We start from the raw sequence: 72089 nt of genomic DNA, 5'->3' as shown, positions 1-72089 counted from the left end.
CCCAGTGCGTCAGTCATTGATCAAAATGAGCAGCCATCATCACAACTTAATTACAAGTTGAGAACACTATTAAAGTCCCCTCCAAGAATCCAGGGGATAAGTGTCCATTTGGTCAGGACAGTTGTTAAGTGTGTAAAAAATGCTAGTTGCACCACATTGGGAGGATAAATTCTACCCAGTAGAATGGGTCTGTCATTGAAAAGTCCCTTCCATAAAAACATTGCACCCCCAGGTCAATTTCAAACGTTGTATGGCAAACGGAAACATTGGGATGGATCCAGGTAAGGGATCCCCTTGCAAAGTCAGAGTAAGTGATACAGTAACAGTGTTGCTGCAATTTTACATCTTCCCCTCCCGTTATATGCGTTTCCTGTAGGAATGCAACTTGCACATTGCTGCGCCTAATATATTGCGAATGGCATGTCTCTTTTGTGTGGTTCTCAGGCCTCGGACATTCCAAGTTGATAATCAAATTCTGCCATTTTTTCTGAGTGCTGCAAATGGTATGAAGTAGGGTAACCAAGAGCAGGATGGACAGTGTAAGTGAGGAATGCACATCCATAAATTTGCAAAGAATAACAACAGCAATGACCCACAACTCCCAAACCATGGCTATCCTGAAGCACAGAAACACTCAAACAATTAACCAACTATCCCAAGTATAGGGTACTTCTGTTTGTCCTGTAATACAGGCTGGGGCTGCTCAGGAGTAGGACGGGGTGGTCGGCATTATGTGGTAAACAAGGACAGTACCAGTGCTGTAATGACGGCTTGTATGAAGGATGCTGTGAGGCCTTTGGTATTATCATCACTGACGAATTAAACATTTGATACCTGGCCCTGGACAACAGTGGACAATGGATTAGGAGGGCTGTGGATGGCTGAGATACATGTGAGTGAGTGAGACATAAAATTTACTGGCCAGACAGAGTATTTTATCATCATATTATATTGAAAGTTTATGGGGTTACGTCTGGCATGATCTCAGATGGGGCGGCACTGGCAGCTCTGTCCGATTCCTGGTCTGAAGGCTGCATGTCTGTGGTCAGGGGGCGTGGCGAGCATCTGTCGATCCATAATGTGGATGCGGATGACAATGCATACATCTTTTCCAGTTGTGGTTGTACTGGGTGGGAGCTCCTAGCAGCATGGCAGATTTTGTACCCCGAATATTACTTCTTCTTCAGCATTTCTTCTTGTCTGAGCGGGGGCATGGTGATGGTGATGGTGGAGTTGAGGCTTTGTATCATCGCTTCTCTACCTAGTCCCCAGTATCAGCAGGCTCAGTGAAGACGTAGCTAGTTTAATTGACCATGACCTTGAGTTTCCCTGGGAAGACCAGTAAGTATTTAAGTTCTGCTTGTCATAAGCGCGTCTTAACCCCAGGAAGGATGCTCTGTGGTGTCTAAGAACAGAAAAACATGAGTATTTTTATACATGAGTGGTTTGGCTATGTGTTATGCATGCAGTATGACCTCCTTGTTCCTGTCGATTAGGAGCAAGACTACCATTGGTCTTGGGGGTGCGCCAGCAGGGGGTTTCTTTGTTGGCACTTAATTTGCTCTTCTCCCAGATGTGAGGTGATAGGTTATCTGGGCCTGTCACCTGCGCCAAGCACATTTTAAAGGAATGGACTGGATCCTCTCTCTCTCTGCTCCTTTCAGGAATCCCATAATTTGAAGATTGTTTCTTTTGGAGTAACCTTCGGTTTCTTCTTATGCCCTGTTCTCCAGTTCCCTTACCCTTGCAGTTAGGGATCTAACTTGCCCCTCCAGATCAGGTTTCTGAATGCTGCTGAGTGCGCTCTCTATTTGTGTGATGTGAGCGGACAATTTCTTTTGATCTTCACTCAGGAGACCCACCTCAATGGCTACAGCATTAACACTGTTCCATAAGTCTTGCCTGGTATCAGTTATGGCATCAAGGTTCTTGTCTAGTTTAGCATCAGAGAGAGTGGACAGTGATGCGACTGTGTGCAACTGTAGCGCTGTTAGATCTGAGTTGTTAGCAGGAGGTCTCTCCGGCAGTGGGGGGCCAACTCCCCCTTTCCTACCCATGCTAGAGCCTCAGTGGTAAGTGGGTTGTTGGGTGATACTGAAACGACCGACATTCTGTGCAGTGGGGTCCTTTGGTGCTCCCTACTGTGATGCCAGTCCCCCTTGTTACCTGTGGGAGGTGGATGAAGGGCAGCACAAGTAGCTGCTGATTGAGTTGATTGAGTAGGGGAGAAGGTGGGCTCATGACATTCAAGAGAGGCAGGTTTATTATTTGGTTAGTGCTTAGGTGGCCAGTCATCTGGGCCCATCTCACCCCACTGTGACTAGGGGGGCCAAAAGTCCGAGGGGTGTCTCCAAGTGCAGTTTAGAGGGAGGGGCATCACACACATTAGAAAAAAGAGTGCCAGGAGTAAATGAGGTTGGAGACACTGCCTGCAGCCTCCCTGACCCTACTTCAGGCACTGGATCAGTCCAAATGGGCAGCGCCTAGAAGGACGCTGCATGCTCCATCTGCTACACACAAGCTTCAAGATGGGCTGTGCAAGCCACTTGATGAGTAAACAGTGCAAGGGTGGCTTGCGAGGCCAGCGGTCAAGTCCATAGATGCCTCTCCCAATCCACTCCATCCCTGTCAGTTGTGGGGCTGGTTAGCAGTGATAACTTCCAGATCTTGGCCCGTGAAATGTGGTGGTTGTCCACCATCTTGCGGCTCCAGGCCACGCTCCCCTTCACATACTTTTCTTATACCTAAACCATTGTTTCTACTTCGCCGTATGTAGTCATTGTACACTCTACTCATACTACACGAGTAATGTGCAAAAGAGTTGTTCACTCCAATTTTTAAAGGCAAATCTCAGCACTTTAAAAGGCTTAGCAGCAGCCAACCTTTAATACTCTTTCTTGAGTGTTTTCAAAGAGCTTCAAGTGATTTAGCTCAAATTTGTTTCCCAGGATGTAAGCATGCAAGGTAAAGTTGTCTGTGAATTGAATGTGTTTAGAACTGCCTAATGCCCAAGTCGATCCCATGCTAACGTTGCACAACACACAGGTTCAACCCTGTGCGGATCTGCTCTGATTAGAAGATTTTCAGCATCTATGTTTGAAAGCAACACTAAACAGCTCAATCTTTATTTCTCATGTGTCGCATTCATCGTGCAGACTACAAGAATGGAAAGCTCTGCAGCTGTATACACCTTGAATAATTTAAAATAATTCTCTGGCCTAATCTCAAACTTTGGTTGAATATTTGTATGGATCAGTATAAGATTATTCCACATACTTTTCTTGAATGTAACCAACATTTTCTCCTTCTTCAGATGTGGCAGTTGTATATCTTACTCACTTTGAGTGAATGAATAAAATGCAAAGTAAATGTTCACTCCACTTTTTAAGCCGAATCTCATCACTTCAGTAGCACTACCAACGGCCCAATGTTAATGCTCATTGTGAAGGGCGTTACTAAGGGTATCATACACTTTAATCTCCAATGTCTTCCTCAGGATGTGCCAGAGGGGACTAAAGATGTCTCTGGATACATTATATATGCAGCTGTCTCACACTCAAGCACAAACTTTGATAACTTTATATAGCTTGCACTCTGCCACATTCAACCATATGTTGATCTGCTCTGTTTGATTATGAAATTTCACACACTTATGTTTTGAAGCAAGTGAGAGATACTTTATTTTAAGTTTGGATTCTCTTCTCCCACAAATTGCTGTTATCATACAAATCCCAAGAACTCAAAGCTCTGCATTAAAGATTTTTCAAAAGCTTTCAAGCCTACTTTCAGATTTCAATTTGCATGTTTTCATAGAGTTACCAACAGATGATCCCACATACTTTTCTGAGACTTAAACTACTGTTTGTACTTGTTCATGTAGTAGTTGTACACCTTACTCACATTGAATGTGTGAGTAAGGTGCAAAGTACCTGTTTCCTGAAATCTGTTTTAGAAAATCAGTCCCCTTCTGTAACCCTCACAGCAGCCCTCTTTTTGCTTTGTTTGATTATGAGCAAGACTGGCAACTTCATTTATGTCAGCATTCTATTCTCTGACCTATTATAATTGTGATATAAAACCACAAGAACTGAGAGGGCTACAGCTGTCTACACATTAAATCATTTAAAATAGTTTCTGGGACTACTTTCAGACTTCAATTTGTAGCTTTTCAAGAGTTAGGAATAGACTACTGCACAAATATTTCTCTGATTTAAACCACTGTTTCTACATCTTCAAATGTAGCAGTTGTATACTGTACTTTCACTGTGAGAATGGTAATGAACAAATTGTAAAGCCAAATCTCACTACTTCATTAACTCTGTAAAGGGGATTTTACATGGACTCCGGTCCAATTTATTTTTCTGGATGTAAGAGAGAAAAGTTAAGATGTAAGTAGATGCAATATTTTGCAACTGCCTGACACTTAAGTCCAAACCATACTAAGGCCCTCATTATGAACATGGCGGTCTGTCCCGCCTTGCCGGCAGTAGCAGTAGAAACCGCCAACAGAGGAGCGGGCCGGACCGCCAAATAATGAACCAAACAAAACACATGCATCCCGCGCACCACCCACCGCCAGGAAAGGAGTCCCGCTGACGACAGCAGAGTCCGCCCACATCCCAGTAGAAAGGCCCAACCCACCCATCAAGTTATGAACCACCATTCTGCCGCCAGTTCCGGGGCGAGAACCACCGCCACACAAAGCCAGGCAGAAATGAAAAAATTGGAAGGAAAGACTCACCAAAGTTCCACAAAACCTGCAGCGGCAGTCATGGACAGAGAGCTGCTGATCATGCCAGCCTTGCTCCTTGCCATACACCTACACGACTAAGACCGCAGACGAAGACGACGATGGTAAGTACCGCAACCTCTGACACAAGGGAGGAAAGGGCACAGTTACATACCCACCCACTCCACCCACTCTGCAACACCCCCCAATCCTTCCCAGCAGCACCAGTCAGACACCCCACACCAAGAGGTACATACCCGACCAAAGGCCACTGCAACTTGACCATAGTACATACAATAGCCCACCACCCATAAAAAATTGAAAGAAACACCAGGGTGGACCTGCGTGCAGCCCAAACACAGGCCACACAGAAACTTCAATTTGTAGCTCACTGAGCAAAACTGTGCCAACAGGGCCAATGACCAGTCCATAAATTGCACATTGCCCATAGCCACAACTAGCCACACCTGACTCCCACAAGTGCTGGGTACTCCACTCAACGGGCCACCATATGGGGATCCAGGCACCTCAAGGAAGGGAAGTGGGGGTGGGGATTTTCGACAGGGTGGGACTTTGACTTGTGTGAGGAGGTTGGGGGGGTGGGCTTCTCCTTTGAAGGGGGTGGGGGCTGTTTGGTGGGTGTGGAGCTGGATGACCTAGGCTCTGAGCGGGCCTTCTTCTTCACCGGGGAAGGGGCACGGGAATGGGAAGGCTGGACTGGGGTGAGCTGTGATGTGGAAGGAGCGGAAAGGGCAAGGAGGTGGGCACGTTTGGGGACAAGACGGGGTAGACCAGTGGTTGGAACAGGTCTGCACGGGAGAGGAATAGTTTCTTGGGAGCAATTGTGGTGGGCGTGGATGAGGGCGTGGGAGTGGAGGCAGAGGGAGTTGATGTATGTGGTGTGAGTGTAGTGGGTGCAGGTGACTGCTCAGTATGCTGTGGTGTGATGGATGTCTGATGTGTGGGTGTCTTGGTGTGTTTGTGTGATTTGGGAGGTGGGGGTGGACACAGTGGGAGAAGACAGCTAGTGTGGATGTATGTTGGGTGGGTGCCTGCAAGTCTGGTGAGTGTGCTGCATGTGTCAACTGCAGTAGAGGTGGTGAGTGCAGGTGTGGTGTATGGGGTGCATGTATCTGCTATAATGGTGAGTGCAGGAAGAGGAGCAGTAACAGTGAGTGAAGGTGCAGTGCATGAGGGTGTGGATGTAGAGGGGACAGACATGGAGGCGGAAGAGGTGAGCACACTGGGGGAAGTGGACGTTGTGGTATGTGCAGGTGTCTGTTGGCTGTGTGAATGCTTCTGGTGGGAGGTGTGGTGCTTATGTTAGTAAGTGTGCTTCTTGCGTGGATGTGCCTGTAAGTGAGTCTGATTGTGTGCTTTGGATGGGTGAAGGGAGTGGGGTGCTGGAAGGGGTAGAGGAAGTTGGAACGGGGATGGAATGGCCAGCGAAACTGGCTTCCGTTCAAGAGGAGGCCAGAGCCTGAAAAGATCTCTGTAGGGCAGACACAGCACCGTGAATGCCATCCAGATAGGCATTGGCTGCTGCACCTCTGATGCCAGACGCTGGATGGCATTGACAATGGTTGTCTGCCCTACAGAGATAGTTCTCAGGAGGTCAATTGCCTCCTCTGTGAGGGAACATACAGTAGATGGACACCAGTCAAATTCCCTGCTCTAAGCACCATGAGCCCTATGCACACACACTCATCCTTCTAGACTGAAGTATGGTCTGTGAGTACTCACCCCCTTGTGACTGCTGTGCAGCCTTCAAGCACCCATCCAGATACGCAACCGCCAGGATCCGGCGAATGAGGGGTCAATGCCCGACGGGCACCCCTTCCACGTTGGGAGGACTTCCCCAGCTGGGCCTCAGTGATCTTTCGTGCCCAGTGCCGCAGTCCTCCCACCTCTTTCGACAGTGGGTGCTCTGCCGGTTGTAGACCCCCAGGGTCCGTACCTCCTTGGCGATGGCATGCCAATGTACCCTCTTCTGGTGGGCGCTGACCTAGTAGGGTGACACAGAAATGGAACACAGAGGTCAGGCACCTGCACGATGGAAACAGCTGGCAGATTGTCAAACATAGGACTGACAGTACTCTCAGACATGCAGGGCAGTGGCACGCAGCATTCCATGCAACATGGCCCATCTTGGCTCACAAGAGCACACATATGTGCAATCCACTCCATCCATTACTCGCACAGTGCGCCCCAAACCCGGACTCACCTGTACCTCTGGTCGGCTGTAGAGTCTGTCGTACAGGGGCAGGACCCCTTCCACTAGCTTCTCCAGTTCTTCCTGGGTGAAGGCCGGGGCCCTTTCCCCTGCACAACGTGGAACATCCATAGCCAGAGGCAGGCGACAGCAGTACATAGAGTGGAGTACCTGTCCGCACGAGATCAGGGAGTCAAGTGATCAAACGATGACGAACGCGCGTATGTTCTGCGGCGGTATGCACCGTCACCGCTGGCGGCGATCACAATATGGCAGGAGTCCCTATTGGCATCCATGTTAGCCAATGAGGGTGCAAACAGTGGTCAACACCGCCGTACACTGTGACGTCTACCGCTAGCGGTATTAGGTCACTTCCACAATGAAGGGGTAGAACTACACTGGGCAGACATTTTGCCTTTACCTACGCATCTTGAAATTCATACTACTCACAATGCAGGGCCAACTAGCCACATGAAGCATCTAGGCCTCCATCCATTGCGTATATTAGCACACATGATTTACTCCGTTCCCTCCTAGTGATGTACATATACATCAGTCAGGTTGCAGTTATTGTACAGACACTACTATGAACAATGCACTGCATGTATTTAGCAAATATGCCAATGTATATGTGCACATCACTCCTTTTTTTTAACCCCTCATAGGTACCGACCCTTATGGCGAGGAAGGGTACCATCGGTGTACAGACCACTTGTGGATATGGGGACCATGGTGGAGCATCAGATCATTATCACTTACAGACTCACACGTGCAACTATTCAAGACCTATGTACAGTACTGGATCCTGCACTGAGATGCAGGTGCTCTCCACACTCCATTTCCTGGCCACATGCTCATTTCAAGTGACAGTGGGCATGGGTGCTGGTTTCTCACAGCCAATGTTCAGCCAGGTACTGACAAGATTTCTGAATGCATTTGTACAACATCTACAATCCTATGTGCGATTCCCCCAAAGTGCTGACCTCCCTGCCATCAAGTCTGACTTCTATGCCTTAGCAAACATTCTCCTTGTCATAGGTGCCATCGATGGCACCCCCATGCTTATCATCCCCCCAAGAGTGAGTGAACAGGTGTACAGAAACAGGAAGAACGTTCACTCCATGAACATCCAATTGGTATGTACTGCAGACCAGTACATTTCCCATGTGAATGCCATGTTTCCGGGTTCTGTCCATAATTCATTTGTTTTGAGGAACAGTAGTGTGCCACAGAAGATGGAACAACTACCAGAGGACAAAGGGTGGATCATAGGTAAGTTTGCCTGTCACTAACTGACACATTGCAGAAAACCTGCCTGTCTGACTAAGGGACATTACAATGACAACTCTGTATTGATCCTTTTTCTATGTGATTCTGACTATCCAAACTTGCGTTGGCTCCTGACACCAATGAGGAATCCCAGGACGGATGCAGAGAGGAAATACAATGAGGCCCAGGGACGTACTAGGAGGGTGATAGAGCTTACTATAGGTCTCCTGAAGTCTAGATTCCGGTGTCTACATATCTCGGGTGTTGCCTGGCCTATGGGCCTTATAAGGTGTGTAGAATAGTGGTGGCCTGCTGCATGCTGCACAACGTGGCTATGAGAAATTCTGTCCCCCTTTTGGAGGTGGAGGGTGCTATAGGTCCTGATCAGTTACCTCAGAGAGGTGAGGAGAGTGATGGTGAGGATGAGGAAGGGGAAGATGTAAATTCCAGGAACCAACTGATACTACTCTACTTCCAATAACTGTGTGGGACTTAAGCCTGTAATTGTGGATAGTGACTGATACTGTCAGTGTGCCATGTCGTATTGGTCATGATAGGCGAGACATAGACCTCTTCTGCATGGTGCTGACAGACAATATATGAATTCCCTCCTTGCCTAATTTGAAACACACATTACCACCACCAAGCTCAAATTGACAATAAAGTTGTTCTCTGCCAGTTGCATCCATACTCCACTTTGTTCAACATTGAAGACAGGGGACAGTGTTACAGGTGAGAAATGTGTTTCATTAGTCGAATACAGTGAATTGTGCTATATACAGTGATGGAAGTCGTAAGGGTTGGGTGTCCTCAAAACTGACTCGGGGGCAGCCCTGTTGGATGTCATATGGGGGTCCTATTTGTAGTATAGTACTTCAATTTGCCCTCAGGTAAGTGTTGTGGGTGAATGGGTGGGATAGTTGCTTTGCAGTAGTGGCAGTGTCAATTGTTGGAGTGGGGCTTGTTCTTAGCTTGGTTTCCAGTACCATATCTTGGCCTGAGAATACATGTGGGCGCCTGCTGTGGAGTTTCTTGGGGTGGCATGGTTGGCCCTTGTGATTCCTGGGAGGGTATTTCCTGTGCTGTTTCTGGTGCTTGGGTCATCTGTTGCTGGTTGTCCAGGGCTGTTGTGGGGGCCTCTTGTCCGGTGTGGGTGTCTGACTGTTTGTTGACCAACTGCAGCAGTGCTCCAGCAATGGTGCCCATTGTGGCATTGTGTTCTTTCCACTGCTCCATGGCCTGTTGGTGTTGTTGCAGCTGCATCCTCTGACTTTGCTCCAGGGTGGGCACAATCTGTGCCAACCTGTCTTGGGTATGTTGGTAGGCCCCCAATACCTCTGCAATGACGTCCTGGGCTGCTGCATCCATCCAGTGCCCTAACCCTTGACCCACTGGGGCACTTGAACTTGCCCTAGCCCCCTGTGCCTGTGTCCCCTGCACAGGTCTTGACGTGCAACTTGTAGTGGGGCCCTCGCATTCCTGCATGTTGGGAGTGGGAGACTGTTGCCTCTGTAGCTGTGTTCCACCTGTCTGTGCCCCTGGTCAACTGGTGTGGGTACGCCTCCCATGGCCTGGTGGTCTTGACTCGGTGTTAGGGGTGACAGTGGTTTTCTGGGTTGGGCTGCTGCATGGTGAGCATCCAGGGCTGTGTGAAGGCCCTGCCTGCTCATCAGTGTCCAGGGGTCCTTCGCCAAGGTCTTGTGATGTGCCTCTGTCTCCCTGGAGTGCTGTGGCACTCCTTGTCCCCTCCAATAGGGTTGCATGGGTGGTGGTGCCTGTTGGAGGACATAGACATGTCTGTTACATATGCATGAGGGTTTGAGGTGTACAGAACTGTGCTATTTTGTGCTAGTGTTACTTTCAGTGGCCTTCCAGGGTGCCTTTGTGAGGTGGACATTGCATTTAGTGGCAGTGGTAGGGTTGCATTGTGGTGGGGGGTATTATTCTATTGTGGGTACATGCAGGGGTGGTGGCTGTACACAGTGGGAGTGATGTGGGCCTGGTAGTGGGTTGTATGTCATGCAGGGTGGTGGATGTGGTGGGTAATGGCTGGGTGGGGTGTAGGTCCAGGTGGGTGTGGGTGGGGTAGGGTGGTGCATGCATTGCAGATGTGGTTTATATGGGGAATTGTAGATGACTTACCTGAGTCCATTCCTCCAGTCAGTCCAGTCAGTCCCTCTGGGTGCAGGATGGCTAGTACCTTCTCCTCCCAGTCGGTGTAGTCGGGTGGTGTTGGTGGCGGTCCTCTCCCAGTCTTCTGCACTGCAATGTGGTGCCTGGATGACATGCCACAGACCTTCCCACGCAGGTTGTTCCATCTCTTGCGGATGTCGTCCGTGGTGAGTGGATGGTGTCCCATTGCATTCACCCTGTTGACAATGGTCTGCCACAGCTCCAATTTCCACGCAATGGGTGTGTGCTGCACCTCGGACCCCAACATTTGCGGCTCCACCTTCAGGATCTCATCCACCATGGTCCTTAGCTCCCTTTCGGTGAAGTGTGGATTTTTTGGGGGGACATGGTGAGGGCGGTGGATGGCGTTGGGACTGGGGACGGGGTATGGGAGCTCCTGTGTGGGTCGATATGCGTGTCCTGTATGCTGGCGTTCACTGTCTGGCTCTGGTGCTCTCCGTCTTCTGGTCCTGGTTTCATTGCAAGGGATTGTGGGGTGTGTCTGGTGTGTGGGTGATAGGCCTTGCCAATGTGTGCACTTGTTGCTGTTGAGTCCACTTGCTGCCCGTGGCGGTCGCAGCCGCCAATGGTCGTCCGGCCTCCACTGTCCGCCGAGGTGATTTCTGCATCATTATTTAAAGGGCGGGATGTGGGTGTGCTTGAAGGTGGCGGGGTGGGGTGGGCCGGGATTCCTGCCGACAGGGTCCTGGTGGGGAGTGGTGGTTTGGGATTTTTAGGCGAGGTTTTTCAATCATTATATGGCGGGTTTCCATTCGCCGCCACCGGCGGGATTCTGTTCACCGCCGACACGGCAGTCGGCGGTCTTTCCCGCCATGTTCATAATGACCGCCTAAATCTTTAAAACTCACATGTCAGAGCTTGGAGAGATGGGAGCTGTCTGACACTTGCAGATCTGTATCGCAAGGAGACACTCATAACGTTTGAAGCAGCACAATTCCTAATATTCACAAGTATTTTTAATATAGTGCACAAGATATGGCCCACGTACCCAGAATTCCCAACCTCATTAGCATTGTTTAGGACCCTCCTGGAATATGGGAGAGGTAGACACTTAGCACCACATTAGTATCACTTTGTTTGTGCAAACGTGACATTAGTTTGGCAAAAACACTGCACCATATTTACAAGTGGCGCTATTCAAGCATTGTGCCACTTTGTAAACCATTTTCCCACATTATGCCTGGGCCAGGCATAATGTATGCGAGGAGGGCGTTCCGGCGGTAGGAGGCCCAGAAAAATTGTGCAGTGGAATCTATCAGACAGGCAGGAATTAACCCCTTCTCTGCCACACCTTTTCCCCCCTCCAGTGCCAAGACTTTTTTGGCCTATTTGGTGTGGTTCGCGCTTAGGCCCCATAACGTTTTGTCCACATAAGCTACCCATGCTAAATTTGCATCCTTTTTTTCCAACATACTAGGGATTCCAGAGGTACCCAGAGTTTGTGAGTTCCCCTGGAGGAAACCAAGAAATTAGCCAAAATACAGCTACAATTTTGTTTTTTAAAACAAAATGGGAAAAAGGGCTGCAGAAGAAAGCATGTATTTTTTTCCTGAAAATGCCATCAACAAAGGGTTTCCAGTGCTAAAATCACCATTTTCCTAGCTTTCAGGAACAGGCAAACTTGAATCAGAAAACCACATTTTTCAACTCAATTTGTGGATCTAATGGGATCAGCTTCCATCCGGTTAGTGACAGACATAGGTGTAAAACCAATGCTGGGTCCTGGACACCTAAACATTTCAGAAAAGAAGACAAAATTCCGAAATTAGCAAGAGGTAATTTGTGCAAATCCTTCAAGACTTGGGCCCTCATTACAACCTTGGCGGTCGGACGAGGCCGACTGCCAAGGCTAAACCGCCAGTCCGGCGGCAATGTGGCAGTGCGGTGGGTGCAGCAGCATCCATCGCGCTTTTCACTGTCTGCCAGGCAGACAGTGAAAAGCGCGATGGGGCTGTGGCTGGGGGCCCCTGCACTGCCCATGCCGCGAGTCCCCTTACCGCCTGCCTTTCCATGGTGGTGTCTACCGCCATGGACAGGCTGGCGGGAAGGGGTGTCAAAATCCCTAGGGCAGCGCTGCATGCAGCGCTGCCCTGGCAGATTCTGACTTCTGGGACAACCAAGGCGGTAAACCGCCGGTCCCAGCGGTGTGACCGCGGCTCTAGCTGCGCAGTCAAAATATGCCAATTTGTACCGCCAGCCTGTTGGCGGTACGATCGCCACTTCAACCCTGGCGGTTGTTGCCCGCCAGGGTTGTAAGGAGGCCCTTTATCACAGAAAGTAACAGCTAAAATAAAAGAATGTTGACATTGAGGTGAAAAAAGAGCCATTTCTGTCCACATTTTTCTTCTATAACTTTTTCCAGCTATGGCATATTTTTTCAAGCACTATACTATTATATCTGCTGGACTCTTCTGGTTGTGGTGATATATAGGGCTTGTAGGATCATCAAGAACCCTAGGTACCCAGAGCCAATAAATGAGCTACACCACGCAATGGTTTTTCATTTTCCACCAGGTATAGAGCAATTCATTGGGTGAAATATAAAGAGTGAAAAGTAAGTATCAAGCTAATCTTGGTATTTCCAAAATGGACACAAGAAAAGGTGTTGAGAAGCAGTAGTTATTCGCACATCTCTGAATTCTGGGGTCCCGATACTAGCATATGAATTACAGAGTATTTCTCAAATAGACAGCTTTTTTACGCACTGTCTTCCATTTGGAAGGAAAACATTAGAGAAAGACAAGGGGCAATAACACCTGTTCTTCTATTCTGTGTTCCCCCAAGTCTCCTGATACAAATGGTACCTCACTTGTGTGGGTAGGCCTAGTGCCCACACAGGAAGTGCAACATGGACACATCACATTTTTACATTGAAATCTGACATGATTCTTCGAAAGTGCCTGTGGATTTTGGCCTCTAGCTCAGCCGCTACTTAAGGAAACCCACCAAACCTGTGTATTTCTGAAAACTAGACACCTAGGAAAATCCAGGATGGGGTGACTTGTGGGGCACTCACCAGGTCCTGTTACTCAGAATCCTTTGCAAACCTCAAAAATAGCAGAAAACACTTTTCCCTCACATTTCGGTAATAGAAAGTACTGGGATCTGGGAGGAGCCACAAATTTCCTTCCTCTCAACATTCCCCAAAGTCTCCTAATAAAAATAGTACCTCACTTGTGTTGGTAGACCTAGTGCCCACGACAGGAAATGCCCCAAAACGCAACATGGACACATCAAATTCTTACATTGAAAACTGACGTGTTTTTTGGAAAGTGTCTCTCTGTGGATTTTTGTCCCTAGCTCAGCCGTCACCTGGGAAAACCTACCAAACCTGTACAGTTTTTAAAACTATACTCCATGGAAAACCTAGGATGTGGTGACTTGTGACACTCTCACCTGGTACCATTACCCAGAATCCTTTGCAAACCTCAACATTTGGCAAAATAAATCACTTTTTCCTCACATTTCGGTGACAGAAAGTTCTGGAATCTGAGAGGAGCCACACATTTTCTTCCACCCAGCATTCCCCCAAGTCTCCTGATAAAAATGGTACCTCACCTGTGTGGTTAGTCTAGTACCCGTGACAGGAAATGCACCAAAACACAACATGGACACATCACATTTTCCCAAAGAAAACTGACCTGTTTTTTGCAAAGTGCCTAGCTGTGGATTTTGCCCTCTAGCTCATCCAGCACCTAGGAAAACCTAGAAAACACGGACATTTTTGAAAACTAGACACCTAGGGACATCCAGGAATGGGTGACTTGTGAGGCTCTCACCAAGTTCTATTACCCATAATCCTTAGTAAACCTCAAAATTTGGCAAAAACAAATTTTTCCGCACATTCCCCCACATCTCCTGATAAAAATGGTACTGCACTTGCAAGGGTAGGCCTAGTGCCCGCGACAGGAAATGCCCCAAAACACTAAATGAACACATCAAAATGATCAACTACAAAACTCTCTCCTTTGCAGGGGGCCTATGTTCTGTTCCTGGGTACAGTAGCCATCTAGGGAAATCAACCCAACCCAGACATTTCTGAGAACTAGACACCCGAGGGAGTCCAGGGAGGCGTGACTTGCGTGGATCCCCTAATGTTCTCTTACCCAGAACCCTCAGCAAATCTCAAATTTTTACATTTTCTCCACAAATTTCCTATCACCCAACATTCCGGTCAGTCTCCCAATAAAAACAATACCTCACTTGTGTAGGTGGGCAAAGTGCCTGTGACAGGGAAGAGCCAAAAACATGTCAAAATTGAGGGAGAACCAAAGCGGGTCCATAAGGGCAGTTTGGGAAACATATTTAGACTGACAAGTGTGGCAGAACTTTTATCGGTACAGATGCGACAATGCTGTGTGGTAGGAATTTTGTGGATTCCTGCAGATTCCAGAAGGTTCCATCATACAATGTGGGGAAAATGTGTGATTTCAAGCAAAGTTGGAGGTTTGCAGGGCATTTTGGGTAAGAAATGGTGTGGGGTGCATGTGAAGCACACCACCCTAGACTCACCTAGATGGTTAGTTTTTAGATGTGTCTAGGTCTTGTAGGTTTTTCTAGATGGCAGCGTCCTAAAGTCCAAAAAGTGCAGCCCTCACCATTCCAAGTTGGACGACTTTGAGAGTTAGCCAAGCTCTCATGGCTCAAATGTAAAATCAAAACCCAAAATAATCGAATGTCCTCTTGTTTGCCATTGGGATAAGATCTTTCAGTGTGCGGGGGGAGAGCTGAAAGACTGTTACCCCTTCAGTTGCCCGTACTGGTTGGTAGCCACAACCCCCCTTTTATTCATCTTTTTTAATTCCCTGGCATCTAGTAGGCTTTCTGCCCCCCCCCCGGTGTGGATTAGGGGTAATTGCCCTATCTGCCCACCGGTGGGGCAGAAATGGCCAACAGTAATGTGCCCCCATGGGGAGCGAACCTTGCCCAAGGGGCCACCCCCAAACAAAACCCACACACCAATCCCTTGTATCTAAGTAGTCTCTGCCCCCCCCTTGGGGGCAGATAGGCCTAATTGAAATAGGCTGATCTGCCCCCAAAGGGGGCAGAAATGGTCTAAAATAAATTTGCCACACAAGGGAGTGATCATTGCCTAAGGGGTCACTCCCCATCTAAAAAAAAAAGAAATCACTGGTGCCTGGTGGTTTCTGCCCCGTGGGGGCAAAGTGGCCTAATTAAAATCTGCCGATCGGCCCCCAAGGGGGTCAGAAATGAAGTAAAATAAATTTGCCCCACAGGGGATCGACTCTTGCCTAAGAGTCTGCTGCCCTTGCATGAAATTGGTGCAAAAAAAAAATCCCTGATGTCTAGTGGTTTCTGTCCCCCTTGGGAGCGGATTGACCTAAGTAAAATAGGCCTATATGCACCCAAGGTGGGCAGAAATGGCCTAAAATAAAATTGTCCCCTAGGGGAGGGAACCTTGCCTAAGGGGTCGCTCCCCATCTGTAAAAAATAAACAAGTCCTGGAGCCTAGTGCTTTCTGCCCCCTAGGGGGGCAGAAATGGCCTAAAATAAATTTGCTACCCAGAGGAGCGACCCTTGCCTAAGAGGTCGCTTCCCTTACATGAAATTGTCGCAAAGAAAATCCCTGGTTTCTAGTTGTTTCTGTCCCACTTGGGGACAGATTGTCCTAATAAAAATAGGTTTTTCTGCCCCCATGGGGGGCAGAAACAACCTAAAATAAATTTAGCTCCCAGGGGAGTGACCCTTGCCTAAGGGGCTGGTACCCTCCAGTAAAGTAAATAATCCCTGGTGTCTAGAGGTTTCTGCCCCCCTTGGGGGCAGGTGGGCCTAAAACATAATTGCCCCCTGGGGAGCGAACCTTGAACAAGCAGCTGCTCCCCTCATTTAATAAAAAAATAAAATTGATGTCTATGCAATAAGGCTGCAGGAATGCTCAGAGAGACATGAAAAAGGAAAGGAAAGCTTTTTCTTCCCTTTTCATGCCTCCCTGACCTCCCCTGCCCCCGTACAGAGGAGAAACTAATCAGTTTCTCCTCAGTCGCGCTAGAAGCCATGCTTCCAGTGCAATGGAGGAGACCTCTGATGAGGTCAGTGTGGATTGTGCGCTGACCTCATCAGGCATCACTGGGGGGTCAGGAGTCGACGGAAACAATTCCCCTTCCATCCCTGCTCAGGGGAGGGAGGTAGGAGGCCCACAGGGGGGGTGCTAGCGCTCCCACCATGGGCCGGGTGCTGGACATAATGGTTACGTCCTCGGCACCCAATTGGTGCAACCAAGGACATAACCGTTATGTCAAAGGCACCCAAGGGGTTAAAATGACACTTCCATTGTTTTCAATGGGCCTCCTTTTCACTTTGCAGAATTAGCGTCAACATTTTTAGTGCTAGTCCTGCAAAGCGCCAAACTAGTGTCAACATTTTTTATGCTAGTGCCCTAACGTGAACCATGGTATGCCGTATCATAAATACGCACCACACATGATGGCATTAGGGGGCGCAATGAGGCTCAAGAAAAGTGGCACATCATGACATGATGCACCACTTTTCATAAATATGCCCCTTAGCTTCCCATATTTACAGAGCATGTTTGCCGATACATCTAGGGGAGCATTTAAGGCATGAGCAGCTTGGGAAGATGAACTGGCTACACATCTAGAGAATGCCCAACGGAAGGTGATCTGTGCTTTGGTCAAGCAGGCATTGTGTAATCCTCCATTTAAATGTATAAATTTCAGTGATATACACTGCATATATGTCACCCTAACACTTCCACATTGAAAAGGCCCCACCAAAACAGATAGAGGCCAACAATGTCCAAATAGACCTGCAACCTTCCTTCATTTAGCCTGGTATTGTTCCTCTGTACATGTTTACTAGGACTTTGTAGACCAGAGTTTGTAGGGTATTGAGTGAGTGATGGTGGGCCTGAACCCTGTGGCATGTCCTTTGGGGTCTGTTACAAGACAAAAGGGTAGAAAAATGGAATGGAAATGTATGCAACTGGCCCTACTGCTAGCAAAACAACAGGGTGCCATCACTTGGATGAAATCAGAGAGACCCAGCGAACAGAGTTGGCTGAAAGATAAAAAGGGAATGGGCAGCTGTAGAAGAAATGCACGTCCGTCAGGGATGAGCATGCTGAGGAAGACTTGATAACCTGGAGGGGGATCCTTACAAAGCTAGAGGAAATTTAGAAGCCCTTAATATATGACAGCCCAAACATTGTGGATTAATCACTAGCACGGACATATAATACGGGCAGAAGGACACACAATGTTTCTTTCTGATGTACTACTCTGTAATCGTTGATCCCATTGTATGGAATTCCTGCTGTAATAGAGTATCTTGGGAAGATGGCTTATATGTTTGAAGTTGTTAATGGGACAGTGTTAATGACATGCTGAAAGTTTAATAAAAACAAATTCCCCCCCAAAAAAGATTAAAACTCACTCTTTCCCACATAGACTCCTTTCCTGCTTTCCTCCATCTAATTATGATTTTCTGAAAGGAAGTTGCAGTAAAGATGGGTGAGTTGCTTCAGGTTCACTTGGAATTTTGTTTGACCCATACTCTAGTCATCATACACACCACAAGAAGTTAAATCTTTAGAACTGATTAGACATTAAGGGGGTCATTATGGCATTGGCAGTAAATGCAGCTTACCACCGCGGTGACGGCCACCAACATGCCGTCGCAGCGGCAAACATCTGTTTGCCATATTATGACATACAAACACTAAACCAACAGAATACTGCCACAAACACATATCCACAAGTCCAAAGGTAAGTGGTAAAGTGTTAGTAGGAACACTCATACCGTCACGCGAACAAAACTTCGCCCTCCAAATTATGACCCACGAATCACCACAGCAGACATTCAAAAGTGGTAAACCATTGGCGGACATACCTGCTTGGTCAGAATGGCCACCCAAATACAAAACAACACAACATTGGCCAATTCCAAAAACAAACACCTGACACTGATACACCCACCCACTGCACAATAAAACACACACCACTTTACCCACAACCCTTTATGAACATAAAAAATTGCCAAGAGATAACCACAGAAATCACAGCAACAACTACACACACCACTAACACCCAACCATCCGTCACGCACCTCACACCTCACCACATTATACAACACCAACTACACAACACACACCACACATCACCCATGTTCCCACAAAGGCATCCCCGTTTCACTGATGAGAAGTTGCGGGTGATGGTGGAGGAAATAGTCAGGGTAGAGCCACAGCTGTTTGGAGAACAGGCTCAGCAAATCACCATTGCAAGGAAGATGGACCTATGGCGGAGAATCGTGGACAGGGTGAACGCCATGGGACAGCATCCAAGAAGGAGGGACGACATCAGGAAGAGGTAGAACAACCTACGGGGGAGGTACATTACAAGACAGCAAGGCACCAGCCCGCTATCAAGAGGACTGGCGGAGGACCCCAACCTCCTCTACCACAGATGACAGCATGGGAGGAGCAAGAGTTGACAATATTGCATCATGAGGGACTCACTGGAGTTGCTGGAGGCCTGAACACTGGTGAGGCAATATTTACTACTTATCACCCCATACCTGAATGCCATCTCACCCCCTCAGTCTGACTCACATCACTTCACTCCATCCCACACAGTGCACCTACACATTTGACTAACCCCAATACCAAGCCCTGAATGCCATACTAATGCATCTACAGCCCTCCCAGCCCTCCATGTACACCCACCACCAATGCATGCACAGCATGGAGAACTAAAAATCCCACAATTCATCACCATATACAAACAAAGGTGGCAGGGCAGCAGCAACAATAAAGGGGAAGATAGGGATGTAGAATCTGCTACAGACATGAAGCATAATACATCATTTACATCCCCGCAGGTGCCTCAGCCAATCTCAGCGGCGAGGAGGTCCCACGACTATCCTGTCCCCCAACAGAAGATGCCCCCAATGATGACAATAACTCAAGACTGGAACTGGATGCACTGCCTGGCCCATCAGAAGAACACTGGTCAGTTGGCCACCCCAGCCCACTCCCAGTCCACCACAGAGCCTCCCCCTCAGTATCCAACACCAGAGCACCCACCCAATGTCCCCACACCTCTGTCCCTAGGACATGTCAATCAGCAGTGTGTCCTCCTGTACAGGGAACCAGTCCACACCTCCCAGCCAAGACAATCAGGGTTCTGGGGTCAGTGGCAGTGGGCACTCTGTTCAGGTGACACAGTCGCAGGGGGACAGGGACACTCGGAGGACAGCTGTGTGCCAGGTAGAGGACAGGCCCAGGGAACCAATTGCCCAGAAGGCACTCACTAATGTCCTGGGGGCTTACCAACAATCCCGGGACAAGATGGGCAATATTCTTTACATCATGCAGGAGAACCAGCGGCTGTAGGAAGAACACCATCAGGAGAGCCGAAAAGATTTGCAGGCCCTCAACACCACTATGGTCACCATAGCAGGGGTGCTGGCTGATATGGCCAACATCATGAGGGAATATACAGCACACCAGTGGGTCCCTTTTACTAGCCAGTCAACCGAACAGCCCACCACATCTGCTGCATCTAGTGGACAGAAGGCCCTGCCATGGGACCCACAGACCACCAGCACCCCTCCCCCTGTAGAAGGTGAACCACTGTGCAAATGTTCCCCGTGACCCAGAGACACTTGCCAAGACGAAGACCACCACCAGGAAATGAGACCCTCCTGAATGTCCCCCTTGTGTTCCACTCTGACACCTTGTCCACTTTGAACTGCCATTACTTCCCTTCCTATGGCCCCTTGGACACGAGACCTGTGCTACAAACAGACTGGACCAATACCCTGAACTTACCTCTACCATCACCCCATTCCAGCACACTATTCCTCCTATAAATTTCACTACAATAAACATCCTTGAACACAACTTGAGTGATAGTGATGTATGTGATGAAATTGTCAATTCTGAGAACAGTTACATCCTGTGCAATTGACCTAAACTTTGTGATAGCATACAAATAATGGCCTGTAGCTGTCTGTAGTCATCACATCAGTATACAGTTGTAATAACACCAACATCTGCAAAATGAAAAGGCATAGGTAACAGTCAGTTGAGATGCAAATGAAGTGACTGCCATCCTGCTACAGCCACACTGTTAACACAAATGATCAGAGGAATCTTCAGTTCCACTGTCTTACCTGCATATCATTGGAAGCACTGCCGTATTACTGATGTTCTGTTGACCACATCTTAATCCTCTGCATCCTCATCCTCACTGTCCTCAGGGTCCACTGCTGCCACAGGGGCATTTCTAAGTTCCTCCTCCTGCAGATAAGGTACGTGTCATCTGAGGGCCAGGTTGTGCAACATGCAGCATACTAGAACTATCTGGCAGACCTTCCCAGGTGAGTAGCACAGGGATCCACCTGTCAGATGGAGGCATCTGAACCTGGCCTTCAGGAGGCCAAAGGTTTGTTCTATTTTCTACCTGGTTCACCCATGTGCATCATTATACTGATTCTCAGCCCCTGTCCTGGCATTTCTGACAGGGATCAGGAGCCATGACCAGTTTGGATAATCAGAGTCACCTGCCAGAATTGAAGGACAAACATTAACCTTACACATTGGTATGGGGGATGACTCCTGAAGGCATACACTGACATACATTGGGTGGGGACTCAGGCTCATCTATTAGCCACACCCTGTTCCTCTGTAGTTGTGCCATCACATTTGGAATGCTGCTGTTCCTCAGGATGAAGGTGTCATGCACCGACCCAGAATACTTCGCAGTGACGTGGGAGATGTACAGGTCCACCAAGCACATCATTTGCACATTGAGTGAGTGGAAATTCTTCCAATTCCTGAACACCTGTTCATTGTGCCGGGAAGGAACAAATACAATAGGTGTTCCATCAATCGCCCCAATACTATTAGGAATATGTCCCATTGCATAGAATTCAGCCTTCACAGTGGTCAAATCTTCAACTTGTCAGAAAGCGATGTATCTGCACATGTGTTTGAGCAAGGTAGACAAAACCCTTCCCAGCACTATTGAGAACATTGACTGTGACATTCCTGCTGCCAAGCCCACTGTCACTTGAAAAGAACCAGTTGCCAGGAAATTGAGCAATGATTGAACTTGCACAAAAGGGGGGATCCCAGTGGCATGACGGATATCTGATATCAGATCAGGCTCCAATTGAGTACACAGCTCTCTGATTGAGGCCTGTTGAGTATATAGGTCAGTATTATGTGCCTGACCTCCAGCGTAGACAAGTCCACAAGGGGTCTGTAAACAGGGTCTTGTCTCCTCCTCGTACTCCTCTGCAGTGGTAGGTATCTAAGGGACAAAAGAGTGAGAAGGGTGTTACAAACTGAACAATGGAACCCCCACCTCAGTGTAACTGAGCATGTATTTAATCGGACAATGTGAATGGCAAGGTATGTACAATTTACCATGACCCAGTTTCCAATTCCTGATTGTTGTCCACTACCAGCGCCGATCCATAAGTATGGACAGGTGTAAGTAATGCCAGCATTGGGCGTCATGGCGGAAGACAGTCTTGCACCATTGTGCTAATCCTCATTGGCTAAAATGGGGCTCTATGGAGTACAGTGGCCAATGGGGATCACCGGCAGCGGTGACAGTGTACACCGCCGTGGAAATGACTGCCATTTTCTGTCTATAACCTCACTTGATTCCTGACTTTCCACAGGACAACACCTACACTGCTTGTGCTGCTGTGACCTGTGTCTGGAACCTGCCATGGCCTTTGTGACACTGGAAAGGGCCCCTACCTTTACTTCGGAGGAGTAAGAGCGCCTAGGGAATGGGGTCCTGCCCCTGTATGGACAACTCTATGGGCCTCCAGACCAACAGGTGAGTACACCTAGGGGACAATGCAGGTGACAAGGTTGCATGGAGATGTGTGTGCTGGCAGTGTATCATTTGGGTGGGGGTATGTCTGGTGGTAGTGTACATGCAGTGCTCCGGGTGATGTGTGTGCCAATGGAGCCTTTGTGGGCCATATCTGTGACAGGCTGGACTGTATGGCTAATGGCGTCCTCCTGTCTGTGTTACCGTTGCAGGTCAGCACCCACAGAAAAAGGGATTGTGGTGTGCCATCGCCAAGGGGGTGCGGACCCTGGGGGTCTATAGCAGGTGGAGCACCCACTGCAGGAAAAGGTGGGAGGACCTGAGACACTGGGCTGGTAAGACCGCGGAGGCCTAGCTGGGAATGGCCTCCCAAGGAGGGGGGTACTCTGACCCCCCCCTGATGTCCCGCATACTGGCGGTGGCCTACCCAGAGCTGGATGGGGGCTTGAAGGCAGCACAGCAGCCACAAGGGAGTGAGTACAGTGAGTGTGACAACCATTTTTGTAGGCTGGCATGGGATCCTGGTGGTGGGTTTCAGTTAGTGAGTGCCCCTTAATGCCAGCTCAGACATTGCTGTGTGGTCCAGCTCAAGGTAAATGGGTGTATAGCCAAATCTTGTAACCTAGCGAGGAGGCATTCCATGTCAGACAGGGCTTAGTGGGTCCCAGGAGGGGTGCAGTTGGCAGTGGTTGGCGCTCATCTTGCTGTGGTACTTAGCCAATGCAATGCCACTGCAATGCATAGTGCTCAATCCTGATCCCTATGTGTGATGGTAATGTGTATGTGTAGGAGGCTGGCCTGGTTTGTAGTGGGTATCTTGGGTACTTACACCTTATACCAGGTCCAGTTATCCCTTATTAGTGAAATGTAGTAGTGTTCTAGCAGCTTAGGCTGATAGAGGTAGCTATAGCAGAGAAGTTTAGGCTGAACTAGGAGACATGCAAAGCTCCTGCAATACTATTTGTAGTTACACAATACTTATACACAAGTAAAGTCAATACTAAGGGGGTCATTACAACATTGGCGGTAAAAGCCGCTTACCGCCGCGCAGAAGATCGCCAACACACCGCCGCGGAATTCCGTCACGGTCATCAAGACCCAAAGCCCGGAATCCGCCAAAATCTAGACACCCACACAAGTCCGCCACACCAACGGTCAGTGATAAACTGGCGATAAGAAATCCTCTACCGCCACGGCAACAGGAATACGCCCACACTATCACGACCCACGAATCCATGCGGCAGTCTTTCAACCGCAGTATTTCATTGGCAGTACACACCGTTGCGCTCAAAATACACACACATTTACAAAACACTACCACACTGGACTATTCCAAATACACACACCTGATACACAAACATACACCACTCCCACACACCCAATACAATATAAAACACACACCCACATTACCTAAAAACCCTTACTACCACAATTGCGACTGAACGCCACAGAGAGACACCATCATCTACAAACGAGCATCCACAGGCACTCAACACCATCACCCACATAACATCCACGCACCTCACACAACACACCACTAAATATCACCCCACACATCACAACACACACCACCCCACACATCACCCACACCACCTCCTGGCATGGCAAAGACACCCCAGGTTCTCTGAGGAGGAGCTCAGGGTCATGGTGGAGGAAATCATCCGGATAGAGCCACAGCTATTTGTATCACAAGTGCAGCACACCTCCATAGCTAAGAAGATGGAGTTATGGTGAAGAATCGTGGACAGGGTCAACGCTGTGGGACAGCACCCAAGAAATAGGGATGACATCAGGAAGAGGTGGAACGACTTACGGGGGAAGGTGCGTTCCGTGGTCTCAAGACACCACATTGCGGTACAGAGGACTGGCGGCAGACCCCCACCTCCTCCCCCACAACTAACAACATGGGAGGAGCCGGTCTTGGCTATTCTACATCCTGAGGGCCTCGCAGGAGTAGCTGGAGGAATGGACTCTGGTAAGTCAAATTTTTACTATTACATCGTCCACCCTACCTGCATGCCATCACATACCCCCACCCTCGCCCTCACTCCATCACTCCTACTCCTCACACATGTCCCAATATGACAAACCACCCATCCCAACCCCAAGCCCTGCATGTAACACCAAAGCATGGACACCCATCACCAAAGCATGGCCACTGCACGTACCCATACACCCCCCCAACCCATCATCACACAAGGTCCTACAAAAGAATGCAAGCACTGGGGTACACAGTCACCCATCCATTGCACACCATGGCACACACAGATGCAATAATCATGCTTTTTCACCCCTGTGGGACCCCTACCCAACGTCACCGGACAAGAAGGTCCAGACATGTCCACTCCACCCACAGAAGAGGCTAACAGTGATGACAGCCGCTCTGTCCAACTGGATCTAGACGACCAGCCCGGCCCATCTGGGATCTCGGGACAGTCGGTTCCCCTGGCACAGGCCACTACAGAGCTTCCCCCCTCTGGAAACACCAGCACAGCACCCACCCAGCGGGACCATACCTCTGTCCCCAGGACACGTCAAGCAGCAGTGTGTCCACCACTACAGGGAACCCAGGCTAACCCACCACCCCAACAACAACAGGGGCCTGGGGGCAGTGGCAGTGGGCACACAGTTCAGGGGACAGAGGCCCAGGAACACAGGGGAACTGGGAGGGCTGCTCTGCGACAGGGGGAGGACAGGCCCAGGGAACCCACTCTCCACTAGGCCCTCTCCAACATCATAGGAACCTACCATCATTCCCAAGAGACGATGGCAACGGTACTGGGCAAGTTTCAGGAGACCCAGTGGCTGCAGGAGGAACAGTATTTGGGGTTCAGGGAGGAACTCAAATCCATCAATTCCACCCTGGGCACCATTGTAGGGGTGCTGAAGGAACTCCTCAACACCAGGAGGGACACTGTGGCACAACAAGGGGCCCCTGACACTAGCCTGGACGATGAACTGCCCACCACCTCCGCCGGCGCTAGTGGACAGGAGGCACCACCACAGGGCCACCACACCAGCACCCCACGCCCTGCAGATGGAGAACCACCCCGCATACGGTCCCTGAGATCCAGGACAAAGACAGAAAATGATGCCAAGACCCCCGCCAAGAAATGAGACCACCCTGATTGTCATCCATTTTTCCCACCTTGTCACCCTGCCCATACTTAAACTTCCCTAGCTCCACTTCCTATGCCCCTTTGGACAATGCACCTGTGAGACTAATAAACTGGACTCTGCCATGGACATTCCTCCACCATCACCCCAGCCCATTTTACAACCCCCTCCAACATTGAGCACTTAAATAAACTCCCTCAAAGCACAAAACAATCTGGAGTCTGTCTGTGATTTCGAAATGGTGTATTAGCAATCAAAGTGCCAAAATGCTCTTTCAAATGTAATGTCAACATATCTATGTCACACAGCTCTAGTCCATGAGGAAACAAAGCAGATGTCACAACAGTGGGATCCACATCTGTGAAATCGTAAGGGAAAGTGTCAACTCAGTGACCATACACTGGGTGAAAATGACAGACAGTAGAGAGGTAGTAGATTTAAATCAGATGTAGCAGGCAGTGTTGTCTTCTTACCTGTGTCTCACTGGAAGTATTGCAGGATCACTGTGTTCCTGTTGTCGATGTCCTCTTCTTCTGCTTCCTCGTCTTCACTGTCCACAGCTGCCACAACACCTCCATCTGGACCATCCTCCTGCAGAAAAGGCACCTGTCGTCGCAAAGCCAATTTGTGACGCATACAGCAGGCCACAATGATCTGGCACACCTTCTTTGGTGAGTAGAATAGGGAACCACCTGTCATATGGAGCCACCTGAACCTGGCCTTTAGGAGGCCGAAGATCCGCTCTATAATCCTCCTAGTTCACCCATGGGCCTCATTGTAGCGTTCCTCTGCCCTTGTCCTGGGATTCCTCACTGGGGTCAGTAGCCATGACAGGTTGGGGTAACCAGAGTCACCTGCAAATGGTGAGGGACAACTGTTAGACACACACTAACTCACAGGAACATCCACAGACCCAAACAACTATTCCCACTGATTTGGGTCCAGGTGCTCACCTAATAACCACACCCGGTGCCTCTGTAGTTGCCCCATCACATAAGGGATGCTGCTATTCCACAGGATGTAAGCGTCATGCACTGAGCCAGGGAATTTGGCATTAACATGGGAGATGTACTGGTCTGCCAAACACACCATCTGCACATTCATCGAATGTTAACTCTTCCGGTTTCTGTACACCTGTTCACTCCTGTGGGGGCGGACCAAGGCCAGATGTGTCCCATCAATTGCACCTATGATGTTGGGGATATGTCCCAGGGCATAGAAGTCACCTTTCACTGTAGGCAAGTCCTCCACCTGAGGGAAAACGATGTAGCTCCGCACGTGTTTCTGCAGGGCAGACAACACTCTTGAAACACGTTGGAAAACATAGGCTGGGACATCCCTGATGCTATGGCCACTGTTGTTTGAAAAGACCCTAGGAAATGGAGTACTGACAGCACCTGCACTTGAGGGGGGGATTCCTGTGGGATGGCGGATACCTGACATCAGGTCTGGCACCAACTGGGCACACAGTACCAGGATTGTGGCACGATCAAGCCTGTAGGTGATGATCACATGTCTTTCCTCCATTGTCGATAGGTCCACCAGCGGTCTGTACACCGGAGGATGCTACCATCTCCTCACACGCCCCAGCGGACGGTACCTATGGAGGAGTACAGAGAGCACAGAATCAACCAACTCTGAGGTACATAAACACAGCTTACTCTGAACATATTCATAAATAGAAATTTGACTGTATGAGTGGTTAGGCAAGGCCTAGGTATGTGTGACAAAGTAAAAAATAAAGCCATGTGGGCCCCTGAAATGGCGGCTGCCTGACCTGTAAGGTGGGACAAGGGGATATGAGGTAACTGCGCTGGCATTGTACACCGTCGCGGTAGGTGGTCGAAGCCTGTGGCGCAATTGTGCATTGGTTAAGTGGTGACGATACGCACCGCCGCGGACGTGACCGCCATTTTCTCTCAGTTCAATCACTCGATACCTGATCTTCGACAGGAAAAGCACCTACACGGCAAGTGCTGCTGTGACCTCAGTCTGGAAGAGACAATTGCTTGTGTGTCTGGGGAAAGGGCCCCTGCTTTCAGCACGGAGGAGTTGGAGAAACTCGTGGATGGGGTCCTCCCCCAGTACACGCTACTCTACGGTCCTCCAGACAAACAGGTAAGTACACTGTGAGCATGCTGTATGGGCAATGCCTGTGTGGAGTGGGGTGGATGAAAGATAGGGGGGTGAGAATGAGGCGTGCATGAAACGACGGTGAGTGCATGTGCGTCATGGCAAGGGTAGGGATGCGGGCCAATGACTGTGACAGTGCAGTTGGTAATTACTTCTCTTTTCCCCTGTACAATTCCTGTAGGTCAGCGCCCTCCAGAAGAAGAACATCTGGCGTGCCATCGCCAAGAAAGTCCGGACCCTGGGGGTCTACCACAGACGGAGCACCCACTGCCGGAAAAGATGGGAGGACATTCGCCGCTGGAGCAAGAGGACGGCGGAGGCCCAGCTGGGGATGGCTTCCCAACGTGGGAGGGGTGCCCGTCGCACCATGAACCCCCTGATGTTCAGGATCCTGGCGGTGGCGTATCCGGACTGGGATGGGCTCTTGAGGGCATCACAGAAGTCACAAGGGGGTGAGTACACTCTCATTCTGTTGATTCAGCACGCATATTAGGTGTCTGGGTGGGGGAGGTGGGCTGTGGGTTCCCCTAGGCCAGGGCGAGTTTGCTAGGCAACGTCCCTTCTTCAGGCAGGCCCGTGGCACCCCACCTCACCTATGTACAGTGCCAACTACACCTAGTCAGGCTCCTGTGACATCCATGTGTGCAGACATCAGCCATAGCCTTGTAAGCCATGTCCCTGGGATTGAATAGTGGACCCCAAGTGTGCAGCGTAGTGCAGGGGACTTCTGTGTCTGTCATGACCGCCAACGGTAGTGGTATTGCGTGCACTCAACATGTCTCTCTTCTGTCTCCCCCCCCCCCTTTTGTGGTCTCCCTGTACTTGTGTGCATTAGCATCAGCTGGCGGAGGAGCAGTGGCAACAGAGCAGGAGGGAGCTGCATCCCACATGGCCCTGGAGGGCAACACTATGGACTCTGAATTCACCAGTGGGATCGGAGGGCGAGGGGAGCTCCACGGCGGGGACAGGAGCTGACACTAGCGAGACAGGCTCCTCCTATGATGTGAGCTCCCTTGCGGTGGCGGCCCCATCTGTGCCCTCCGCATCTACAGCTACAGTCGCCAGCCCCCTACCAGCACCGCCCTCCCAGCAGCCCCTCAGCCTTTGCCCTGTGCCCGCTCACCTAGGAGGGTGGGCATTACCATCGCCCCAGGCACCTCAGCCCCTGCCCCTGTCACCCCTGCTGCCCTCCGTGAGGAGGCCATTGACCTCCTCAGGTCCCTCACTGTTGGGCAGTCTACCATTTTGAATGCCTTCCAGGGTGTAGAGAGGCAGTTGCAACAGACAAATGCCTACCTGGAGGGCATTCATTCTGGTCAGGTAGTCCTTCAGCAAGCTTTTCAGACTCTGGCCTCAGCACTGATGGCAGCCATTGTCCCTGTCTCTAGCCTCCCCCCTCCAACTTCCTCCACCCAGACCCACACCCCTGTACCTCAGCCTATCCCAAGCACACCATCAGACCAGCATGCACACACCTCAACACACAAGGTGAGCTCTGGCAAACATAAGCACCACACATCCCACAGGCACTCACGCAAGTATCACACACATGCAGACACACCAACATACACTGCCGCCACTGTGTCCCCCTCCTCTTCGTCTCCCTCCTCCCTCCCTGTCTCGTCTCCACTCACACCTGCATGCACTACATCCTCAGCCACTATGTCCATCACCAGCACACCCACCACCACAACCGCACACATGCAGTCACCACCCCCACTACCATTCACACATCCCCTGTGTCCTCTCCCAGTGTGTCTGTGAGGCCACCTCCCAAGTTACACACACGCAGCCACACACCCACCCAAAAACATCCACCTCACAACAGACTCCAGCCCATGCACCTTCACCCAAACTCAGCAAATGTACACCTCCCACAACCACAACCTCTTCCTCCACTCCCAAACCCCCTCCAGCTACCCGTCCCAGTGTTCCTAAGAAACTTTTCCTGGCCAGCCTTGACCTCTTTCCCTCACCTCCCCCACCCCGTCAGTCTCCAGGGCCCCGACTCTCCAAGTCCCAACCTAGCACCTCAGCCACAACATCGATGGGACCAGTGTTGCCAGTAGTCACCGGATTATGGAGTGCACCAGGCAGCAGGGCAGCCAGTGTGGCAAGGAGCGACAGCACGGACAGTCCCCCACCTGTCAAGCATCAGAAGTTGGCTAGTGCCCAGCAGGAGAGGGGAAAGAAACCAGCCACCAAAGCCGCTCCCAGGGGTCCAGGTGGGAGTGTGGAGACAGCTGCGACACCATCCAAGGTGGGAAAGGGGCACAGTAGAACCGGGAAGATCAGCACGGCGGACAAGAGCGCCAGCAGCCACATTGCCCAGGAGAAGGCCGCCAGCAGCAGCCACACTGCCCAGGAGGCGACCGCCAGCAGCCCCGCTGCCACAGACAGGATTGCCAGCAGCAGCCCCGCTGCCCAGGAGGCGACCGCCAGCAGCCACACTACCCAGGAGAAGACCGCCAGCAGCAGCCACTCTGCCCAGGAGGTGACCGCCAACTGCCCAGCTGCCACAGACAGGACTGCCAGCAGAAGCCCCGCTGCCCAGGAGGCGACCGCCAGCAGCCCGCTGCCTCAGACAGGACCACCAGCAGCAGCCCCGCTGCCCAGGAAGTGACTGCCAGAAGCCCTGCTACCACAGACTGGACCGCCAGCAGCAACCCTGCTGCCCAAGAAGCGACCGCCAGCAGCCCTGCAGGCCAGGACAAGACTGCCAGCAGCTGAACCGCTGCCCAGAACACCGACGCCAGCAGCCCCGCAGGCCAGGACAAGACCGCCACCAGCTGAACCGCTGCCCAGGACACCGCCGCAAGCAGCCACACTGCCACAGACAACCCCGCCAGCAGCTGAACCGCTGCCCAGGACACCGCTGCCAGCAGCCACACTGCCACAGACAAGACCGCCAGCAGCTGAACTGATGGCCAGGACACCGCCACCAGCAGCCCCGCAGGCCAGGACAAGACCGCCAGCAGCTGAACCGCTGGCCAGGACACCGCCGCCAGCAGCCCCGGAGGCCAGTGAGTGCCAATGATTCCGACGCTACTGAGTCTGCCACGGGCAGGATGAAGCACTCTGGGCACAAGGCCCCCTCCAGAACCAGTGGAGATTCACATCCACTACCTCTGTCCTTGGCAGGATGAAGCACTCTAGGCACAAGGCCCCCTCCAGAACCAGTGGAGTATCACATCCACTACCTCTGTCCTTGGCAGGATGAAGCACTCTGGGCACAAGGCCCCCTCCAGAACCAGTGGAGATTCACATCCACTACCTCTGTCCCTGGCAGGATGAAGCACTCTGGGCACAAGGCCCCCTCCAGAACCAGTGGAGACTGTCATCCACTTGAGAGACTGTGGCTTTGCACTCCCCAGGATAAAGCAGTGGGCAAACCACCCACTGTAGAGACTTGAGAGACTGTGGCTTTGCACTCCCCAGGATTGAACAGTGGGCAAACCACCCACTGTAGAGACTTGAGAGACTGTGGCTTTGCACGCCACAGGATTGAACAGTGGGCAAACCACCCACTGTAGACACTTGAGAGACTGTGGCTTTGCACTCCCCAGGATTGAACAGTGGGCAAACCACCCACTGTAGAGACTTGAGAGACTGTGGCTTTGCACTCCACAGGATTGAACAGTGGGCAAACCACCCACTGTAGACACTTGAGAGACTGTGGCTTTGCACTCCCCAGGATACATCAATGGGTATGGAGCCCCCTTGTGGAGCTGGCGTTGTGCACTCTTCCGGCTGAGGTGCCCCCCCTTTCCTTCCCCTTGAGGTGCCTGTTTTATTTCTATCTGATGCCCCTGCAGTGTTCTCTCCGTTTTGATCGGGTATTGAGTGTTTGCCTCGCCCATGCCTTTTGGGCCCAGTAATCCACGAACTATGATGGTGAAATCCCTTGGACTTGTGTTCTTGGTGTATATAATTGTATATATTATAAATGTATGTATTTGTAAATATTTTTGATGTATGTAATTGAATATATCACAATTATTCAACTCATTTCCTTTTGTCCTTGCATTCTTCCTGGGGGGTTTGGGGGGTGTAACTGTTATGTATCAATATGTAGTAGCATGTGTGTTGTAGTGGGTGACGGTGGGGGTGGGGGTGTTGTGTGTGTGTGTCACTCTCTTTTCCCTCCCCCCTCCCCTGTGTTGTATGTGGAGTACTCACCGTTGTCTTCACCGCCGGCGTTCCTGCTCCTGGTAGAGGAGCAGGAAGATAAAGGCTGGGAGTATCTGAAGTTCCAGTTTCATGGTGTCCTGGTTCCTCGTGGGGTGTGTAGAGGTGAGCGTTTTCCCTTCGAAGTCCAGTTTCCGCTGTGTTTTTGTTCACAGTGAATCCACCCCAGAAAAGGTGGCGGATTGGTGGGTTGTAATAGTGTGGGCGGTACATTGTCCTCCGCCTGTCTGTTGGCGGTTACCGTCGCAGTGTTTGCTTGTACTGCTGTGGCAGCAGAGTGTTAAAGTGGCTGTCTATGTTGGCAGTTTCCGCCATGGTCGTAATTCCATTTTTTTTACTGCCGCCCTGTTTGCGGTTTTACCGCCGCTTTAACACCGACCGCCATGGTTGTTATGACCACCTAAGTGTTACCAAAAATAAAGGTATTTATTTGGGCGACACAGTACCAAAATTATCTTAGAGACAATACTCCTTCTGTAGGTAGGTATTATACACAATATATACATTAGACACAAAAATTAGAAAAGTAAATAGTCCTAGAACAATGCAAACAATAGGAAATGCTATAGATTGCAATGGGAGAAAAATAGGTCTGGGGCAACACAAACCATATACTAAGAAAGTTTAATGTGAATCACGAATTCCCCCCTAGACAAGTGTAGTATGTGCAGAATCACTGGGAGAGTAAGAATACAGTAAAGGTAAGTAAATTACCCCACCCCAGGGCCCAGAAAAGCAGGAGTAAAGTACTGCAAGTTTCCTTAGGACACAATACATCTCATGATTTGGATTATGCAGTAACCAACCAAGACTGCAAATGACAACTGCTGGATTCTTGGACCTGAAGACCTGCAAAAGAAGGGAAACCAAGTCCAGAAGTCGAAAGAAGCTCCAGGAAGGACAGGTGCCCCTGCCAACCCAGAAGGAGGAGCAAAAGAAGAGTCCACGGTTAGTCGAAGACTGCAGAAATGCACCCTAGGAAGATGCAGCGGGTTCCTGCATGATGCAAAGGATGTCCCACGACGTGCAGATCGATGCAGCTATGATTTCGTATTGGAAGTCGCCAACAAGTCTTGGCTACGACAAAAGTGTGTTTTCCATTAAAATGGTGCTGGATGGACCCAGGAGGGACCTGGGGGCCTCAAATCTGTGTGAGGAGGAAGAGGTGGCTCTCTGCACTTTAGAGAGCCCTCAGAATGCCAACCAGCTCCCCCGGGAGTCCCAAGACACAGGGACAAAGGAGGTACAAAACACAGTTGATGCAGTAAAACAAAGGAAGGTCCCATGCCGCCGGAGAACAACTCAGTGAGTTGAGCATCACAGGATGGAGTGCTGGGGACCTGGGCCAGGCTGTGCACAAAGGAATTTTGAAAATAGTGCAAAGAGGCCTCAGAAGGTGAAGAAGATGCAGTACACAGGTTTACTGTTCCTCTCTGGGAAGGCAAGGTCTTACCTCCTCCAAATTGCATCAGCAGGACCTCAGGACAGTCCATGTCGATGATGTCTACCCTTTGTGTCCTTAGGAGCACGCTCGTCGCTGTGAGAGGAGTCCAAGAGTACCAGTCATCGTCTTGGAAGGTGCCTGTTGGAGCAGGGGAGTGACTCCGTCACCCCACAGGAGATTTCTTCGGTATTTCTGGTGCAAGATGAAGACAGGGAGTCCCCATAGTGTGCACACTGTGGAAACTGTTGCAGTTGCTGACTTGGAGCTGAGGTTGCAGAAGATTAGTATCCCTTGGGGATACTTTGTTGCAGTCACAGCGGTTCCTGGAGCAGGCTGCGGTTGATCCGAGGTCAGAGGATGATGACGTTATGGCAGAGGATTCCTGAAGGAAACTTGCAAGCAGAATCTCAAGAGAACCCACAGGAGAGACCCTAAATAGCCCTGAGAGGGGGATTGGCTACCTTATCAGGTATGGACCTATCAGGAGGGGTATCTGATGTCACCTGCTGGCACTAGCCACTCAGAGCCCAACAGTGTGCCCCCATACCTTGCAAAGCAAGATGGCTGAAGTCTGGGACACACTGGAGGAGCTCTGGGCACCACCGCTAGGGTGGTGAGTGACAGGGGAGTTGTCACTCCCTTTTCCTTTGTCAAGTTTTGCGCCAGAGCAGGGGACAAGGGGTCCCTGAACCAGTGTAGACTAGCTTATGCAAGGAGGGCGCCATCTGTGCACTTCAAAGCATTTCCAGAGGCTGGGGAGGCTAGCCCTCCCCAGCCTGTAACACCTATTGCCACAGGGAGAGGGTGTATCACCCTGCTTTCAGAGGAAATGCTTTGTTTTGCCTTCCTGGGACTGGGCTGCCCAGTCCCCAGGAAGGCAGAACCCTGTCTGTGAGGTGGCAGCAGCTGTAGCTGCAGTGCAAGCCTCAGAGAGCTGGCTTGGCAGTACGGTGGTCCATGGTGGAGCCTCCAGGATGCATGGAATTGGCTCCTCAATACCAGATTTGGAATGGGGGGGCAATTCCATGATCTTAGACATGATATATGGCCATATTTGGAGTTACCATTGTGAAGTTACATATAGGTATTGACCTACATGTAGTGCACATGTGTAATGGTGTCCCCGCACTCACAAAGTCCGGGGAAATGGCCCTGAACTGTGTAGGGGCATGTTTGCTAGTGCAATGGTGCCCTCACACTTAGTAACTTTGCACCTAACCTTCAGCAAGTGAAGGTTAGAAATATATGTGACTCATAAGATACTTAAGTGCAGTGAAAATGGCTGTGAAATAACATGTGCATTATTTCACGCAGGTTGCAATGGTGGGCCTGTGCAAGAGTTTGTCTGGGCTCCCTATGGGTGGCAAAACAAATGCTGCAGCCCATATGGCTCTCCTGGAACCCCAATGCCCTGGGTACCTAGGTACCATATAATAGGGACTTATAAGGGGGGTCCTCATGCCAATTGAAATTGGTAATTGAAGTCACTAGCCAACAGTGACAAATGTAAAAGCAGAGAGGACATAAGCACTGAGGTTCTGATTAGCAGAGCCTCAGTGATACAGTTAAGCACTACACACAGACACACATTAGGCCATAAACTATGAGCACTGGGGTCCTGACCATCAGGATCCCAATGAGACAGGCAAAAACATACTGACATACAGGTAAAAATGGGTGTAACATGCCAAGGAAGATGGTACTTTCCTACAGTATGCCTTCTGTGGTGTTGGAGCTGTATTTCCTGTCCTGCATGTAAGGGCAGGGTCCCAACGACCCGGCACAGCACATCAGCCAAACAGTCTGCCACTGTGCCCATCAAATCATCAGCTGCTGGCACAAAGGGGTCCAAGAAGGTGACAGCTGCCACTCCTACTGAGAGCACACCTCCGCCTCAGAAAGGGAGGACTAGGGTGGTGAAAACAAAGGGACAGGAGACAGGGACAGTGGAGGCACCTTCTAGTCCAGGAGGTAAGGACACAAGTGACATGTCAAAGGCCAATGGGACCCATCACAAGAGGGGACACATGGATCCCCCTCCACCACCAAAGAAAGGGAAGGTTCCCAATCCTCTACCAATGAAAGGAAAAGTTCCAACTCCACCACCAAAGAAAAGGAAGGTTCCCACTCCACCACCAAAGAAGGCAAGAGGCCCCCTCCACCAGCAGAGGGCAAGGAGCCCTCACCTTCAGCAAAGGCAGCCAGAGTTACACCTCCACCAGCAGTGGACAAGGAACCCTCACCTCCAGCAGAGGCAGGCAAGGTTACACCTCCACCAGCTGTGAGCAAGGAGCCCTCACCTCCAGCAGAGGCAGCCAGGGTTACACCTCCACCAGCAGAGGGCATGTAGTCCACCCTCCAAAAACTGTTGGGCAACGAGCCCCCTCCAGAACCAGTGGGCATATTTCCAACTTCAGAGACTGTGGCCTTAAACTCCCCACCAGAGACAATTGGGAAAGGATCCCCCTCCAGAACCAGTGGGCATGTTCCCCACTTCAGAGACTGTGGCCTTGCCTTCCTACCAGAGACAATTTGGCAAGTAGCCCCCTCCAGAACCAGTATGCATGTTACCCACTCCAGAAACTGTTTGGCAAGGACCCCCCTCCAGAACCAGTGGGCATGTTCCGCACTTCAGAGACTGTGGCCTTCGGCTCCCCACCAGAGACAATTGGTCAAGGAGCCCTATCCAGAACCAGTGAGCATGTTCCTCACTTCAGAGACTGTGGCCTTAGACTCCCTACCAGAGACAATTGGGAAAGGCGCACCCTCAAGAACCAGTGGGCATGTTCCCCACTTCAGCTGAGGTTCCCCCAACCCCTCCTTCCCGCTGAGGTGCCTTCCCATTTTCAACATGATGCCCCTGAACAGTGGATTCTGGATTTTGTCAGGAATCAAGTTGGGCCTTGGACTGTGCCCTGTGGCCATATGGCCCTTTTGTACTTTGGACTGGCCACTGGCTGATTCTGGACATTGACCCCTGCATTTGCTTTCGAATAGACATTATGGTGGCTGTTGGCATCAAATTACAGGGTTTGTTCATTTTCATTGTGGTCCTTGTTTTAATTTGATGTGGGTCCTGCGACATTCATTTCACTCTGTAGCTGGTTCTGTGTATAGTGTGTGTGTGAATAGCATGTGTTGTGCGTTTGTGTGTCACTCTCCGTTTCCTCCCTCCCTCCCTTGTGTGCTAGGTGGCTGTGCTCACCGTCGTCATCTTCGTCAGCATTAGTTATGGCGTAGAAGTACATCAGGAAGACTTGAAGTACTGGTTCCATTATAGAGGCAGTATCCTCTGTGTCCCTGAAAGTGAGTCTTTCGTCTTCTGTGCAGTGTCTCTGCCAAGCTTTTGATGGCGTTCGTACCTCCCCGGAAATCCTTCCGGCTTGCTATGTCATAATATGGTGGGCGGTACCTTGTCTTCCACCTGGCTGTTGACAGCTGCCGCCATGGTCAGTGGTGTTAACGCCCTGGCGGTTGGTGTGGTACATTGGTTGTCTATGGGAGGTATCACCGCAATGGTCATAGTTTGCCGGTATTTACCGCCAGCCTGTTGGCGGTATTACCACCACTTTAACACTCACCGCCAATGTCATAATGAGGGCCTAACTGTTTTTGTGTACATTTTAGGCCTACTCTCAAACTTCATTTTGACTGTTTTTATGATTTATTAACATACAATTCACATCGTTTTCGCATGTCTACACTGCACTTTCTACATCTTCAGATGTCCATCTCAGATATCACAGTCCTATTTAGTTCATGACTATATTGAAAAGTGAGATTTCTGCACGGTTTCTAAGGATGAATGTCATTCTTTGGTAAATCTGAATGAATCCTACTTGTTCAGCTCCAGATGCATTAGGTCCAAACTTCTTCGTCAGGATGCTAAATACAAAAGTAAACATTTCTCAAGAATGGTTTACACCTCCCTCACATCCCATTCAAAATCTTGTGCTAGTATGCTTTGTATTGTTACTTTATCTTAACTTTTCATGAAGATAAACTTTTTTAAACCCACTATCTCTGGCTATTGTGATCCACTGAACATGAAAAATCTTTTTTGTGCCCTTTCAAAATAACACAATATATAATAATAACACATTCACCATGCTATGCTACCCATCTCATCACAAGGTGCCATACTTGAAAAACATTTCAGGTAGGTGCATGAAACTGTTGGTTTGGTTCACTCTTTCTCTTTTCTTCTACCTTTGTCCCTTTTTTCACACCTTCATATTATTTTCCAATGTTAATTATCAGTAGTTAGTTAAACATTCTCTGCATTGCAATCTACATGAATGGAAAAACACTTATTAAAGTGCAAGAAATGTTGCACATTCAACCAAGAATCAACCCTTCCCTCCCACTACTGTACACTAGTTTCTCAGGCAACAAAGCAAGACCAGGTTTCGAGCGTGGCTCCAATCCAGAAGTGCAGCAAGCATAGTGTGCTCCACAGAAAGGTCCAAATATTGCAACTGGCAGACCTCTTGGTATGCTAATAACTATCAACCAACAGTAGCAAACAGCATGCTAAGGACTCCCACTTTCCCACACAGAATTCACAAAACAAATAGCAGTCACTCATATACCCAGTCCCTGATTTTCCTCCATAAAAAAAAATGTTGTCCAAAGATTTCCATTTTTGATTTGTGTTTCTGGATCACTAGAAAAGTCATTTAGCTTGGGTAGACCAAGAAACAGGGTTGCAGCATCAGGGACCACAGTGCCTCCCAGCCTCAGGTTGCTGGGCTGAAGCATGGGGATTCTTGAACTCAAGAGGGTCTAATCCACATTGTCTGGTCCCGTCCCTAACAGCCTCACATCTCCCAGCCTACCTGTCTCTCTTGTATGTGTTCCAGAACCTCCATTGTTCCTCTCCTCATTACACGGACATTACTTGGATTGGCCATAGTGGTATGAATAGAGGGAAAGAGGAGGGAGGCAGATGGTGGGGCAGCAAGCTAACCATGGAAGGCAAGCGGGTAGGGCAGTAGCTACAGAATGGACAGCAGAGCACAGGAGGGGGATCAGGTAAACATTCTCAAACAACAGGCACAAGCCCTGTTTTTGAGGTCTCCTAAATATTTCAATCAATATACAGAAAGAGGCAGAATGGTGAAAATGTGCTTCATTTATTATTTTCCCCACTGCAATCTTGAGGCCGACACTAGGCCTAGAGAAGTTCGTGGAGTTGTACTACACAGAGCTCCGTGAAGTGCCCAAAAAACTTTGCCACACTACATGGAGTTCCGCAAGCCACGGAGTGTGTTAGGTCATAGAGAGGTCGGAAAGCAAGCTAGTCACAGATACCCATGCACAGTGGAGGATTGGCCAGAGGTCCTGGCCTCTTGACAGGCCCTGGACCGGTTCCCCCACTGCTGGTGACCAACTAAGTGCTGTGCATAGCCTTTGACTGTATGCAGCTTAGGATTGGCAGCCTGGCCCTTCACCTATTTTCCCCTGGGTAGTGAACCACCCGGTGGTTGTGTACTTTGGGGGGTTGGTCATAGTATCTGGCCTTTGGCCATCTCCATTCAAACCCCACCAGGTCTCACAACCCCCTGCTGTACACAACCTCCATTCATCCACAGCGGGCTTGGCATCTCGCCAGGCACTGCAACCAACCGACCTCCCATACCCACCAAATCTCCAGCTGTGCATTGCCTTCCAGTCTAGCACAGCTGCAGTTCAGGCACAAGACCTTGTCTCCAGCCAGGCACTGCACACAACCCCCTCTGGATGCCAGTCCCACCATGGTCCCTCACCACACATTGTACTTGTTAGACATGACATCCTTAGCCCCAAACATTTTTCCTTTAATCCCTTACTTTGCTGAACGCTTTTTTGTTAGCATTAGGATTACCAGTGCTAAAATGTTTGCATTCTCTCCCTAAAACATGGTAAAATTAACCGACACCTAATTGGAACTTTTAATTTACTTGTACTTCCCTACTAAATGGTACTACATGCACCCACAGCCTGTTAATTTAATGCTACTATTAGGCAGTATTCATAATTTTGCCACCAACAAAAGTAGCTTTGTAAAACAGGCCTGCTACTACAGCCTGTAGTGAGGTTTTGAACTGCATTCGGTCCTGGCAAACTAAACTATTTAATGACAATTGGTGCTATGCACTCAAATTACACAATATTAACAAAACTGTTGGGGGAGTGACTTGGGACATCAAGATAGTGGTCATACTCTGAGAGTGCTCCGGACTCCGCTGTCATCTGCCATTATGGCTCATGGTGTCCCGCCTCATCCACGTGGGCAAAGAAATGCCATTAACTCCAGTGGAGCACCCAATGTTGGTATGCAGAGGATACATTTTCACAGTTGAGGATGAGGTCACGGACCTCAAGGCTAAAGTAGCTCGCCACCTGACCCACACAAACAAATTTCATCATGACACCGAAGATCTGAAAACTGCTTCATGCACAACAATTTGTGCTTGATGGGCTTCCCAGAGGATGTGGAATGCTCCTAACCCACTGTATTCCTGGAATAATGGCTTAAAACCTAGATGCCTGCTGACAAATTGTCCTCATGGTTCACAGTCGAGAGGGCCCACAGGGCGATAACTCCCATACCTCCGCTGGGTACGCAATGATGAACCATGACCTCAAGATTCCTTAAATTCAAACATAGAGACTGCATCCTGAGGGAAGCTTGAGCACTCCCAGACCTGCAGAATGCTAATCTCCCAGACTAAACATGGGAATTTCAGGCAAATGTCGATCTTATGAATCAGCCAAGCAGAAACTCTGGGTTCTCAAGTTATCCTATATGCTCCTTTTTCCAGCACAAATCAAAGTTATTCATGATGGTAAATCCTTTTCTTTCAACACCCAGGAGTCAGCCTGGAATCTGTTCACTGAGGAGAAACAGTTCCACTGCACATCTCAACCCTCTCCCCCACACTCGACAATCACTGACAAAGGAGCACCCATTAGACCGGCACCCAAAAAGGGGCTGCACCCGCACTCAACCGCGCTGGCCGAAAACCCACTCTACATCACCCTCCTTGGGCACTGGCTCCATGATGTCACCGCCATCCCAGATGTACCACCAATCCTTGACTATTGGGGTGACTTGAGCTTATCAACTCAAACCGACTCAAACCGAGATGCAGTTGAGCTAACCCCCGTCCCCATCTAATTCTGTCATGACTCGCTTATACCATATCCCTGGTGGTGAAACTGTCCCTGCAATGTCAACACGAAGTCTACTGATTACCTGCATTTTTGCAGACACTGCATTGCATTGATCCTCTTATCTAGAGGGATTCACCACTCCACACCAATCTAAGAAATGTTGCTTTTGAGTTGGGGTTTATTTTATGGGGTGACAGATGCTTCTTGAGGGGAAGTACAGGGCGGGGGATTTGGGGGCATGAGTTTTGTTTGGGCAGGAAATGTTTGTGATTTAGTCCTGTCATTTGTTTCTTGTGTTTTTCTTTTTCAGGTGGCCACATTGGTCTGATACTGCTGTGTCAGGGGTAGGCCTGTGTCATCAAATGTTTGCAATGAGTGTTTCTTACTCAATCATACATTTGCCGTCTCTCGACCTTAAATACCTGCAGCCACTGATGCCTCCCGCCCCACCATGATTCCGTACAGTGTTCTATCTTGGAACGTCAATAGTCTCAAATGCCAGGTTAAGTGTTCCTCTCTGCTCCGCTACACCTGTTGCTCCTTACCCTCCATCCTGTTGCTGCAGAAGACCCATTTGATGGCCTCCAAGTGTCCCATGGGGGCTATGATAAGGACTACCATGTAGGATATGCCAGGGATTTACGAAGAGTGGCAATTCTGTTGCATTTCTAATTCCCCATGGTTGTGGCCCAGCCTTGGTCTGGTCCTCAACGTCATTATATTGCCCTCCCAGGTATGGTTGAGGGCCAGCCACTAAACCTTCTGTGCGTTTTTTCCCCCTGCCATTCTAGAGCCCTTCCTGAGTACTCTCCTTGACGTGGTAGCACAGCTTCCTCCAGGCCTTAAATTCATAGGGAGTGACTTCAATGTGGTCCTAGACCCCTCCATAGATGGCAGAGGTCCCCCTTCAGATGTCGTCACAGTCCTGTCAGGGCACTCAACAATTGGGTCACCACCCTAGGCCACAGTGACATATGGAGACACTGGCAAACCAGACAGTGACAGTACACGCACAGATCTGTGGCCCACCATACGCACACCTGTATAGATATGCTCTTCATGCCAGCTCCAGATATTCTTTTCTGTGTCCCTCATTCAGATCTTCCCATGTGGGATACCTCATTGTGCCATTATTTTTCTGTGCATGGGCTATTCCTGTACCACCAGGTCCCCTACGTGGAGACTTAGGCCCTCTTTATGAAATTGGCGGTAAGTCCCGCTTACCACCATGCTGACTGTCGCCAACATACCGCAACCCCGGCGATATACCGCTACCCATATTATGACCCACACATAGCAACCCGTCACTATACAGACACACATACAAGTCCGCCAGTCCAAAGGTCAGTGATAAACTGGCGGTACCAAAACCCACACCGTAACGCCAACAGAACTACGCCCACAACATTCTGACCCACAAATCACCGCGGCGGACATTCAACCACGGTAAACCATTGGCTGTACATACCGCTGTGCTCAAAATACACACACACTAACAAAACAACCCCACATTGGACAATTCAAACTACACACACCTGACACACATACACATACCACACCCACACCACTATAAAACACACACACACACATTACCCACATCCCTTTAAGACTAACAAAAATTGCCACTAGAGAGAGATACAGCAAGAGCACCCACACAACCAGAGCCACAGAACACCATCACCCATACACCATCCACGCACCTCGCAGCACACACCCCAACCCATCACCCCACACACCCTCACACACCACACTCGCACTACACCCATGGCACCACAAAGACACCCCAGCTTCTCAGAGGAGTAGCTAAGAGTAATGTTGGAGGAAATCATCAGGGTATAGCCACAGCTATTTGGATCACAGGTGTAGCAGAAATCCATCGCTAGGAAGATGGAGCTATGGCGGAGAATCATGGACAGGGTCAACGGCGTGGGACAGCACCCAGGAACAAGGGATGACATCAGGAAGAGGTGGAACGACCTACGGGGGAAGCTGCATTCTGTGGTAGCAAGACACCAAATAGCAGTACAGAGGACTGGCGGTGGACCCCCAGCTCCTCCCCCTCAACTAACAACATGGGAGGAGCAAGTCTTTGCAATACTGCATCCTGAGGGTCTGGCAGGGGTAGCAGCAGGACTGGACTCTGGTAAGTCAACTCTCTATTACTTTCAACCCCCTACCTGCATGCCATCACATACCCCCACCCCTACCCTCACCCCATCACCCCACCACCTCACATCCTCACATACACCCCACCTTCGCTACCCACCCATCCCATTACCCAGCACTGCATGCACCACCAATGCATGGACACCACTACCAGCCCTGCATGGACACCCATCACCACAGCATGCACACTAGAGAGAATCACCTAGCCCACAAAATAACTACTCACACAAGGCAAAGCTGACAGGGCAATCACAACCATAGAAGCCAACACACCCATGCACAAGATGTCACATACAGAAACAATAACACAGCATTTACATCCCCATAGGTCCCCACACAACGTCACCACAGAGGAGGTGCTCGCAACATCCAGTCCCCCCCAGAAGAGGCCCACAGTGATGACAGCAGCTCTGCTTGCCTGGATCAAGATGACCAACCTGGCCAATCAGGGACCTCCGGACAGTTGCTTACCCAGGCACAGTCCCATACCACCACTGGGCCTCCCTCCTCAGGAAACACCAGAACAGCAAACACGCAGCAGTCCCATACCTCTGTCCCCAGGACACGTCAATCAGCAGTGTGTCCACCGCTACAGGGACCCCAGGCCACCCCACAAACACAGGACGCTCGGGGACCTGGGGTCAGTGGGCACACCGTTCAGGGGACAGAGGCACAGGACAACAGGGAAACTGGGAGGACTGCTGTGCGACAGTGGGAGGACAGGATCAGGGAACCAGGCACACCAATGGGCCCCTGACACTAGCCAAACCGATGTACAGCCCTCCAACTCCATTGATGCTAGTGGACAGGAGGTCCCGCCACAGGAACAACAGGCCACCAGCACTCCACCCCCTGCAGAACTACCCTGCAAACAGTCCTTGCAATCCAGACAGAACCCAGAGAACACTGCCAAGACCCCCGTCCAGGAAAAAAGACTCTCCTGGCTGTCACCCTTGTGTTACAATCTGTCACCCTGTCCACCTTGAACTGCCATTGCTCCACTTCCTATGCCCTCTTAGACAATGCACCTGTGATACAAATAGACTGGAATCTATCCTTGACTCTCCTCCCCCCCCCCGGCCTATTGCAATACCCCATCCACTTATTAGCACATGAATAAACATCATTGTAAAAAATACAAGTATTGAGTCTATCAGGTGATTGAACTATGTATTTGTTTCACAATCTGTAAACATTACAATTCAACTGTACAGTAATGTATAGTTAGGTATGACCTGTAGTTTGCTGCAGTCAATACACCTGGAGCCAGAGTGGGGCACACATATCTGTAAATAGATATGTTGAAGGGTACAGTAAGTGGCCATAGTAGTGGGAATATCAGCCTGCCAGTTAAAATTTACAACACAAAACTGCAATGGTAGGTGAAGTTACAGTGTCTTACCTGTCTGTCACTGGAAGTACTGTCGAATGATTGCTGTTCTGTTGTTTACATCCTCATCCTCTGCCTCATCTTTGTCACTGTCCACAGGCTCCACTGCTGCCACACACCCATCTCCAGCCTCATCCTCGTAGAGAAAAGGTACCTGGCGGCGTAAGGCAAGGTTGTGCAACATACAACATCTCACTATGATCTGGCACACCTTCTTGGGTGAGTAGCACAGGGAACCACCAGTTGGATGGAGGCACCAAAACCTGGCCTTCAGGAGGCCAAAGCTTCGCTCTATATTTCTTCTTGTTTGCCCATGTTCCTCATTGTAACATTCCACTGCCCTTGTCCTGGCATTCCTCACTGGGGTCAGTAGCCATGAGAGGTTGGGGTAACCTGAGTCACCTGCAAATACCGAGGGATATCTGTTAGCCAGACACTAACCCTTAGGGCCTACCCCATACCCATACACTGACATCCACTTGGTGGGGACCATGGGCTCATCTATTAGCCACACCCGGTGCCTCTGGAGTTGAGCCATCACATATGGGATGCTGCTATTCCTCAGGATGAAGGCATCATGCACAGACCCAGGATACTTTGGGGCATATTTATACTCCGTTTGCGCCGAATTTGCGTCGTTTTTTTCGACGCAAATTCGACGCAAAACTAACTCCATATTTATACTTTGGCGTTAGACGCATCTAGCGCCAAAGTTCATGGAGTTAGCGTCACTTTTTGGCGTGAACACCTTCCTTGCGTTAATGAGATGCAAGGTAGGCGTTCCCGTCTTAAAAAATGACTCCCAGGCATGTGCGTGGTATTTATACTCCCGGGCAAAAATGACGCCCGGGAGTGGGCGGGGCAAAAAAACCCGCATTTGCGCCTCTTTTTAACGCCTGGGTCAGGGCAGGCGTTAAGGGACCTGTGGGCTCAGAATGAGCCCAGAGGTGCCCTCCCCTGCCCCCAGGGACACCCCCTGCCACCCTAGCCCACCCCAGGAGGACACCCAAGGATGGAGGGACCCATCCCAGGGAAGAAAAGGTAAGTTGTGGTAAGTATTTTTTTTTTTTTTTTTGTGGCATAGGGGGGCCTGATTTGTGCCCCCCTACATGCCACTATGCCCAATGACCATGCCCAGGGGACATAAGTCACCTGGGCATGGCCATTGGGCAAGGGGGCATGACTCCTGTCTTTGCTAAGACAGGAGTCATGTTAATGACGTCTGGGCGCCCAAAAAAAATGGCGCAAATCAGGTTAAGCCGATTTTTTTGCCTCAGCCTGACTTGCCCCATTTTGGGACGCCCAAACGCCATTTTTCCCTACGCCGGCGCTGCCTGGTGTACGTCGTTTTTTTTCACGCACACCTGGCAGCGCCGGTCAGCTAACGCCGGCTAACGCCATTCAATAAATACGGCGCCCGCATGGCGCTTCAGAATGGCGTTAGCTGGCGCTAATTTTTTTGGCGCAAAACTGCGTTAGCGCAGTTTTGCGTCAAAAAGTATAAATATGGCCCTTTGCATTCACATGGGAGATGTACTGGTCAGCCAGGCACACTATCTGCACATTCATAGAGTGAAAGCTCTTTAGATTTCTGAGTATGTGTACCATCTATTGCCCCTATAATATTGGGGATATGTCCCATTGCATAAAAGTCAGCTTTCACTGTGGCCAAATCCTCCACCTGGGGGAAAATGATGTAGCTGTGCATGTGTTTAATCAGGGCAGACAACACTCTGGTCAGCACGTGTGAGAACATTGGCTGTGACGTTCCTGCTGCCAAGCCCACTGTCACTTGGAAGGAGCCAGTTGCCAAGAAATGGAGCACAGAGAGGACTTGCACAAGAGGGGGAGTCCCAGTGGGGTGATGGATAGCAGAGATCAGGTCTGGCTCCAATTGGGCACACAGCTCTTGGATTGTGGCCCTATCAAGTCTGTAGGTGAGGATAATGTGCCTGTCCTCCATTGTTGCCAAGTCCACCAGGGGCCTGTATACGGGGGGATGTCTCCATCTCCTATTCATCCTCAGCGGTTGTAATCTAGGGGGCAAAATGATGAGCATCTGGTCAGTTTTCAACATTTCCTAAATGTACAGTGCATTGCATGTTGTGACAGAAGCAGTATGTTGATGTTTAGGCCCAAATTGTACCTATGTGTGCTGTAAAGCAGTTAGTTGCAATGGCCTGCCCCCCTGAAATGGCAGCCGCCTGTCCTGTGTGGATGGACAGGTGGAAATGAGGTCATGGCGCTGACGTTGTGTGCCGTTGCGGGAGGCGGTCAAGTACCGCTGTGCAACTCCTAATTGGTTAACATTGGGCCCTATGGATTACAGTAGCCAATAGTGATTTATGCCTGTGGTGACCGTACGCACCGCTCCGGACGTGACCGCCATTTTCTATCTGTTCACTCACTTTCTACCTGACCTTCAACAGGAGAGGACCTACACTGCAAGTGCTGCTGTGACCTGTGACCTGTGTCTGGAACTGACCATGGCTCAAGTCACTATGGAAAGGGCCCCTGCCTTCACCGCTGCGGAGTTCAAGAGACTGGTGGATGGTGTCCTACCCCAGCACTGAATGCTGTAGGGGCCTCCAGACCAACAGGCGAGTACACTGTGAGCACGATGCATGGGGCATAAATGCATGGAGTGCTGTATGTGAGGGCCTTGTGTAACAGGGTGGTTGAGGGGTGCTGGGCTGTGTGCTACATGTATGGTGGGCAATGTATGTGCGTAAAGGGATGGGAGGGCTATAGTGGGCCATTAGTGTAACAGGCTGGACAGTATGACTGATACCCTTTTTCTATGTGTATTTCCTCTGCAGGCCAGTACCCATCAAAAAAAGGGTGTATGGCGTGCCATCGCCAAGGACGTGTGGAGCACCCACTGTTGCAAACAGTGGGAGGACCTGAGACGCTGGGCATGGAAGACAGTGGAGGCCCAGCTGGGGAAGGCCTCCCAACGAGAAAGGGGTGCCCATTGAACCCTGACCCCCTGATGTTCTGCATACTGACGGTGGCCTAGATGGAGCTGAATGGGTGCTTGAGGGCATCAGAGCAGCCACCAGAGGGTGAATACAGTTCCCAATATAATACTTTCATGTGGTGGGATGATCTCTGGGTGGGGGATGTGCACCTATTGGTGCCCCTAGGCCAAGCTGAAAATTGCAGGGTAAGTTCCATGTTTGGCAGGGGCTGATGAACTCCACCTCCAAACAACCTAGTGGGCATCCACTGCTGGGCAGGGCTCTGTGGGTCTCAGGTATGCTGCAACTGGCGTTAGGTATTACTGTCCATAGCCTGGTGACTAGCATTGTGAATGGTGCATTGCCTAGTGCGCAGGGCTGTTCCCTGTGTGTTGTGTACGCCAACGGTGGTGTTGTTGTTGCCATTGACCAACTGTATCCTCTATCCCTTCCCCCCCTTTTTGTTTTGTCATCCTGTCCTTCTGTGTATTAGCATCATCTGGCGAAGGAGCAGAGACACTGATGATGGGGGGAGCTGCATCCCACAGGGCCCATGAGGCCGAACCCACCGATGGTGAGGGCACCAGTGGGATGGAGGGATAGGGGAGCACCATGGCAGAGACAGGAGGGAACAGTTGTGAAAGTGATACCACCTCCGATGGAAGCTCCCAAGTGGTGGTGGGAACCTCTGTGCCCACCCCAACTACAGGTACAGCCACCACCCCCCTTACCAGTACTGCCCTCCCAGCAGCCCCTCAGCAAGTTTCCCGTGCATGCTCACCCAGGAGGGTGGGCCTCTCCTTTGTCCCAGACACCTCAGGCCCTGCCCCAGTTAGCCCTACTGGCCTGACTGAGGAGGCTATTGACCTCCTGCGATCCATCTCTGTTGGTCAGTCTACCATACTGAATGCCATCCAGAGCCTGGCTGAGCATTTGCAACATACAAATGCATTCCTGGAGGGCATTCACTCTGGTGTGGCAGCCCAACAGAGATCATTCCAGGCTCTGGCCTCCTCCCTGATGGCAGCCAATGTTCCTGTCTCTAGCCTCCCCCCTCCAACTTCCTCTGCCCAGTCCCATGCCCCTGAACACCAACCTATACCAAGCACACGTTCAGACCAGCATGCACCCAAGACAACACACAGGAGTGGCTCAGGCAAACACAAGCACCACACATCATCCCACAGGCACTCACACAAGCACCATGCCCATGCACACTCATCAACATCCAGTGCCTCCACTGTGTCCCCCTCCTCCTCATCATCCACCTCCCTCTCAGTCTCGTCTCCACTCAGACCTGCATGCACTACATCTTCATCCACTACCTCCATTACCAGCACGCCCATCACAGCACACACCTCATTGGCAGTCACCAATCCCACATCCATGCACATGTCCCCTGTGTCCTCTCCTACTGTGTCTGTGCCCCCTCCTCCCAAAGTAACAACGCAAGCACTCAGACACCCAGCAGCCATCCACCTCACAACAGCATCCAGCCCATGCACCTGCACTCAAACACAGCAGACAGACACCTCCTACAACCTCTCCCTCTTCCTCTACTCCCTAACCTTCACCCTCTTCCCACCCCAGTGTCCCTAAGAAGCTTTTCTTCTCCGCCACTGATCTCCTCCCTACCCTCCCCACCCTTCACGTTGGGCCAGGGTGGGTAGAACCCAGGTTAGCACCTCAACCACCCAGTCCACGGCCACTGTAGTTTCGTCAGCTACTGCAGGTGTGAGAGACTCCAAAGAGACACCCATCAGCACTGGCAGTGTGCCTGCACCAGCTGCCAAGAGGAAGGGCAAGGATGTACCACCAGCTGGCAAGGGCAAGGAGGCAACACCAGCTAACAAGGCGAAGGGCAAGGTGGCACCACCAGTTTCCAAGGGGAAGGTCAAGGACACACGACCAGACGGCAAGGGCAATGGCAAGGAGGCACCACCAGATGGCAAGGGCAAGACGGTACCACCAGACGTGAAGGGCAAGGAGGCACCACCAGACATGAAGGGCAAGGGCAAAGGGCCTGCCCCTGCAGGCAGGAGGGACAGGAGGCCTGGTGCTGTGACAGAATCTAAGCCCCCCAACACCAACCATGATGCTTCAGCCATCCGAGGATGCAGGGGAAGGGCTGGAGCCTCCCCCCACCACTGCCAGCACCGCCACCTGCACTGCTGTCAGCACTGCCACCTGCACTGCCACCAGCACCACTGCCAACAGCAGCAGCCCCAGTGGGCAGCCATCCAAGGCTGCAGGGGAAAGGCTGGAGCCTCCCCCCACCACTGCCAGCACCTCCACCTGCACTGCATCAGCACCGCCACCTGCACCGCCACCAGCACCACTGCCAGCAGCAGCAGTCCCAGTGGGCAGCCGTCCGAGGCTGCAGGGGAAGGACTGGAGCCTCCCCCCACCACTGCCAGCACCGACACCAGCACCGACACTGCCACCACTGAGCAGCCATCACAGCCAGTGGCAAGTGTGTAGTCCTGCCTCCATGGAGTGTAATGACACCCAGGTGAGAGACTGTGACCTTGCACTCCCAAAGATCTGCATCACTGGGCACAAAGCCCCCTCCAGAACCAGTGGAAAAAGGCATCCACTCCCCCCTCCTTGCCAGGATGAAGCACTCTGGGCACAAGACCACCTCCAGAACCAGTGGAAGAAACATCCACTCACTCCCTCCTTACCAGGATGAAGCACACTGGGCAGAAGGCCCCCTGCAGAACCAGTGGAAGAAGCCATCCACTCACCCCCTCCTTACAAGGATGAAGCACACTGGACACAAGGCCCCCTACAGAACCAGTGGAAGAAGCCATCCACTCACCCCCTCCTTACAAGGATGAAGCACACTGGGCACAAGGCCCCCTACAGAACCAGTGGAAGAAGGCATCCACTCATCCCCTCCTTGTCAGGATGAAGCACACTGGGCACAAGGCCCCCTCCAGCTTTGCACTCCCCAGGACCAAGCAGTGGGCAAACCACCCACTTGAGAGACTGTGCCTTTGAACTCCCCAGGACCAAGCAGTGGGCAAACTACCCACTTGAGAGACTGTGGCTTTGCACTTCCCAGGATATCTCCGCACATGCCATGTTGCCCCCTCCAGGACAAGTGGTATTGTACCATCTTCCGGCTTAGGTGCCCCCCCATTCCCCATCCCCCTGAGGTACCGGTGTATTTTCGACCTGATGCCCCAGCAGTGTTGTCTCTGTGTTGATGCAGAAGTAAGATGAGGCCTTTGCCTATTTGATGTGGCCCTGTGGCCTACAGACATTATGGACTGGGCAATATCCCTCCATTTGTATATTGGTAAATACTGTTTTGAATTTTGAGGAAGTATTTCTAGAATTCTATCTTATTACACTCACTTCAATCACTTCCTTTTGTCCTTGCATTATTCCTGAGGGGTACAGGGTCGATGTGTAATGTTGTTGCATCTGTTTGTGTGTGTGTTGTTGGGGGTGGGGTGTTGCATGTTACGTGTGTGTGTCACTCTCTTTTTTCTCCCCCTCCACAGGCTGCTAGGTGGCAGGACTTACCGTGGTCGTCATTGCCAGCGTTGGTATTCCTGGTGTAGGAGGAGGTAGACCAGCATGGGGAACACCTGCAGTTCGGGCTCCATGGCGTTGTGGTTCTTCCGAGTGTCCAGAGGTGAGTCCTTTGAAATCTGAGATCTGTTTCCACTGTGCTTTTGTTGTCGGTACCGCCTTGGAAAAGGTGGCGGATAGGCCTGTTGTAATGCAGTGGACGGAACATTGTCTTCCGCCTGGCTGTTGGCGGTTACCACGGCGGTGCTTGTTGCTACCGCCACCGCGGTCGGTGTGTTAAATTAACTGTCTGTGTTGGCAGTTTCCACAGTGGTCATAATTCCATTTTTATTACTGCCGACTTGATGGCGGTGTTGGACTGTTTTGCTTATGCAAGGTCTTCCCCAGTCTTTTTGCCTCCTGCCTCCTATTTATTCTGACCTGTTGCCGTTGGCTTTTGAACTCTGAGCACTTTACCACTGCTAACCAGTGCTAAAGTGCATATGCTCTCTATGTAAAATTGTATGTAATTGGTTTATCCATGATTGGCATATTTGATTTACTAGTAAGTCCCTAGTAAAGTGCACTAGAGGTGCCAGGGCCTGTAAATCAAATGCTACTAGTGGGCCTGCAGCATTGATTGTGCCACCCACATAAGTAGCTTTGTAATCATGTCTCAGACCTGCCACTGCAGTGTCTGTGTGTGCAGTTTTAACTGTAAATTCGACTTGGCAAGTGTACCCACTTGCCAGGCCTAAACCTTCCCTTTTCTTACATGTCAGACACCCCTAAGGTAGGCCCTAGGTAGCCCCAAGGGCAGGGTGCAGTGTATGGTCAAGGTAGGACATATGGTAATGTGGTTTATATGTCCTGACAGTGAAATATTGCTAAGTTCGTTTTTCACTGTTGCAAGGCCTGTCCGACTCATAGGTTAACATGTGGGCTACCTTTAAATCTGATTAAAGTGTAGATTCCCTTTGGGAGCGGATGGACATGTGGAGTTTGGGGTCTCTGAGCTCACAATTTAAAAATATATCTTTTAGTGAAGTTGATTATGAGATTGTGTGTTTGAAAATGCCACTTTTAGAAAGTGAGCATTTTCTTGCTTATACCATTTCTATGTCTCTGCCTGTTTGTGGATTTGACAGTTGGGCTGGTTGCACCTCATACTAGACAGTGACACAAAGGGAGCTGGGGTGTAGCCTGCATATCCTGATGAGCCATCTGTGCTAGGAGGGAGAGGAGGAGTGGTCATTCACACCTGAAAGGGCTGTGCCTGCCCTCACACAATGCAGTCTCCAATCCCCTGGTGAGTGTCTGGGGCCTGGCCTGGGCAAGGCAGGATTTCACATTCCAAAGAGACTTTACTTTGAAGTAGGCCTACTTCAAAGGAGAAATTGGGTATAAAAAGGGCACCCAAAACCACAGACTTTAGAAACACTTCTGGAACCAAGAGGAACCTCGGCCTGGAGAAGAGCTGAATAGCTGAGGAAGAAGAGCTGCCCTGCCTGTGACTGTGCTTTGTGGAGCTATCCTGCAGTTACTGCTTCTGCCAGAGTAAGAAGGCAAAGACTGATTTTGTGTGCCTTCCATCTTGTGAAGATCTCAAAGGGCTTGATTTAGAGCTTGCCTCCTGTTGTTTGAAGTCTCAGGGAAAGCAAAGACTTCTCTCTGCCACCAGCTGGAGTCTATGGAGAGACTCCTACTCTGCTGAGTGGTGCCCACCCAGTTCCTGGGACCCTGAAAGGAGAAGCTGGCAGCCTAAGAGTAAGAAATCCAAGCGGGGAAAAGATCTATTCGGTCCAATCTGCAGCTGGAAAATCGACGCACCGCCGGCTTCGCGGCTGAAAATTGACGCTCGCCTGCACTGCGACCGAAGAATCGACACACGAAGCTGGAGAAGCAAAGCGCAGCATCGCTGATGGAGGCTTGTGAGATCGCAGCCCGCGCTGAGTGGTTTTCGGATTATCGTGCGGCTGGATTTCCGACACAAGTACCGCTGGGCGTGTAAAAACAATGCAAGGCTTGCCCAGACCCGAGAGTGCTGATCGGATCGAAGCATCACTCTCCTGCGGAGAGAAGAAACGACACGCCCCAACCCGACAAAAGGAGAAACTACGCAAGATCTCGCTTGTGAGTGAAATGACATATCGCAAGCCCTTTTTGACGCACACTCGCCCGTGTGGGGTTATTTTTGACGCACCCAAGGTACATTTTCATGCTAACAGTGTTAGTGTGTGTTTAAAATTGCATGAAAACCATTTTTTGCATTTTTAGTGATAACTTGACTTGTATATTGTGGATTTTTGTCATTTTGGTCTTGTTTTGTTTATATAAATATGTTCTATTTTTCTAAACCTGTGTTGTGGCATTTTGTAGTGTTTTCATTAAGTTGCTGTGTGTGTTGGAACAAATACTTTACACCTAGCAATCTGAAGTTAAGCCTACTGCTCGTTCCAAGCTACCAAGGGGGTAAGCAGGGGTTAGCTGATGGTGATTCTCTTTTACCCTGACTAGAGTGATGGTCCTTGCTTGGACAGGGGGTAACCTGAGTGCCAACCAAAGACCCCATTTCTAACAACCACATTTATGCCTAGCACTTGCCTGTAGGTGGGGGTGGCTCCTGGATACTCACTAACAAATAAGGTAAATGTTTCAAGGGATGACCCTACTCAATTTTGCAGCATTTCCTGTTTGCTTTACAGAAAACTATCCCACAGTGCCCCTCTCTGTCTAAATCCAAGATTATGAGACCCTTTTCACCTTGTTCACATCCTGTGTGCCCACTTCTGAGGTGTAGCAAGAGAAATACGCTGGCCATCCTCTGTGGTTACTCTAAGGCAGGTCTGGGGGCCGTTCCCCTTCCACTCTGATGAGACCCTACATGGCTGTGGAAAACAGAAGGTGCCTGTTGAGGTGTCATTTGACATCTGCCTGTAACAAGTGAGACCCCTTTAAAATGTATTAAGTTCCTGGATACTGCTCAAATTTTCATCCCGTCAGAAGATCAGAAACACCTTCTCATACCAAAGCCGTCGTTTTATGTTCTGGGACCAGTTCTTACACCTCATTCAAGGTTAAGAACCCTAAGGGCTGCAGATGGAGGCTAATGCAGATTAGTATACAGATGCTTTAGGCAGAGAAAAGGTAACTTTCTAAAAATTACATTTTCCTTAATATTTAATAATAATCTAACTTCACCAGTGAATTGGGCTCTTAACAAATACCACAAAGAGCTCATGAATGGGGTTTCTAGCTGTTTCCTAGCTGGAGATAGCATTACTAAATGTAATATTGCATCAGAGTGTTATCCTATGAGGCAGCCAGCCTTAGTACAGTGAAAATAGTTTTTCATGCTTTCTCACTGTAAGGACATGCTTAATGTTACATTTCTATATGTTCTATTTTTCAGTATCATGCACCCTACCTTATGGGCAGTAAGACCTACTTATCAGTGACTTAGTAGTATTTAAATGAAGGTTTATATCTGTCAAATGTGTTTATTTTGACAGGTCAAATTGAAGTTTAAAAGCAGCTTTAGTCAGACTGCAATGGAAGGCCTGAAGCCATGCTTACACTATCACTGTTGAGTATGGCACAAAGGTGGCCGCAGTCCACTGGTGTCTTTTAACTTACAGGCACCAGGTACATTCTGTACCATATACTATTGACTTAAATGTAAATTAAGTAAGGCAGTTAGGGGTTCCTATTTCCTAATGTTAAAAAGAGGAACATAGGCACTTTACCTATGGGTAGCAGGGGTGAAGTGCAGACGTCTACAGTCTTAAATGTTTAGGCAAAAATATGAGGTTGAACCACACAAAAGATGGTAATTTCCTACAATACCAGTCCATGCCTTCCATTCCCATCTACTACTACTCCAAACAGCAAACGTTCCAAGTACCGCAAAAAAGAATGATTTACAGAAAACAGCCAGATTCTGATTGCCATTCACTTTATTACTCGCCCCCTTCTACATAATCCAGTGTGTTCAAGCTAAATATTTTTTCCTGGGTAGAGGTTTTTTTATGAAACTCATAAAATGTATACATGGGTCTCCAGTGAAGCTTTTATTTTTAGCTCTATCTTAACAGCACAGCTGCTTACAAGACCTATTGTTAGCGAATCGTAATAATACATACAGTGGGTTTTGCTTCCACTCAAAAGAATAATGTTCTCTACTGTCATGCGATTGGCTGTTTGACATATGATTTTACCCCCTATAAAGTTTAGCAAGTTAAAAATACTTCGAGATATTACATATTACATTCACTATCTTCTAGATGCATTGTATACAGAAATTAACCATTTTGTTTGTTTTGCTTTTAGTCTGCACCAGGCCTTTTAAGTTTCAGACAAGACTCAAAGTTCAAGCCAGACCTTTTGGATTTGTTAATATTTGTTTTTTGGGTTCGCATCACTTATGACTTGTAAGGACAAACCAACGCATCTAGAACACAACAGAAAACTCACTGTGCCAGGATGTCTCAATTACTGGAATCTGCTACATTTAACCCCCCAGCCCCTAAACATTTCATAGCTGCGTTATCCAGCCTATAAAGTTCATTTCCCATTCACAAAATAACTTAACCTTCTTTTCGTTTGTTCGGAAAACCTCCAAAGACCCATCTCTTTAGACTGATTTTTTATTACGATTAGAGCCTCAAATTCTTTCGAATATATCTTGACTCTTACTGTTCTCCATAAAACACACTATTAACATAAGGTACAGCTCTTCAGTGCACCATAGAACACTTTTGTATTTCCAAAAACAGAATAAATAGTTTATAATGCATGTTCTATTATTCTCTGCCAACATTAGCAATATTTGATTTTTGAATGTACGTGTAAGGATCAATTTAACTACATTTCGTTAGTGAGCATGACATACTGAATGACCAACACAGCATGCTTTAAAGTGTATGCACGCGACTGACATTACATTTATGAGATGGTGAGGCTCTCAGACATAAGACAACATCATACTCCTGACAGGAATAGCTTTAGTTTCTGTGCATTTTAAACCTTTTCAGAAAAGAGGGCCAAAACCAATGTGAACACGAAAAGAACCCATTAAACCACAATTTTTAAGTAAGTACTTATGCTGCAGCTAGCAGGCTTCTATGAGGTGTATAAGCTAATATTGTGTGGGGTTTTCAAGTCAGAGATTGTGGCTTCTAAAAAGATTGAGCGGTTTCAGTGTATTTTAGTATGCATTCATTACAAAGCGCAGTGCATATTTACAGATACATGCTTGTGGCGCCAGAATGTCATTATGGCAAGACAGACTGGCCACTGGCAAATTACTGAGCTAACTGAGAGAGGAGTGGGCTTCAACTGTTCGACGGCCAAGCTTGCAGACAGTCACCGCCCAACACACCTTGTAATGACACCGCCAAGACAGCCTGCACCGAGGGGAGCTGTCTGAGAGGCTGGGAGTGTTGTTTTTTAAGCCAAAGGTGGCACGCACGTTCAAGAACACTTTGTACAAACCTCTTTGCCTGACTATTTTATTTTAATCTTCTTGGATCTGTTCCTTTTATTTGTTTTTTTAAGATTTAGCCTAGATTTCAATTTCATTTTTTTTCATCAAAATATGTGAAATCGGACCATTATGCCAGAATACAAATATTTTTCCGAGTAGTTAGTGGTCAGTTGGTTGCCAGCGCGCTCTTTCCTAGTATCCATTATTGAAAAAAAGCTGCTACAAACAGGTGGGGGACTAGATGGCTTGTGCCATTATGCGCACAGTACATAATAAGTATTCCTGGCTCACTCTCCAAGAGTCGCTGTCGCAGCTCTCTTAGCATGAACTTACTTAGAATCTTTTTATTTTTCCGGGTAAGCGTTTCATATCATATCAGAAAAATAGTTCTGAAATGCACTGAAGAGGGACAGAAAACTGCAAAACTGATTTAGTAACCTCTGACTATTTTGTACTTTTAAAGAATAGCATTAAATGATACAAGAGAAATAGAATGTCCTGATTTGTACACACAATTCTACTTACTGACTCACAATGAAAGATTGCACCCTACAGTGTCTGGGAACAACCGTTAACATCACTCAAACTCATAATATTCCCTACTTTTTTGCTCTTATTGTCACGTTTCCGGATCCTTGACATTGAGGTAAAAAATCCTTCATATACAGTGACAGGTGGCTTTGAGGTACGTGCCTGTTTTATGGGTATTCCTTTCCTCCTCGTTTATATGTTGCCAGGCCTCGTTATATAAGGGCCACTGGAATTATTTGGCAGCGGGGTGGCACATTATACGGTAGGGTTGAGTAAAATATGCAGCAAGAAAGGTGAAATTGTGCGGCACAAAGTGGCACATTTTTTAATAGTATTACTTCATTATTTGGTCAAATTTAAATTTGATAACGCTGTCTGGGCATTGGTTGCCCTTCATTAATATCAGTTTAGTACCCAAATATAGCGATAGTCAACAGAAGATTACGTGTCAACCTTTACAAAGTACCTTTCACTTCACTGCAACACATGTTGCTGCGTCAACCTTTACAAAGTACCTTTCACTTCACTGCAACACATGTTGCTGCATTTTTAATAAGTTTTGAACCGTTTGAGCTAGAAACTGTTTGTTTTGTTTAAATCTGCAAATTATGTAGCAGATGGTGGATTGTGTGACAAATATGGCAAACATGTAATTATGTGAAAATAACCGTGGCTGCATAATCACATATTTCCAGTGGCCCTGGCTATAATCACCAGGAGAGTGCTGCCATGTTCCACACATTTCACTTTTGTGTCAGCACATTTCTGACATCTTGTAGCCACTTTTATCTTCTGCCGTGTGATGGTGTAGTATGCTATTTCCTCTGACACAACATTATCATACCCAGTAAGCATGTGTGGGAGCAAAACCGTAGCTCACATGTGTACACACCAATTTATTATTACCTCATCCGGTTATGCCACAGGTTGAATTGCATGTTAAGGCACACCTTAAACATCAATTAACATGTTAAATCAGTTAAAACAAGTAATAGGTCCACTCAATAATTGAGTTCTAGAGCAGTGAAACGTTAAAGGGTTTTATTATAAAATTCAAAAATAAGCGATACACAGCACGTGCCATAAAGGATTTCCAACTGAAAGTATTCAGAGTATGCAAAATCAGAATTATTCTAAGTCCCAAATGAGCAGCAAAATGAAATGAAACTGAAATTAGACAGCAACCCTAGAAGAACTAGCAAAGTCTTCTGCCTCACCACTAAATTCCAAACGTTCTTCAGCACAATTCTTGCATAACGAATTAGAAAAACTGTGAGATCACTGGGATGTCTTTAATTGTACATGTTTATTCCTTTTTTATTTGTGTTTTAGTAAGGTTTTTTCTTACTTATCAAATTGTTAAAATGTGTTCTTTAATTCTGTTGATGTATATAACTATCATTTTTTTTTGTAGCGGTCTATTGAGTTTTAAGGGGATAAGGATGGGGAGATTTTTTAAAAATATATATGTTTTAAATGTCACTTGTGAGTTAATAATTTTAGAGCTATGCCAATTAATAGTTTAGAATTTTAAAATGTATTTTATTATATCAATATATAATATTTTTGACTTGATGTTAAGAAATAGATTAATAGTACTAGGCTTTTATAATAAAGATGCATTTTATAACATATTGAACATTTTGAAAAGATGCAAAAAAGTAATATATTTAGAATTATTTTAGGTTAAAATAAAAATGTTACATTGTTTTTTGGAAATGTTTATAATTGCACACAAATACTTTTTCTAAAAAAGTGAATTGTAATTTTAAATTAAATTATAAAAATAATTAAAAAATATAACATGAAAATCTTAAATTTAAGATTGCTAATATTGTATTAGGACATGTATGTAATTGTATTTTTAAAGTTTATGAATGGTAGTAAATATTTTCAACAATATAATAATTTCTAAAATTAATTAAAATGTCAATTTTATGATTTACTAAGTACAAATATGTATATAAATGTTAGAAGCTGAGATTCATGTTTATTAGAAAACATTTTTGATAATTTTATATCCAAAAATATGTGTAAATGTGGAGTATAGATTGTGTATGTAATATTGTTATTTTAGTAATATTGTACACAAAATGCTTTATTTAGAAGTGGATATTATAAATGTGAACACTTTAGGGTCAAATGCCTTTCACCAATTTAGCTTAGATTGAAGTGGGAGTAGTAAATATCTCCCCTTTAGTGTCCAACTTCTTCCTCAAATTGTTTAGATTGAAGTATGAATAGTGTCACCCTTATAGTGTCCAACGCATTTCCCGTTTTGGTTTAGATTGGAGTCGGAATAGTAAGTGTCACCTCTTTAGTGTCCAACACCTTCCCCAAGTTAGTTCAGATTGGAGTTGGAATAGTAAATGAAAGCCCTTTAGTGTCTAACACCTTTCACCAAATTGTTGTAGGTTAGAGTGGTAATACTAAAAGCCACCACTTTCCCTAAGTTGGTTTAGATTGTACTGGGAATAGTAAATACAACATCTTTAGTGTTGAACACCTTCCCTAAAATTGATTTAAGCTACAGTGGGAATAGTAAATGTCATCCCTTTAGTGTACAACAACTTCCCCAAGTTGGTTTACTTTGGAGTGAGAATAGTAAATGTCAGCCTGTTAGGATGCAAAGACGTACCCAATTTGGTTTAGGTTGGAGTGGGAACAGTAAATGTTACTCCTTTAGTTTCCAACACCTTCCCCAAATTGATTTACATTGGAGTGGGAATAGTAAATGTCACCCCTTTAGTGTCTAACACCTTCTCCCAAATTGGTTTAGGTTGGAGTGGGAATAGTAAATGTCACCCCTGTAGGGTCCAACACCTTTCACCAAATTGTTGTAGGTTAGAGTGGTAATACTAAAAGCCACCCCTTTTGTGGCCAAGACCTTCCCCAAATTGGTTTATATTGGAGTGGGAATAAGGATTTTTACTCTTTTAGTGTCCAACTCTTTCTCCCAAATTGGTTAAGGTTGGAGTTGGAATAGTAAATGTAAGCCCTTTAGTGCCCAACACTTTTCCTAAGTTGGTTTAGATTGTACTGGGAATAGTAAATATGACCACTTTACTATTCAACATATTCCTCAAAATTGGTTTAGGCTACAGTGGGAATAGTAAATGTTCTCCCTTTAGTGAACAACACCTTCCCCAAGTTGGTTTACTTTGGAATGAGAATAGTACATGTCATCCTGTTAGGGTACAAAGACTTACCCAATTTGGTTTAGGTTGGAGTGGGGATAATAAATGTTACCCTTTTAGTTTCCAACACCTTCCCCAAATTGATTTACATTGGAGTGGGAATAGTAAATGTCACCCCTTTAGTGTCCAAAACCTTTCACCAAATTGTTGTAGGTTAGAGTGGTAATACTAAAAGCCACCCCTTTTGTGGCCAAGGCCTTCCCCAAATTGGTTTATATTGGAGTGGGAATAGTGGTTTTTACTCGTTTAGTGTCCAACTCTTTCTCCCAAATTGGTTAAGGTTGGAGTTGGAATAGTAAATGTAAGCCCTTTAGTGCCCAACACGTTTCCTAAGTTGGTTTAGATTGTACTGGGAATAGTAAATATGACCACTTTAGTGTTCAACATCTTCCTCAAAAATTGGTTTAGGCTGCAGTGGGAATAGTAAATGTCCTCGCTTTAGTGAACAACACCTTCCCCAAGCTGGTTTACTTTGGAATGAGAATAGTACATGTCAGCCTGTTAGGGTCCAAAGACTTACCCAATTTGATTTAGGTGGGAGTGGGAATAGTACATGTTACCCCTTTAGTTTCCAACACCTTCCCCAAATTGATTTACATTGGAGTGGGAATAGTAAATGTCACCCCTTCAGTGTCCAACACCGTCTCCCAAATTGGTATAGGTTGGAGTGGGATTAGTAAATGTCACCCCTTTAGTGTCCAAAACCTTTCACCAAATTGGTGTAAGTTGGAGTGGTAATAGTAAATGCCACCCCGTTTTGGTTTATATTAGAGTGGGAGTAGTGATTTTTACCCTTTTAGTGTCCAACTCCTCCCAAATTGGTTAAGGTTGCAGTGGGAATAGTAAATGTCATATTTTACATACACAAAACCATATAAATTCAGCTGTTATAGTTAGAGCTATTTCAATTAACTATAACTCCTGCCCTAAGGCAACTATACTGTGGGCCCTCACATACACAGTTTTCTCATCTATCATTTTATTGCAAATGTTCCAGTGATATTATCAATAATGGCATAGAAGATGACATGAGTGATGTAATATCTGGGGTAATTAGCAGTGCATTGTGAGGGCCTGAGTTATAGTTACCTTAAGGCACAAGTTATATTTAAGTGCAAAAAAAATAACAGCTAAATTTATATGGTTTTGTGCGTGCAAAATCAGAACCTAACTATATCATCCCTGTAACCTTTGTTTTTTTTATTAAATTTCTAAGGTTTTTTCAAATTCTGTTTTCTAACTATATTGTCCTAGTAACCTGTTTTTTTTCAGTGAACTTCTTGTTTTTTTTATCCTTAAGTGAAATGCCCATTGCAATTCATGGTCTGAGGTGAGTTGGATGTAGGGCCTGACCTGGCATTGTGCTGACCCCACCCATGCTCACTGTTCCTGTCCCCCACTCCTCCTCGCCATCTATTTGTTGGCGGGATTTGAAATTTAAAGATATACAAAGCCATGTTTTTTAAGTAAGGTAGGTTTAATCAAAAAGAACGGCTGGGAGATGAGACCGCTCCATGGTGATGGCACTGAACTTAATTTGTTGTTCACAAGCAGCACCTTTTATTTGTAAAAACCACAAGCATCTGCACAAGGCAATATGCAAAACAGTTACAAAATATATTTGCAAAAATAGCAGCAGGAGCAACACAATTTGCATGACTTGCTCTCACCCCAACAGCCTGTCTGGGCAGGTGCTTCCTTCCTCTTGCCACAGGTTTTCAAGTAACTGTATGGGGGCCATTTCTTGTGAGTGTGGTGTGATAGGAGTGTGCTGTGCTCTGATTGGTACTGCTTTGTGCATTTTCTAAGGATGTTCTTCTAGTGCTCCGGGTGGGAGTCAAGTTGATCAACGGCATACGTGCCACACAGAGGAACTGAAAAGGAGAAGAGAGAAGGGAGTGCTTGTGATACATACGCAGGTCCCTCCAACCTCTGTTGCCTAATTTGATTAGATAATTTGCTCTACTTCTTGGTTTGTGTGCTTGGGGCAACCACAGAATATTCGTACTGCAGGATGATTTGACAACCTGGAGGCCTTGCCTAATGTAAGCTGTTTCTGACCTCGGGGTGAAAGAGTTTGTTGTTTTTGTATGGATTAGGTTGAGCCCATACAGAGGTTTAGAATACTCTTTTACAACATAAACTCCACAGAATTGAGGCTGGAGGTCAGGGGATAAGGGTGGTCTACCTCTTGGTCATTTTGGCCTCTGTCATTCCTCCCTTTAATTGATAATTCAACTATCTCCATTAGGACAATACTCTCCCTATGCTCTTGCTTGTACACATACCTCAATCTAACCTTTCCTAACATGTGGGTCCCCACCATTTTGAAAGTCAATTTCTTATAGCAAAACACCATTGTATATAGGATGCAACATAACAACATCACAGTGATGGGCAACAAGGCCTTAAATAGTCCTGATATCCAGGATGGTAACCAAATGAACCACCCCTTCAGCCATTCCTCTGGGGCATCTCTGTCTTCTACCATGGTCTTCTGTAGATCATGCACGGGCTGTTTTGCGTCAGCCAAGGTCCCATTATCTGCATCATTAGCTGGGATGTGTGTGCAGCAGGCAATTCAAATTTCAGTGCAAACTCCTTCTTCCATAGCTGTAATTGATTCCAGTGTGTGCTGCATGAGCATTATCTTCCTAGCTCAAAGCTCTTCTTTGATGGAATATAGTCCGTCTTTGGTGGCATTTATTGCTTTCATTAATTCCCAACAAGTGATTTGTAGCTAGGTAGCATCAGCCTTTATCTGCAGGGTGATCTAGGGTATGGCACCCCCCAGTACACCTGTGCTTCTTAGAATAGGCTAAATTCTTCAGAAATGTCTTTAAATCTGCTCCATCCAAAGTATCCCACTGTGATTTACCTTGGTGCAGGAGGGTAGTTTTCTTGTTCATCAGACATTTGTGAGGCTGTGAAATGTCCACACCTTGTATCACCAGTGAGAGGGTGTGCCTGGTAACCAAGGAACAGAGGCCTTCCCAATCTTGGGATAACTGAACATATAGCCACTGTCCACACTTCCAGCAGTAGTCCATTAGGCTGGAGGTTGCTCCTCTGCATGTCAGCGTTATACACTGTGGTGTTGCAGTTGATATTACATCCCATGTCAATGGACCCATTGACGCTGAAATACAAAGAGAAAGACATATGTTTTATTGCTAAAGTGGGGTTTGGTGGAAGTTGTACTGAAGTAAGGGATTGGCACATTTTTATCCCATGCTGCCTGATACCCTGTCTGTGTGATGGTATCAGTTTGTGTACTTGTCCACATGGAATGGGCTCAGTATGCTAATATAATCCCATGGTTCCATTGGTCTTTAGCACATAAGTTTCATTACACTGGACTGGGGGTAGGGACACTCCAGAAAAATCCCTGCCTGACTCTGGCGGCCCTTCGTTTAAGAAAGTGTGCTAGCTGACCTCTCCTGTGAATTGTAATAAACTCTGCCTCTAGCTGGTAATGGACAGCTCTAACATTTCTGTCGTATTATCATATAATGTGGTGTTTATAGTGAAGAATGTCTGTTTTATTTGTAATGGCTGCATCTGTATTTGTATTCTACAAAGAAGAAGGTGTTTAAGACACATGATAGTGTTTGGTGGTACTTCTCTGGGTAGGTGTAGTCTCTCCTTTCCATAGCAGATGAGAGGGTATATGTAACATGGTGAGTTTGTGGTTTGCGTCCCTTTATCTGTCATGTGTTTATCCCATATATTGTCTAAAAGTGCATCATGTATTGGGTGGTCATTACCATCATGCATATTCCTACACATCCTAGAGCTGTTAAGGGTGCCTGTTGGAGGGGTAGGCTGAGTCAATAGGAATCTATTACTATACATAGAACAATAAAAACAATAAAAAAGAAAATAGAAACACATAACTGGCCATTCATTCCATGAAAAAAGTGTCCTCTTTCTTTGCAGGGGAGGGTTTTTAAAGTTGCAGTCATCTTCCCCCCCTCTATTTCCATTTCTTTGGTACTGCAGCTTTGTGGATGTGACAGTGTTGGGTCCAACCTAATTTCCGATCTGTGTATTTATGTTTTGTGAGCATCCACCTTCATTACAGTTGGGGTGACCTCCGCCACTGAAAAGGGAATTTGGGATCCTTCGACTTCCTCACAAAATTCCAGACTATTGCCCCAGGAGGTATGAGTGTAAGATCAGATTTGGCGGTACATTTCTCCTTCCTTCGGGCTGTCTGTTTACAAAATGAACTGTGCCACTTTTGTTATTTGAGATAAACAGGAGTACATTTCACCATGCAATATTTCAGCTGTTACCTCACTATCAGTCTTTGCTCTACGCTCTGATACCATGGGGTTCATAGTTCGTCCTATCACTATCTGGTGTGATGACAGGTAGTGATAAGATCTGGGGGTATTCCACAATGCAAACATGGCCATTGGTAGGCAATAGAGCCATTTTTTATTGAGGGTGGCACAAATCTTGCTTATTTTATTTTTTATTAGGGCCTTGAGGTGCCCAACAATGACATTGCTTTGTGGGTGACAGGCTGACGTTAGACGGTGTTTTATCCCTAACATTGTAATTATGTGTGAGAACACGCCATTGGAGAAGTGTGTAGCATTGCTGACCTAATTGCTTCTGGTATTCCCCACCTTGGGATCACTTTACGCATTAGGAAATTAGCAGTAGACTTAGCGTAACAGTGGGCGCATCCATTCATTGTGTAAATGGGCAAACCACTACTATAAGGTACCAGCAATTCTGGCATTTTTCAATCATGTTAACAACATCTATCTGTAGTGCTTTGAAAGGGGCCTTGTGGTTTTGGTATTGTTGATGATTTATCCTTAAGGGTGGGATTGGGTAGGTACTGCTTGCATACAATACAGTGGTGAACATACATAGTTACCATTTTGTGAATATTTGGCACATACCAGTCTGCCTGTATAGTAAGAGACATGTTGTCTCGGGATGTATGTGCAGGCAAATGTAATTAGTCTAATGTGACAATAAGCAGTGCTTGTGGCATTATTGGTTTGCCAGTCAATGTCTGCCTGTATATGAAGTATGGTGCTCTGTGAGCAACCTCTCCTTTCCCATAACTCCCTTTTATGTTCTGGTGCACTTTCTTGTATTTCCCTAAAGTGTAAAAGTGCTCTATCCATGTAGGGCTCAGTGGAATCTATGAGATGTTGGTCTACCTATGGGGGGAGTCAGGTGCTGATGGTGGGGGAAGTTGTGCAAGAAGTAACATGACATGTTGCGTTTCTGAGAGTGCTTTGGGAGGTGTTCATCTGGTGGTTGCTTCTGCAGCCCAGTCTCTGAGGAAATTTCCTCTAGAAACAATATCTTAGCAATTGGTATGGGCCACACATTTCACAACCACAACTTCTTGTGGCAAGGCTAGAGCATGTATCAGTTATGTTAACAAGTTTCTGTGCATCACTGTTGTCCTGTATGATTTCAGAAAACCTCTCTTTCTCCATCGAAGGAGACTAGAATGAGTTGTAGTTGTGACATATGAGGAGTCAGAATATATGGTGATGTGTGCATTGGAACCACTTTTTAAGGAGGCAATCAAGGCTATCAGTTCTGCAGCATGTGCCAAATAGTGTGACAGCAAAGTTATCTGCTGTTCTATTTCTAACTTGTCTGAGGAGTCGTGCTGCTGGTCTCGGACCACTGTAGCTCAGTGTGTCTCATCCCTGTTTCTTGATCTATGGTGAAGGATCCATCTACAAAATAGACTACACTGTCAGGGATGGGGGGTCTTCTTTAGCTGGTCGTGACTTGTCTGGTTCATAAGTGGCACAGTATTGAGGGTCATCATCAGTGTCAGAGATAGGGTGGGCAAAGAATATTTCTGGGTTGACAGTGTTGCACTTCACTACCTTGAGATATGGTAAGGACAGTATCACTTCATTAAATGGATGTCAGCCTCTCCAAATGTTGAAGGTGGTTTGGAATGAAGCTCACTGCTGTTGTTCTAAGAAATGCCAGACCACATATATGAGCTGGACTCACAATGGGTGCTGCATTTGGAATTTTCATTGTGGACATCTGGCTCCAATTACAATTACTGAGGCACCTCTACCACTAGTGCATAGGCTCCATGCAGGGCCAGACTGGCCAGGTGGGAATGTGGTATTTCTCCAGCTGTGGGGTAGAGGGGCCTGGTTTTGTCAGTGTGTGTGGGTCTGAACTTGCACTACAATGTGTGCCGCCAGTAACAAGGCAGCATTCCTGCATGATCCATGCACTTGCCTTTCCTGTCTCTGTTTGTGGGCTGGTTTGATATACTTGGTCATGCTGCTTTGGCTTCCCAGTCCTGCTCTGGCCCTCTGGCCCTGAGTGAATCTGGCCCCATGTGTCAAGGGGTTCTATTTTGCCTGATATTTGGAATTGGAATTGCTGCAGCCTTTCACCTCGGCTTTCTTCCTTTACCTCATCCTTACTACTTCTCTCAAGCCCTACTTCCTGCCTCTATCACTGGATATCTCGACTGCTGACTACATTATTTTTCTCCTCTTGCCCTCTTAAAGCATTGCCCTCATTGTTTCTGGAATCATCATGTAATGCCGGAGGATGGGGGGGTAATCAATTGTTTTATTGACACCATTCAGGAGAGCATTCCACTGGATATAAGGTGTCTGATCTGGCTGGGGAATGATAGAGTTGGGGTCAGGGACAGCTTTACCTGTCACGTCTTGTGGCAGTATTAAATGTGATGTGATGTGATGTATTAAACCAGTGATTTCCACCCTGTACTTCACCCCAGCCTGTTGTGGAATGTTTGGTGTAGGGTGAATTAGGCATCTAATTGTCCAAGAAACTAGGGGTCTGTTGACCCTAGTTGTGACCTGGGACTGCTGGTATGTAGAGGCACAGATAGTTGTGGAGGGTTTGGATGACAGCCTGCCATCATAGCCGTAGATGGATGGGACACAATGTTGGGATTCTACAATCCTAATGTGGCTTGACCTAAATCCACCATAGGGTAGATACCATTGATTGAGGATGTGTTCTTTACAAAGGAAGGAAGGGGCACTGAGGGATCACGGTTTGGGTGACCTGTACTAGTGGTTTGTGTTCCCCTCAGAAAACCCACCATGGGGCTAATATATTTTCACGCTTTTTTAATTTGTCGCTTGTGTATCTCATTTTAAGGTACGTGGCAGTGTGCTCTAATACATTGTCATCAAAACTGCCTTCATGGGGCCAGGGATGTCTAGTCTGTTTATGAAACTTTTTACAATGTTTTATTATTATATTTCTATCTAGCTAGAATGTTTTAATCACATGTTCTAATGGAGTCCCCATAAACTCCCTTTGGGCCATCTTGTTATCTTGTTCTATTAGTGTTGTCTTGGACATACCCTATACTTTTTTCTTACAGTGCTGTTCTCAGGCTTTGCCCTGAATATTAACTGCCTGCTTAGGTCGTAGCACTGGGGACGACATCAGTGGAAATAAATATTATTTTTATGCCTTGGGGGGGGGTCTGTGTCTAGACGCAAGTATTCTACTATTTTCCTCATTTACACCTCAGTTGGAGATATGGGGATGAATGGACATGACAAGTCTGATCCTGATGAATAAAATACTGTGTAGTTGTTGTACAACTGTATTATTAGTTCTGATACTCTCCTTGCAGTCATATTATGGTAGCCCAGAAATGTTAATGTCTGTGAGAAATGCATTGAGTAGGGCTTCTAGTATCAGGGGCGAATCTGTTATAATGTGTTGGATGGAACAACATGGAGGGTCCCCAGGGACCCACTGGAATACTAACATAATTAGGATGTCATCTGTTATTCGCCATGATGAGACATCCACCTCACCAATGGAGAAATACTTATTAATCTCAATTCTTGCATTAGGGATGCTTTATTTGGCCTTATTATAATAATGTAGGAATAATGTTCCCCGACCTCCAGCACCATTTGGGGATCATTTCATGACTATCAAAAAGATTTGTGAGGCCTCGTACATAGTAGTTGAAGTGGAGGTCAAGCCTCCCCTCTATTCTCTCTCCTTTATGGTTATAAAATATAATATGTTGGTCACTTTCCTCATTATTCTTAGAGGAGAAATATTTTCTTATTTTCTTGTCTCAAGAAGAAATGACTTCTGATGTTATGGTCTGGGTTAGTACACTGATTCTGGTGTCCTGATCTTAATCGGGGAAAAGTCCATGAATACCGATTTTGCAATCCTCTCTTTGCCACAACTCCAGAACGTACTCTGGTTGCCCAGCCTCAGATCATCTACTCTCACTTGACCGCTTCTAGTATAAACAAGGTTATTTATCTTCTTGACTTATACCCGTATACCCTTAAATTGTGTCTCTTCATTTAACATAATCTTGCATGTGATTAAAACAAACACAACATATTATATGCAGTTGCAATTTTGCCCGTGGCTTAAGTCATGAATACAAAGTGAACGAGATTTCCACTGTCCTCATCTTTTGTGAAGGCAGCTGCAGATCCTCCCCACTCCCATGGATAGGATGACTTTTTAGGAACTGCTGCGTCTGCTTACCTTCTTCAGAATGTGCAGAGTCTATACATCAGGGTCAGCGGTGTTCCAAAAGCAGCAGTTGATGAGGAATCAGTGGAATCTCCTGGATAGCTCACTTAGAATGTTGGAGGAATCTGAATTTAAAACAAATACAAAGCCACGTTTGCAAAGCAAGGTAGGTTTAATAACAGAGAATGGCCGGGAGATAAGAGCACTCTGTGGAGATAAAACTGAACTCGATTTGCTGCTCATAGGCAGACCCTTTTATTTGTAAAAAACTCAAACATCTGCACAAGGCATTATGCACACTAGTTACAAAATACAGTTGCAAAAAATATCAGCAGTAACAACCTGTGGTTTGCGTGACTCACCCTCACCCAACGGCCTGTCCTGACAGGTTCTTCCTTCCTCTTGCCAAAGGGTTTTCAAGTAAGTGCATGGAGGCCACTGCATGTGATTGCAGCATGAAAAGAGCGTGCTGTGCTCTGATTGGTCTTGCTCTGTAAGGTTTCTAAGGATTTTCCTCTAGTGCTCCGGGTGGGGTTGGGTTGATCAACGGCATGTGTGCCAAACAGAGGAACTGAAAAGAGAAGGGAGTGTTCTTATTTAATATACACGTCCCTGCACCCACCATTGCACAGCAGACAGTGAGCATTGCAAGGGTGCTAGGCAGGAGCCCCATGCACTGCCCACTGCATTGCCCTGTGGATCACTGCACCTGTTCTCTGCCAGCCGTTTCATGGAGGTGAAACTGCCATGAAAAGGCTGGCAGAGAACCAGGTTGTAATCAACAGAGCGGCGCTGAGTTCAGCGCTGCCCTGTTTGATTCCAACCTGGACCTCCATCATCCGTTGGGAACATTGTTCCTGGTGGAGACGGTGGTGGTTTGGTGGTCCGACTGCCAAACTCTTAATTGGCGGTCGGACCGCTAATGTGGCGGCAGTCAGGACTGCCACCGCAAGTCTGGCGGTCTGTTGACCCCCAGACTCGTAATGAGGCCCTAAGTGTTTGCACAATTCTTATTTGGGCTTTGCTCGGGATACATTTGGGTGATATTTGTGCTACATTTTGGCTCTTTTTTCTCTGGTGGGTTTCTTGGGAGACTTATTTGTTATGAAGCTCCCTAATCTCCTCATTTACTACAGTATCTTCAGTAATATTACAGTATACTTTCAGTTTTCCACTTCAATTCTATGAACATGGCGGTCAGATGTGTCATACTTGTGGCATAAATACAGAATGTTAGCACTCTAATTGCTCATTAGAACACAGTAGTAAACTGATCTCCAGGGAGTTAAATGTAGTCTGCTGCTGGTGTTGAAAGTGCATGTTTCAGTATACATCTCAGGATGTTTTAATGAAATGGAAGAAGAAAATATTTAACTGACTTAAAATATGTCCAAACCAATTTCCTTGACAAAATGAACCACCTCATATTGTTCCTTTCTAAATTAAATGTTTTAGGGTTTAATAGTTTGATTCAATCAAGGTGGCTTCAGGTGTGGCACACTTTTGTCATAAGTAAGACTGTTAGCGTTCTAGTTGTTCTTTAGAACATTCTGGGAGGCTGTAGCAGAACACAAGGGAATCAACTGACAGGCTGCTCCTATTTTGAAGTACATGTTTTACTCAGATTGTCAGAAATCATTCTCATGTTGCTGATACTGTAAACTTACAGAATATCTGCTCTCAATTTAGCTTCTGGGGCATCTTTCATGAACTCTGTTATAAAATCATGAGAAAACAGTTTTCTCTCAAACACGATCCATCAAATCCCAGCAGAAGACTTTTTCACAGGATAAAATTGCCTTAGCAACAGATGATTTATATTGTAACTGAAATCTGTTATTATTTTTTATATGTTCTCCTTTTTGTGACCATCAAAACATGCCATTCACTACAATGCACTTCAATGCAGTACTATCATGTATACTGGGCCTAATATTGTGTTCTAAGGTAACTATAAATTGTGTCCCCGCCATGCACTGGTTACTCATCAATAAGTGTATTGCAAATGCTTGAGTTACATTATAAATGATGTCATGGAAAATGTAATTACTGATGCAATATATGAGGTAACTAGCAGTGCATGGCAAGGGCATTAAGTTATAGTTTCCTCAGAGCACGAGTTGTAGTATATTGAGATAATTATAACTCTAACTGTTAAATTTCATGGTTTTGTGTATGTAAAATCTGAACCTAATGATAAGTCCCTCAACCTTTTGTTTTTTTAGTGAATTTCTAAGGATTTTTTAATTCTATTTCCTAACTACAATGTCCCTGTAACCTTTGTTTTTTTCAGCGAGGTAGTGGTTGATAGGACCTAGTTTCGATAGGAAAAGCATTTTTTCAGTTGCCTACAATTTATGCACTGTTTGAGGAATCTTCCAAAAAGTTTCCCAAAAAACAGCCCTGTCTTATTGTGCATGTTACGTTTTGGGGTGATTCGTCAAATGGGGTCTGAGAAAAAGAGGGGTCAAAAAAGTGCATTTTCCATGTTCATTACCCTTGGGCTTTTGGACACGACTACAGCCCAAACTGCTGGATGGATGACTCCAAATCTGGCAGAAAGGTACCTCTTGCTCCAGAAAGTGACCTTTATGTTATTTGGTGTAAACCATTCAGTTGTTTTTGAGACATTAAAGGAAAAGGAAATTGGTATATCTAGAGGCGTGATGCCTCCTCGGATCCTTCTTGGATCCTCTGAGGATCTGGACAAAAAGCAAGGCCCTGATTTGGTCGCCGCAACCTGCCAGAACATTTGTGGGCACTATTTTCTTACTCACATTGGGTGGGGTGATGGGAAAAAACAGTGTAACATCATGTAGGGGGCCAGGATACAGGTATACTGGCCCCATAGGACACATGGAGGGGCCGCCTCCATGGAAAAAAGTTGTCTTTCTTTCTCCGATCCATGGATCGACCAAGGTGGTCCCCTTGCGTAAGCCTGGGAAGGAACTGCAGATCTGATATTTTTTTTACAATAAAAACATCTACTAAGACACTAAAACCCTGCTGTGGGCAGCATGGATTGGGGTGCATGCAGGTGGTTATATTAACGTGCATGTTAAATTCATTGAAAAAAACAAAGATTTCAGAGATGTTATAGTTAGGTTGACATTTTACCTATAAAAAACATAGAAATTTAGCAGTTACACTTACACTTATAGTTATACTTATTTGAAGAAGCTATAACTTGTGCTGGAAAGTAACTTTGGGCAATGAGTTATAGTTTCTTAATAAGTATATGTATAACTATAACTGTTGAATTTCTATGATTTTGTATGGGTAAAACATTAACCTAATTATAACATTCCTGTAACCTTTGTTTTTTTCAATGTATACCCCAAAAGCAGAGCCATTTACAGTTATGTGACCAAGTATACTAACAGAAGGCACAAACGGTTGGGACAAGAACATTCTCTAAAAGTAGCATTTTAGAAATTATATCTCAATATCCAACTTCACCTTTAGGGAGGATTTTAAATCACAATACATTAATTTTAATGTAAACGGCATATATATATATGTATATATATATATCCTAGAAGAAAGTGACTCAAACAGATGATCTCACCAAAGAACAAATACATATCTCTATTACACTATTTCAGCTTCCACCTTCCTCAGGTAGTACAAGATGGTTTGCTCAGTGGCTGCACAGCTGACACTGCTGGATTTATATATATAATTCTTTTTACCACCAGGACATGTAGAATATAAGTACACCTGTCCTACTTTTAAATGCAATGCCTAATGCCCTATAACCCTTTTGGGCCTATGTTAGGGGTGTTTTATAATTTCTCAAAAATGGTGTTTGGACAAAATATATTGAGTTAAAATTATCAGGAGATAAATATCAGAAATTCAATATTGTGACAGAAAAATTGTAATGCACGAATATCATTGACAAAAATATTGTTTGTGAGGTAAATAATATTGTTTTAAATAATATTGATGTTTTTAATTTTGTTTTCAGCATACTGGTTAAACATATAGGCCCTCATTATGACCTTGGTGGGTGGTTTCAGCCGCCCGCCAAGATCTGACCGCCGG

The sequence above is a fragment of the Pleurodeles waltl genome, chromosome 1_1, assembly GCF_031143425.1.
Source record: "Pleurodeles waltl isolate 20211129_DDA chromosome 1_1, aPleWal1.hap1.20221129, whole genome shotgun sequence".
Classification (NCBI taxonomy): Eukaryota; Metazoa; Chordata; class Amphibia; order Caudata; family Salamandridae; genus Pleurodeles; species Pleurodeles waltl.
This window is presented reverse-complemented; position numbering follows the sequence as displayed.